We start from the raw sequence: 72,089 nt of genomic DNA, 5'->3' as shown, positions 1-72,089 counted from the left end.
CTTTGAACCAGAAAAGTGTGTGAGGGTCTGTTCAAGGCCATTAGAGAATTCATCCACTGATTGATCGATCGATTCTACTACTACTCGATCCTTCTTCTCGGAATGGTAAATTCGATTTAATTGGTGGCTGCTTCTCGAAATGGTAATTACCATCAGTTTCAGTTACGAGCGATATGAGATTCAATTAAAAGCCACAAACCAGCGTTGAATATTGATATATCGATCTCCCTTCTCCATGCGCGATCACTCCACAAAATCCAAATCAATCCTGGATCTTTCATCTTCGATAACTTCGCGATCCTTTTCCTTCATTCTTTCTTTTCATTAATTACATTAGAAGGTATTACGGTAGACCTGAAACGATCTCTACCTTCGAACCCTAAGCCTTCTTTCTGATTCAAGTAACAGGAGAAGAGGGGGTTGTGAAGTTAGGGATGATGCCCTATGGGCAAAATGGTAAGTTGATCCTGAAGGGATATATTAGTTATTTGAAGATAAACTTAATTAATATTGTAACACCTAACTAAACTAATGGAGTGGAAATTCAGGGGGTGTAGTTGTATAATATAAAAATGCAAGGGTTGCTATATATTTAATACAAATCTCAAGGGGTGATAGTGTAATTTTCTCTAATTATTATTATTATTATTATTATTAGACGACAAATAATAATAATAATAATAATAATAAGTTAAACTGATTTTTTATTTTCAATTGTATACTCTATTTTAATTCTATGCTTTTATTTGGACTATAGTATTTATATATATATATATTTGATAATATCTTCCTTGTTTCCCAGCACCTTTTGCATGCCCATCCGATTCCCTCGATCAAGGGATTCTCCCAAATGATTTTTAATTTTTTGATAAAAAGGATTCTCCCAAATGATGAGTAAAAGTGAAAAATCAGTTTTACCAAAAAAAAAAAAGAGTACAAAATCAGACAAATACACTCTGATCGAGCATGGCTGTCAGATTGGACTATGTGAATCAACTGGTTCAGCCAAAAGAATCGATATGTAGCTGATGCTGATCTGTGGTTATAATCTTTGTTTCGGGTGATGGTAGTCACCCTAGTACATGGTTTTAAAAATCGGATGGTATCGGCTGATTCGACTCAAAATTAATTGGGACCAATTCTGAGTAATCTTGATTCTAGGTATATGAAGTTCGATCAAGTTGGGTCGAGTCTGATCAATCTATTTAAGTTAATCCGATTCCTGATCAATTTAAGACGATTTCAATCAAAATCAATGGAGACCAATCCTTGGCCTGATTTTGAGTTTTTAAACCTTGCCTTCCATCCCTAGCATTTCCATCCTAATTCAAGTGAGGATGAATTAGGGTGTGTACGACACCGTTTTTGTTTCAAATTAGTATTTCGTCTTAGTTAGAAACAAAAAATTTGGTGTTTATTTTATTTTGAAATATTTTTGTACAAAAAAATTTGATGTATAGTAAAACTGATAAGAAAAAAAAATTTGTCACAAAAAAAAAACCGAAACATGTATATAATGCATTATAACAAAAGTATATCTTTTGATGGTGATGGTGGTGGACATGGTGGCGGTGCTAGTTGAGAAACCAAAGAGTTATTATTAATTATTAGGGAAGCAGTTTTCTGTATGGGAGTGTGGTCTATACTAGCACTCCCATGTGTCTATCTCTCTCTTCCTTAAAACAAGGGGGTAGATATGTTTTTTCACATGGGGAGGAGAGAGATAGACTCATGGGAGTGTTGGCGTAGGCCACACTCTTAGACAAAGAACTTTTTTCCTAATTATTATGATGATTCTTTTTGTTATCTTTTTCTATTTTTGTTATAAAAAAGACCATTTTCAATCAGTTTTTCAAACATCAAGAAATGTATTTTTATTTTAATTAATTCATTTAAAAAAATTAATCAAAAAAAAAAGATTGGACCACAAAAACATTTGAAATATTTTTTTTAAGGGGAAAAGTTTTCCTCCACCCATAGAGAATTGTTCGTCCACCATCCTAGGGGTCACAAACCCCTCCAAGGGTTTTAGGATCTTCCTAAAATACCCTCATAATACCCTCTCCCGTCCCGTGGTGAATGGAATCACATTCATCATGGATGAAGGAAAACTCGTTCCTTTTTTCTAATGTTGCCACACACACCTTTGGTGGTGATCATGACAAAAAAATGGTGGTGGTCAATGAGGGACTAAAACAGGTGATTCCTTGAACCAACCAGGCCAATTGGGTTTGTACCCAGACACTACCCCCTTTGAAATGACCGCCCCGCCTTCGTACAAAATAAAAAATCTCTTTAGTCGATGCTTTTACGAACGCTCCCATTAACCCCATACTGGTATATAAAATAAGTTAATTTAATGTGGGAGTAAGACCCATTGGGCCATCGTCTGCATTATTAGCAAATCTGAGTTGTTGATATTTTCAACTATCGTCATCATCTCTCGTAATAGAAGACATGATGAGACTTGAGAGCAACTTCTGTCCTAGAAATTTCTTTTAAAAATTAAAAACCTCTAACTAAGAAAAAAATCAAACTTTTGTTAACGTTTGGTTTGATGGAATTGCAAGGTTTCCTAATAAATCCAAATAAATGAAGACTACCTGTGGATGAAACGAACCTAGGAGTGAAGGTCCTCAAGTATTTAGGAGTTGGAGTTGGAGTTGGATCGTATCGGATCGGGATCCTCTACGGCTGGACAGTTGAGTGGCTGACGTGCCATTTCACACAAGTAGGGCGTGGATCCTATCTGGGCAGGGTGTTTAGGCAATGGATGGGGCGATCATTTCACCCCTACATATGTGAGGCCGCACATTGGCCGGCCAGCTGCCGGGCCATAGAGGATCCAAATCCAATCATATCCATTGGTATTGGCTATAACAATATGAATAATTTTAGGTGTTTGTGCCAACTTGTTACATTGCTTCTCATATCATTAAATCACCGTCATCCTATGGCGGTTTGTGGGAAAATCACAGTAGATCATTTCATCGCTGAAAGGTGTAGCATACGTTCATTCACAGCTAGATTCTTTAACTTTTTCTGCCTTTAGGGATTAATTTATCAATTAATCTCACAACAGAATTTATTTAGAAAAAAAAAAAAAGAGGAACATCCTTGGGAACCGGACTCCTACTACTCTGGGCCTCTGGGGTCTGGGAGGGGTAACTGTATGCAACCTTATCCCTGCTGTTGGAGAGGTTGTTTTTAAGTTTTGAATCTCTACCCAACAGGTTGCAATAGTGCAACAAATCTATTAATTAATTAAAGCAAATGTCAAGATCTTAAGGAGTAGTGGTGTCAATCGGTCGATCAGGGTCTATTTTGGTTGGGTCTAATTGGTCATCCCTACCTTAAAAGATCACGCATCGTGGCCGGCCCGTTTAAGTAATCGGTCCTCATAGGTTAGGCATGGTACTATTTATAAACTGTTGGTTGGGTACAGGTCTATAATCGGGCTCGTACTAAATGGGTTAGAATTGGGCTATTCAAGTTTGGTCCATATAGTTCCTAATGAGATTCAATTCCTGGGATGAAACAAGAACTTACTTGAGAGAATGTTATTCACTGAAATGACTAAATAAGTAAATATCAATGCATTTAGAGCTCTATAGACTTCAACTTCAATGGAGATATATATAATGGCATTTCAAACAACATGAATGGTATATTTGGGATAAAATAGAAAATTTAAGAGGTAATTGTGGTAAAACAAATGGTACATAAATGGGCTTAAAAGTGTCGGTCCTTAAATATGTCGCGCTCAGTCGGGCGCCCATCGGTCCATCCCTTGCACAATGAACAACACATTTAACTACTATGTTGGATCGGTTTTAGGCTTTCACCGGTCGAGACAAGTCGGTCCTACCGGTACGGGCCTAGAATTGACACCCCCACCACGGAGCTTGAAGAGAAATCTAAGGGAAAATGCTACCCGCTTATCCATGGGTATTTAGGTTATCGGGCCTTATAGGTTTTCAATTCTTGTCTTTTAATGGGCCTATCAAGAGTTATGTGGGCCTTTTCTATTTTCTAGGCCTTTAGACTTTCTTCCCTTAAAGAATTCTCTTCTACAATACGCGACATGGATGTCAAAATCAAACTGAAATTGTTTACCGAAATTAAACCGAGTCATTTACATCAAAACCGTAAAATCATTTAATAAATGGTTTGGTTTTGATTTTAAAATTGATATCGGTTTAAATCGAATCAAATCATTTAAACCGAAGTATATATTAGTAATATGTAATGACAATAATTAACCATTAATGATAACAATAAATACTTAGTAAATATATAATGCTACAAATAAACAAGGGAAAGAGAACGCTACTTGGGGGATGTGACGGTTATTTTTTGCGCACCTGTGTTTGGGCGTAAGGGTAGGGTATCACATGCGCCCAGTTGCTATTCTTTATCCCAATAAACAATTATTTAGATAAAACACAGAAGAATTCAATTCATATATCCATTTCAATAAAAAAAAAAATAAAAATTTAAAAGACTTGTCATGAAAGTAACTGTTTGAATAAAAAATATAGTTAAAAAGAATCTTATAAAACTGTTTGATTTGGATTTTACCTAAAAAAAGCTGGCACCCAAGCGTTTAACACCCTTTACTGGGCAATAATGAGGTGAAACCAAGAATCAACTTGGCTAAGAATGAGCCCATCTCACATCACCACCCTGCAAGCCCAAATATCACCCTCTCTCCTATTAAATAAGAAATCAAGAAATTGGGCTCACTCGATCCCCTGTGTGCTTGACTCCTGCATGGTCTTGTAAAGACCAACTCAGCCTACCCTCTATTTTGGGAAAAGACTACCCTACAATGGAAGAGACATTCCCCAAGCATTCCTTGACAAAAGGCTAACTAAGGGAGGCAATAGCCGCCAGACTGAATCATGTTCAAGCTTCTAAGGGAGGGACCTCGCTGCATACCCACCCCCACCCATGTGATTAAGTGAAGACTGATGTGATTAAGAAAAAGAAAAAGCTTAATTAAATTAAAAGATTGTAAAACATGACTAATTTTCTCCCCCTCTGCTGGTCATCTTCTACTTTAGATTACAAAAAAGGCAAGCTCTGGCTATGGGGAAATCAAATAAAAATGAAGGAACACCCAAAATACATGTACTGCCGAGTTGGATTTTCAAAGAATCAATGTTTAATTTATGATAATCAAACATGTTTTTTTAATAATAATAAAAAGTGAAAAACAAAAACAATTGAGGAAGAAATAGTTAAATTTCTTAGTTAACAGAAAAAAGAAAGAAAGGAAGAAAACAATAAAATACGTACAATCATAGGAAGTTGGCATATGTACGTACGTAGCTGTAGAAGTAGGGTAGGATAGGGTATGATTCAATGTTTACCTACTACTACTACTGAAGTATGTACCTGTTGTACGTATTGCAGCAATAGTAGTGGGTAAGCATTGAATCATACATACATACATACAGAGTCTCTGCTCTGCTCTGCTGCTCCAGCTAGCTTCTTGTTGCATTACTAATTGTATCTGCTACTATATATACTAGATGTTGCTGCTTCAATTCTTGGAATACATACGCTTATACGAACTGATTAATTACCCTGCAAATGGCCGAGATGTATGTTAGTCGCTCAAGAAGATCTCTCTAGCTATAGAGAGATTATTGATAGAGATTACGCCGGTTCCTTAATTTATGCATTGGGAATTTATGGCTTAATAGTTGGTACATCCACAAACTTATCCTTGGGAGCGCCAATTTTAAGCCCAATTCAGCCTAATTGTTGGTCACTTGGTCCATCCATCCCAGCTTTGAAGGCTAATTAATTAAGCTCAACTTCAACTCACACACCCATATTTTAATTAGCCCATTCAATTGTATAATCTATTTTAACCTTTTCGTTTTTTTTTGGGTTAAAAAGGTTTGATCTTTTTGAAATTGGGGTCTCACTCCCTTGTATTCTTCAGTGCTGGCATGGACTTGTATAGACCAATAGAGCCGTTCCTCAGGCATACCTTCAATTTCCATTACAAAAGCAAATTAAGGGAGTTCACAGTCGCTGGACTGAATCAGTTTTTATTTAATTATTATTGGGTTAATGGATTCTTAATCCTCCAAAGTCAAAAGAAATGTGACTCGGTCCGGGGTGTAAATGAATAGCCAAAATCCGTTTCTGTATCTGTGCCCGTATTCGTTCTGCACTATCCGAATCCGTCCAAAAGCTAAACGGATGCGGATACGGATAGGCTACAGCTATCTGAAAAGCTATATTTACATATAAATGGATAAAATATCCGATCTATATCTGTATCTGTATCTGTATCCATTTAGCACTATTCGAATCCCTCCGAAAGCTAATCGGATGAGGATGCGAGTGCAGATATAATACTATCCAAGCCAAATCCAATCCGTTTACATCCCTACTCACTACTCGGAAGATGGCAAAAAAAAAAAAAAAAAAACTTAATTAAATTAAAAGCTATATTAAACTATGACTACTTTTCTCCCCTCAGTTAGCAAAACCACTACGCCAAGAAGGCACCAAAAAAGACGAACCAACCCCACTATCAACACAATGAGATCTCACATCTCTCAATCCAGATTAGATGCACTCTCACTTTCTTCTGAACAAAGAAGAGGTTCCAAGGGCTAATGTGAGAAATCGTAGTGTAGAATTTAAAATACAACCGATAGAATACCCATGAGTTGAGGTATCGGTATAGGATCGATTTTGCCTAACCCCGATCCCGTACCTGACCGAGACTGGTGCAATCGTATGGATCGGATCTGATATCGGTTCTGTAGAGTAGTCTCGTCCATTCCTCCGATACCCACCTAAAAATCCACTTATACATACCTGATTTCACGCATTATGAATTTATATACGTACCTAAAAATCTGTTGTTCCCTTATTTCACGATACCCTCAATCTCATCTGGGGAACGACTACGGAATACGGATTACCCCTCCCCTGTAAGGAAAGAGGTGTCGTTCCTGAACCAATATTCTTTCTATTTCCGTGACAAAATCAAATTTATCATAGAAATGACTACCTATCTTGATTTCTTTGTGTTGGGTGGAATTGGATTTTAAAAGAATCAACGTTTTTAATTTATGATGGATATCAAACATGCATGCTTCTTTAAATAACAATAAAAATTGAAAAACAAAAATAATCAAGAATAAATAATTTTCTTCGTTATTAACCTGTACCTGTACTGCAGTAGTAATATATAGGTTAGACCGATACCATGCACTAAAATTACATGCCATGAAAATTACACATCACCAAAATAAACGTGAGATCCGGGTTTCCTACACATAATTTTAGTGCATGATATCGGTCAACTCACACACGGATACGGTATCGGCGAGGAACAGCCGTATCAGGCAAATTTGCCCATAATCCTTTTTTAAAAATATTTTTTTTGATCGATTTACCCCTTATTTGTACCCTATCACTGATATAGTATCAACATGGTATAGAGATCGACAAGATACATAACAGGTACGATCAGATCAAGTGCATGAGGCTTGGGTTTCCTACATCTTCTCATGTGAAATAATAATTTATGGGAAAAGGAACATCACCAGGTCGTGTGTTTGGGCATGTATGTACCTATGCCCAGACACAGCTGGGTGCGAAATGACTGGCACACCCTTGCCTTTCCATGGGGGCTGGTCAGTCATTTTGTGCCCGATTGTTCTGGGCGCATGTACACGCCCAGACACACGACCAGATGGCGTTCTTTCTCCCATAATTTATTTACTTCTTTAAGAGAGAAAAATAATAAAAAAATACAAGAGATCTCTACTTGGTCGCATGAGGGGTTTTTCTGATGAGTTATTTGGTATCATTTATGGGGATTTATATAAAGATTATGTGGCTGAGAGTTATGAAGGAGTATCTTAATTCTTCTCATATTGCTTATACCTATAATCTGTACATTCCATACACAAGCCGGCCTCAGTCATGATTTTGCTAACAAAAATTCTTGGAGTCGGTCAATATAATCATTCACTATTAAGTATACCCTAGGAAGCTCACACATCAAGTACTAGCCGAGATGCTTGAAAGTGGAAATCTTTGTCATAGGAAAAACAGAAAACCAAATCTGCAATATTTAAATACGGGTTTTAATTTACTAAATATTCATTCTAAAAAAATATTAGTAGGAAATTGGAAACTCTTTGTTACCCAAGTTAGGTAGTACTTGTTGGTATTTCAATGAAAAGGGTGAAGGGGTTAGGTAGTACTTGTTGGAATCATATATTTTCAATGTGGATTCTAAAACCTAATCTATGTTGCAACTCCCAATTCTTTCTCTTTCAAGAGAAGGATATTTCCTCGAAGACAAAACCACTATTCTCACAAAGAACAATGGCCTTCAATCTATACCAAAACAAAAGTTAGGTCCTAAGTGTTAGAAGCAGACAGCCTTTCTAATCCATTAAGTCACTTTTCCTCTCTTTATCCTCTTCTTCTTGTTTTGCCGTTTTGATGGTTCAATGACAAGCTCCTAACTAAGATAAGCCAAGTTTTAAAAAAAAAAAAAATTCTTAAATGACCATTATTTTTTACCAAGTGGAATGTTGATCCAATCAAAATGATATTGGATTAACACTTTTGAGTGGCTAAAATTTTGTAAATTTCTTTGTCTAGGCTTTGGGATTTTATAATCAGAGATATTACACTCTTTCTGATTATCCCTTGCAGATGAAAAAGCATTTTTGCGTGCAAAGGGTATGTTTCTGGTTCTGCAAATGCCGCACGTCTGCTCGCTCCTTCCTTCTCGCCGTCTAACTCTCTCTCCCCCTCCCCCTTTGTGTGTTTGTGTGTGTAAGCGTGTTTCACTTTTATCTATTAATTTCTCTTGGTTATTGTTCGAATCCATAAAACTTGGTAGTTTGTGTCCACTGCAAACATCAAACAAACACGTCTGACTCTATTCCCCCATGGAAGCCCGATTCTTCGTTCACATCCAATGCTTTCTTCAATTAAAGACTGGCGGAAAGCGTTCGAGATGCTCTAATCGATTCAATCACACTAGAGCCGAAGAAGAAGAAAAGAAAGAGGAACAAAGATTATAGGAAGCAAAGGCTTTTGCAAAACCTAGGAAGGCTTGATTGTGTCGCAGAGATCTGTAAAACTACTTCACATCGAAATCTTGGAAGATAAAGATGTTTCGGCAAAAGAAATCAAGATATTAGCCGTAGAGGATCTGAAGACTAGAAAATCAATCACTAGACTCACAATCACTCGTGTCGATGCTTGACTCTGATTTTTGCAATTGGGTTATAAGCGCAGCCTGGTGCTAGGTTGGGATTTGGGGTAGAGTACTCACTCTCAAGCAAGAGCAATGAGATGGATTGTGTGAACGATGGTGAGTTGTGTTGTACGAAATACAAACCCTACATCTCTTACAATGAGAGTGGGAGCGGGAGGGGAAGGGGTGTTGCAAGTAGTGGGCCACTATCACCAACACTTGCTGGTGGCGTGAGGTCACGAAGGTTCAAACCCAAATCGGGGGATCGGTTAACATTAGGGGCTGGTCTAAAAAATTTACAAAGAGTTGCCACCTAGATTAGGGTCTAGAACTTGTAAATATTGAATAATCCAACCGAGGGTAATGTTCGTGTCAGATTTTGGTCTGAGGAAGGTGTTAGGTAGCTTGGTTCACTCAGTTAACCCGGACTTCAAACCATAGGTATGCTAAATACGTCATAAACCAAAACATCATGTCATCATGAACGAAAGTAAAGCTGCATGATTAATATATTGACTGTAAAGCAAGTATAATATGCAAAACCCTAAGGCTAACAATACATCAAGCCTAGGCTAAGGTTAGAGCATCTTGGAAACTACAAAAATACCATTGAACAAGCAAGATTTCTTTCTTTTTTGGGAACAGGAGGTATCCGGCCTTTGGCCAACTAAATCCCCTAGGGCTGGTGCACGACCCCGCAACACACACAAACAGGGAGATATTGGGGCCCCCATGTTCACTAGTGAATTTCTTCTCAGGCAGGTGGATCTAAAGGGAGAGGCGGAGTCGAACTTAGGACCTTCAACTTCCTTAGGCCTTGTTCCTTACCAACTGCGCTGCCCCTTGGGGTTTAATGAACAAAAAAATTTGACATATGTGGATAGGCATGGCATGACATCTAGACATAACGAACATAATCTAATCACATGTTGAACATGGAAGACTTAATAAGCAGAGAACGATCATCACCAAAAAACAAGAATACATTATAGGAAATTCATATAAGATCTAAAAACTTGTTTATTTTTTAACTATGCAATCTTGTTCGAATCTGTCATAAACCAAAAGAACCCAAACCTGTCAAAGTCAAAAAACCACACGGGTAACGGATCGAGTCCAAAAATCAAACCGATGGACCAGATTATTAGATCGACCCAACCCAATGGAACACGATGGCAGAAAAGCTGATGCACAATAGTAGGACTAACAAGTTAATAGGTTCATAATCATAACACTGTAGAAGTTCCAAGATAGTAAATGTAAACACATAAACAAATCCAAAAAAGTTTCTTGAAAAATTATTTTCTAAACCAAACATTATACATAGAACCAATCTACAGAAACAACTTCTAGAAATGAAACTAAACACAATTAATTCTAATGCCATAAATAGAACTTAGAAATCTTTTCAATAAATTAAACTAAAACTATATGATTTCTGATTCACTTTCATAAACAATTTAAGGTCTATCCATTTATTGGATTTAATAAATGAGTTTCATTAAAACTATGATGGAAGTGTTGAATCCGTAGTTTTAGAAACACAAGCTTACTACTTCAATGATCCGAAACCTCAATTACATGTAGGCATCATCATGTCCATTTTGTACAGAAGTTCCAAAATTTTGAAGTCTTTACATATTTATAAGATTGTCCAAAATAACTTTATGAAATATAAAATGATGGAATATGTGATAAATATTATTCCCTCAATGGCAAATTTGTAAATACTAGACATTGCAAGACTGTGTTATCCTAAATGTCACAAATAAAAATGCCTACATCACTAATTTAAATATAATACATCATGACAATACAAAATATCACGAGTTCCTTATGTATTATAATATACATATGATTTTATTTACTGCCTAGTCACATAGTAGATGCCACGACCTTAATGGCACCAAATCCACACTTAGAATAGTTAAAAATGTGATGTTGCATATTGTACATGTATGCAACATAACATAATTAAAAACAAAGCATAATAATCATAATAAATGATTAAGCAATTAAACAACCAATATACAACCAAAGAATTCTTTATGTATCCAAACACCACCTTAGAAGGCCGCAGGGATACTTAATGCAGCCAAACGGACCCTTATATTTAATTTAATGTCCCTTAAATTTAAAGTATATTTTAATACATTCCTGACACTATATAGAACATTAAATTTATGTTCTATTAGAACTAAATTTTATACTCTCACTAGTTCAAGGTACTCTTTAAATTCAAGATCAAAACTGTTTAAAAATAGCATAAAATAACCTTAAATTAATTCAAAAAATCAATTTTTTAAATAAAAGGTTGAATGTATTGAGATAGAGGCCAAAGCCTTAGTACACTCCACCACACCTCTAGGGTATGTAGAAGTGTTTAGGTGAGCTGAAAGGTAGGAAACAAACAGGGACTCAAAAATCTACAATTTTGGACACTCAATATTCAACACCAATAGTAAATGAACGACTCCAAGAAAAAAAAATTCCAACACCAATCAGGGCATCAATGGCATTGGTTAAATACATTGACAACACCGGCTCCAACTCTACCAATGTCGGCCTCAGTTTGTGTATTGACCGATTAAAGCATGACAAAAGGGCTAGGCCCATTTCACGTGTTAACCTATATCGAAGGATCGAAGGGAGTCTTACTTCATAGGGATTTTCGGTTACTGTCTCATCTATGCATGAACTAGCCAATAATTGGCTCCTTCGTATTTCAGAGCATATTGCTTTTATCATTGTCTAGTCCACTCCATATTAACAAAATGAGGCGTCTACAGTGATGACAAAAACGACAGTGGATGGTAACAGTGTTGGTGGTAAAGGTGAAGATGAGGCCCTGGTCTTCAACCCACTATAATATTTTTGCATATCTTTTTTTTTTTTTTTGAAGTAATTTTTTTCATTATCTTTTTGGTTTCCTTTGGTTAAAAGGGAAATTGAGGGAAGGAAAATAAAATTTTAAACCCTAAAAAATAATTGGTAATCGACATTGAACATTATAATTGTATACACTATAAACTACTTAAATTATTACTAAATTTAACAATGAAGTTTTTTAGATGTGATTTTTCAATTTTCAAATCCAAAGGACTTAGATGCAACATATAGTGAATTTTATAACTACAAATGGAATTATATAGAGTTAATAATATAATCACGTAGGGTAATGATTACAACAGTTTATTTTTTCAGGTTAGAAAATTTTACTTCCCTCAATTTCCCTTCCAACCAAAGGTAGCCTTTGCTTCAAAAGGCATTATGCTCTGATAGACACAGACAATACTTTAACGGACAAGCCATAGAAAATGATATTCCTTTAATACCATTTACCATTGGACAGATTCAGTAACAATACAAGCAGTGAAATCCCAATCTAGTAAAAAAGTTTAATGGTCCTAAAAGCAATGGGTTTTAAACCGTCAGACTTTGCTGTCAAAAATCCCAAGACCACATATTAATGCCTTTCCTGTAGGTACCATTGCTCTAAATAGAGCTAAATAGCCATCCCTACTTGCATTAGCAATAGGCTTAGCTGAGTATAATTTGGAACCACAAAGAATGTCCTTCCACCTGCCTTTCTCTAATTAGTACTCAAATCCTGGTAATAAAACAACCCAAATCCTGCAAGACATGGAAAGGAAGGAGAGCAGGAAATCTAGACCCAGTTGGCAGAAAACATCATAGTCTTAACATGGATGGGATAAAGAACTGCGAATTTCAAAGATGTTACAAGTAGCGACCGCCCAGTGTCTGGTTGATGAAACTCACATGAAGCACGCACCATGGCAAGATTTGCACTTCGTTTCTTTTTTATTTTCTTCTTGTGGATTTTTCCCATTAAAATTCAAAACAATCACTAAATTAGTCCAACATCTAAAATATATTTGTAGTACTAACAATCCATAATGAACCGTGAAAAAAATATTCAAATCCAAAACCGTTGAACATATGTTTTGAGGGTCAAAATTATAACAACTTAGAAATCCTTCGAGGACAGACCTTGGTGTGACGGTAAGGTTGCTCTATTGTGACCAAGTGGTCATGGGTTCAAGTCTCTGGAAGCAACCTCTCTGCGAAGCGGGGGTAAGGCTGCAGTACATTATGACCCTCCCCAGACCCCGCAGTGGTGAGAGCCTCGTGCACTGGGTACGCCCTTTTTTAAGAACGCAAACCACAACTCCATGTACAGCAGATACAATGTTTTAAACCCTCACCTTAATCACTGTGCCCTGAGGTCTAGGTGAAAAACAAACAGGAGCTTGTGAGAGTAAGCAGGACTATCATAAAGGAAATTCACAACAGCATCCCAAGCTTCACTCATTTGTGAATTTGTCATCAAAATGGACGACTGGCAAAAATAGCAAGTGGTTGCTTACTCAACTCTGAACTAGACACAGCAAACTGGTGGTGATTAAAACCCAGGCTTCATGGCAGTTACAATGAACTACTTTGTGCCCTTCAATGTTTTGACCCTCGTTTAGTTTAAGATTTAAATAACATTCCAATTAATTCCACGTGGACAGATTAGGCTGACAGTAAGCTACTTTATACTAAGCTCATTTCTTAAAGCAGTCGTACAACCTTCATCGCCCTCAATAAACAAAGTGATTGTAAAAATCTTCAAGATAATCTCAATAGCTTGTATAAAATGCAAAAGAAAATAATCTTCAGGGTCTTCGGTAATAGATCATTTCTGAAGAAAATTACATTACCTTTGTCTGCTGCAGCCCTTCAGACTTGTACTTTTATGCATCTTTAATCATCATTTCTGGTGTGTCCTCGTGATCTGATTCAATTAAAAGTGGAAAAGTTATTTGTTAGGAAATGACAATATTCACCAAAAAATGAGGAAATATAGATACATGCTTACAGATTGCATAACAAGTTACAATGTCATTTTCCTATCTATTTGAGAATATTGCAGTTTAATGAGCCAAGAAGGCATAACCTTGTGGTAACAGAACAGCTTCCACATTTAAAGGAACATCACAGTCAAAACATAAGAAAACCTTTCAGTTTGTGTCCACCAAGAATTCCTAAAGCACTAAAATATCTAACATTCATCTTTTCCTAACTATACCCCAATCAGCTAATATGATGTCTGCATGTGTGAAGTTCCTGCATAAACAAGTTAGTGCTTTTCTTATTGTTCATTTGAGGTCAATTCATACGTCACCTCTACTAGCCAGGTGCATTTAATTACCACTGCATTTGCAAATACAAACACCAAAAGAAATCACCACCATAGTAGGCAAATATGGATTAGAAAAAATGTTGGATTTAAATCCGTTACAGTTTAAAGCTGAATATAATTCAATAATACAGTTCATTGGGAGAAAATAATTACATGGAAAATATCATACCAAAATATGGCTTCCATTTAAGAATTTAGGTGCAGGAAAATCAGGAATACAATCACTACCACAAGCAAATTATTCAGTCAACATAGACAAAATATATATAGAACTATCTTCATCTTTTTAGCAACGCACATGCCTTAAAAGTAAAATCCTTTCTCAATCTGAACTAGTTGTATCTCCCATTATTCTATTCCATAATTCTAAAGGTGTATCCTAAGCCATCCAAAGAAAATAGAACACCAGAATACGAGCTTGTAATGCAATATGAAAATCGAGATTATGGATCTCAGATGCAAACAAACCCAACAATCAACTTTGTGATCAGATCTGATATAAAGGAAACAACTGCATTGTTAAGGGAGAAATCAGATCAATGTAAGGGCCTAAGGGGAAGGAAAAGAGATGAAATCAATCTTTGGTGCATACAAGAATTTTTGTTGGAGCATTGGTACATAACCAATGGAATGCTTAGTGTGTCTCCATTGCCTGATAAAATGATCTTTGTCAGTATCGGTATAAAAAATCTTTCCCTCACGTTCTGCTATAACAGAAACCCCCGAATCTAAAGCCGCTTGGCGTTCCAACCCACTTCCAACAATGCGTTTTTCAGATTGAGAAAGTGAAACTGCTTGATGTTGAATATTCGAACTCATTAAAGGTCGATTCACATCATTATGCTCAATAAAAGGAATGAAGGAAGGCCCAATAGAAAAATATTGGAAGGGCAAAATGCTTCGAAGATGAACCTGTTCCCATGCAATAGTCAGGAATTCTTGATGGTATTGAGCTGGAAGAACCTGTTCTTCCGAAATACCCTGATTTAATGCCAAAGAATTTCCCGCTGCTACCATATAGTATTCATCTATACTTGGTGATAAATAAAGCATTTGTACCTCTTTGGATCTATATTCTTAACCGACTTGACATTGTGAATTGCAATATTTGAAAATGTAATATTTTATCCTTCCTAGATGATTCGGAGGCCCAGAGGGACTTCTTTGAGAACCTGATGATCAACCCCTTCGATGAAGGCCTGGGCAGCTCCGAAGACATCTGGGGAGCACCTCAACTGCCAAGGGCCTCTTCTCTCCCACGGAAATTCCAAAGAGCTGTTTGTAAGGGTATTATTTCGCAGGGGACGGGCGCTGCTTCAGCTTTGGATGAAGAGGCTCTGAAAGAGTTGGAACTTACCCCTGTGGATGAGAGTCCATCTTCTTAAACAGAGGACACGGACCAGCAGTTTGACAATCAACTGATTCCTAAGAGGAAGAAGATAAAAGAAGAGAACGAAAGAGAGGATAGGTGCTTGTAGTTCCTTGCCATAACTTAAACAAAAACTAAAATTAGAGCTTCGATGATGCATCGGTGTCTTGAAATATGTAAGGAATAACAAAATCAATGTGTTGAACATCCTTCTTTGGAGTGCAGCCTGTTGTTGCTTCACCCATAATAATCATCTCAACTTGAACAAAAACTCAAATTAGAGCTTCGATGACGCATCGGTGTCTTGAAATAAGTGGGGAATAACAAATCAATGTGTTGAACATCCTTCTTTGCAGTGCAGCCTGTTGTTACTTCACTCATAATAATCATCTCATCTCCCTTTTTCCGTTTCTTGACATCCCTCATCAGAATGGTTTTGCTCATGTAGACCCTTTTAGCTCTTCCGGTGGCTGAATTGTTGGTCTGCCTCCTTTGGTTCCAAGTATACTTCGTCAATCACGTCTCGTAAAGCAAACGCCAGTCGTAGATGAGAAGGCTATAGGGTATTTTTGTGGCGATCAACGACACCCCTTCGTGATTCCAACCTCTCTCGAGTCTCAACCAACTTTAATAATGTGCTTAGAAGAATCACACACTTCACAATAAGCTCCATCATAGTATTGGGAAATTGAGATTTTGACAAAGACCATCTTCAAATCCAATGATGATTTCATTGGTTTTTGATAACATCCCCAACACATACCACAAGATAAAATTGTCACTCTACCTGTCATCTATGAGTAAAATAGCAGTTTTTCTGTTGGACAGACAAACTCTGGTCTTAAAAACGTAGGTATCAATGGCCAAGTTCGGCTCTGATACTAATTATAACAATCTGAAAATCCAAATTATAAATCTTAGATGCAAGCAGTTCTAATGATCAAATCTGTGATCAGATATGGTATAAAGGAAGCAATTCTGTTGTTAGGGAAAGAAATCATATCAATAGAATGGGAGGGAAAAGAGTTGAGATCGATCTTCTTAGGAGGAAGAAGAGAAAAGAGAAGAAATCAGGTTTAGGATACCAATCCCGTATTCACTGCTGTGCTCTTTAAAAAAATCAATATTTACTCAAATCATCACCAATTTATGGGGTGTATTACATATATATAAAAATCTTCTAAAATCCCTATATTCACTTGAAAAAGAACTTCTAATCACACTCACGCTCAATAAAGTAAATAATTTCAAAATGGATCTCTATCCAGCTATTAAATATCCCAATCTAACAAAAACACTCAACTTAGCTACTAATTGTGTACTAACTTCATTCCCACTTTATGGGTTTATAAATTAGGCCCATTACAATAAAAACCAAAAAATTAAAAGGCCCAACTTATAATATAACTACCCAAAGGTCGATTTCAGCCCATTGGACTAACACAAGCACCTTACGAGCCCCCCATGCTTGGATATAGGCCCCCATAAGGGATTAATGCCTAATGAAACTGCATCAGTTTGTTTTGCAAGAACAAAGATCCAGATCATACAAGAACATACCAGGGTAACAAACAAGAGAACCTTGCAAACTGCAATATTTGGATCCAGATTAGCATATTTGGATTCAGACATTCAAGTGCTAGAAGACCAACATGTTGATAAGAGCAAACCTTGCCCCATTCAAACAGCTTTATACAAGCCCATCAAGCCCAAAAATTGCATCTAGAGATGTCTCTAATCTCAGTTCACCAGAAAAGGATCTTTAGAGAGAGATTGTTCTGGACCTGGTGACCACAGCGACTAAATATGGAAGGATCTTAACGAAACGAGTTGTGCCACAACTGTCGTCCAGTAGCTCCATGGTTGTCATCATCTAGAACAAATGAAACGGTCGAGACTGAAAAAGAAAGAACAAGGAATCTCAATTCTAAACGGGCCTTAATTTTCATGGGAAAAACTATGGGTCTCCTAGCTAGGAAATTTTCCATAGTCGCACTCAGGACGATAGATGCTCCTATTTCTTTTGATTCAACAATGGTTCACCATGTCTTCCGAAAACTTCTTCATCTGATTTTTTTTCCCGCTCACAATGGGTTCACCAGTTTCAGATAGGCTTAGATTTTAATTCACAATTGAAGGTTTTCTTGGTCTTCTCTAGGCCATTCTTTCAATGTGGTTAACTGGTTTCAAATATCGCTTATATTTCAATTCATGGTGTTGAAGATTATCGAGCTACACCAGGGGGGAGCCAATCTCGATCAGGATATTACATCTGATCGAGATTCCCTCCCTCATATTTGTTTCCTTCACTTGTTCTAAGAGTGAGTAGTGGTCCTAGTTCGAGTAGGACTGTTTAGTCTTAGTTTATTTATGTTTTTATCTGGATTCCTATTGTAATTAGGAGTAGACATGGAACTAAAACTCACGACGAGCGAGCTCTCGATTTTTCCCAGGGTCGAGACGAGATGGTATACGAAACAAAAAAGTGCAATATCTTGTCGAGATCTCGGGTCGACCCAGATCTCGACCCAACTCAGCTTATAAAACTTCCAGATCTCGAGATATCTCGACCTGTCTCGAGCTATCTCGATCGAGAGACTGTTCCATGAGCTGCTGCCTCTGGTTTTTCACCATTTTTGAGCTGGATTTCAACGGAAAAGCTGCCGCCGGCATCATTCAGCTACACCACAGTAAGATTAGTGCATGACTTGTGGTTCTTTACACTTGAGTTTGGGCGTTCAACACTTGAGTTCGACAATCAAAGCACTTGGTCAGGTTTTGGGCCCATATTCCCAGTCCCAAATCAGCCACACCTATACATGCCTCAATATAACAGTAGCAGTGGATCTCACGCCTCATGGAACCCACCTTTTCTATACCATAGGATGGGAGACTTGGCATATGTTGATAACAACACTTATATGAGTGTTGTAGCAAACTATGTGCAACACTACAACAACACTATGACATGGGAAGACTATGTGGAACTAGTTGGGACTGAATACGTGTGTCACTAACATTTTATGGGATGATAGAATGTGATATGTTAAACAGATTGATGTATTATACACTTTAACATTTCTAATACTTATTTAAGTTGTTTTAGATTAATTGAATGTTTTGACTGCTTTCTATTACTAAATTATGTGGAGAGTAGGGTATTTTAGTACGTCGTCGCCTACCAACTTAGGATCTGAAGTGAAACTCCTATTTGGACTTTGTTTTTGCAAAATCTGATAATGCCATTGTGTTTAAATGGCCTAAAATAGGCTCAGTACCAAGTTTCAGACCCAAACTAGGTCTAAAACCCACCGAAACCAGCCTTCGAGTTGGGGGAAAAAATAACACCAACTCGACTGAGATCTCCCGAGATCTCGGTTTTTTCCAAGGTCGAAACCTGGTCGAGTTCCAAGTTTTAGTTCCATGGGAGTAGTTTCTAATTTATTCATATTGTAACGAGGATTCCTCCTATATTCATATTGTAACTAGGATTCCTAACTAACTAAGGAATCCTCCACTTATTTGGAGTTTCAAGTATATAAATGAAGCATGGGTAGGGGAGACTGTCAAATTCGAACTCTCTCTTGACAGTTCTCCTCTCTTCTCCCTCCATTCTCGGTTATGGTTTCTTCATAGTTTCTGCTGTTACACATGGTATAAGGTTTCAAACATGGGGCTTCAAGACGAGGTTTGTGTACTCAGCAGTCGAAACAAAAAAAAAAAAATTTATGGTGAGGTTGGTGTTTTTGGTAAGTGGAAGTGAAGAAGGTGAGCCTCTGCATTGTCTGTAGAGAAATATTAGGACCCATGGATGAAAAGATGCTTTTACCCATCACTTCAAGTCATATCCACTAAGGAAATGAGTAGATAAAAAGGAAAAATATGAGGGAATGTGCCATTGGGTGCTATTGCAAGGCAGCACCTAAGTGGGTGAACCAGCACTTTTTTTATTTTGAACTTTATCTTTTCAATGAGCTTCTAAAGACCTACTTTCTTTTCCATTTGGCTGTTTAAATACGTCGTACAAATAAAACCAAAATATTGCACATTTACCAAAGAAGCAGGAAAGGAGGGTAAATTTTTTTTTCTTCAAAAAAAGTCACTCCATACGCAAATCAGCTAATTAGAATCACAACCTAATTAAAGAATGAAGACCAGAGTTAAAATGGCTCTATATGTCTCGCTAACCTTCTACTAACTCTCTAAGATACACATACCAACCTCCACTAATTTAGAAGATAAACCACATCTATGTTGTTCCAAAAATTGATACAAGTTGCAGAACACAAAGGTGCCCTGAACCTGGCTACGTCAGTTTTATACAGCTAATCATAGTTCTGCTGGCAAGCTCAGTCTCATCATTGATCATGACACTCATCTTTTTAAAAGGAATCCAACACCATACAGTACTCCGTGCACAGCCAATTCAAAAATTAAATTACACAAGGAATAACAAAGTTACAACTAAAGTCTTTTTCTTATTAACAAAATCTGTAATTGTTTCCTTTTATTAATCAAATTTCTTCCAAGAAAGCGCCTTCTGCTTTTAAACCATTGACCATAGCTTCTACTTAATGAATATACAAAGCCTTTTACGCTCTGAAACATATGAACTCCAGTTCAGATCTTTTGACAATAATATAAGAACCCGCTAGTTAAACGTAGCGAAAAGGGGAGTGCAAGTCAGGCTGAATTTGAGCATAACTACAACAACTACTCAGCCTTATCACAATTAAAAGGGGTCGGCTACATGGATCCTTGCCCTCCAATCAGCTCTATTCAAGGCCATACTTGATACAAGGCCTAAGCTATGCATGTCTTTCCTCACCACTTCTCCTAAAGTTATTTTAGGTCTTTCCCTGGCTCATATAGTTCCTTCAATTTGAATCAAATCACTCCTCCGTATTGGAACATCCAAAAGCCTCCTTTGAACACGGTCATGCCACCTCAAACGACTTTCTTGTAGCTTATCTTGTATCGGAACTACTCACAAACCAGCTCTAATATGATCATTCCTTACTTTATCCTTCCTAGTTTTCCCACTCATCCATATTGACATCCTCATCTCTGCTACAGTGAGTTTATCTATATGAAGTTTCTTAACTGCCAAACACTCCGCACCATAAATCATAGCCAGTTGTATGATTGTCCTATAAAATTTTCCTTTAAGTTTTAAAGGAATACGCCGATCACAAAACACTCCAAATGCACTTCTCCACTTCATCCATCCTATTTTAATTATCTGTGAAACATCATCCTCTATATCACCTTCTTTATTTAAGTTTGAGACAAGATACCTAAAAGAATCACTTTGCGGAATCTCGTTCTCGTCAATTTTTACCACCTCATTATTCATCCTAGTGTAACCAAAGTTTAATTACACACCATATACTGCTCCTTCGTTCTACTCATCTTAAAACCTTTCGGACTCCAAGGTCGATCTCCATAACTCTAACTTGGCATTAGTCCCTGCTTTTGTCTCATGCACCAAAACAATATCAGTAGCAAAAAGCATACAACCAAGGAACCTCATCTTGAATGTTTCTTGTTAAACCGTCCATGATAAGCGCAAACAAATAAGGGTTTAAAGCTGACCCTTGATGTACTCAATTATAATTGGGAATTTACTACCTTGACCATCCACAATTCTTACACTAGTCACCACAACATCATACATATCTTTAATTATTTCCACACATTTACTTGAAATACTTCTTCTCTAGTACTTGCCAGATTAACTCTCTAAGGACTCTATCATAAGCTTTTTCTAAGTCAATATAAAGACCATATGGAGGTCAACTATGAAACAAAATTAACTTGGCCAGGCTGGGTCAAGCTAAATTTGATTCAAAATTTGTCAATTCCAAACCCAAACCCATCAACTATCTCCAGGGAACTTGGATTAGAGTTCAGAAAAGCTGATCTGAGATTCTAACAAATTATGGAGAACCTGTTACAGGCTATGAGGTTAAAAAGTTCAAAAGCAGGGTTTAAAATCCTTGTCAAGTTGTAGGCACTAAGCAGGATACATGAGATTTAACTTTCTTTCCTTTTTTACTCTGTGGGACAAAATTTTCAATGTCCTTTATTGTTCTCATTTTTAGTTAGGAGTCCAGTTAATTAGTGTATCTACCCCTTTTTCTTTCAACTGTAGCCATAACCAATGTAAATGGATATGGCTATGGGTATGTGTTGAGGAGTCTGATTCAATGTCCCTCAAAACCATAGGCGCCTTGGCGTTGGAGCGTATTTTCAGGACTGGACGGGAGCCTTGGGATACCTAGGTGCCCTGGGCAGTGACTTCTTTGTTTAAATATGTTTTTGTTTGATAAAATCATGCTATTTCTTGGCTTGTGTCAATGTTACAGTATATATGAGAAGCACAGAATCACTGTCAATTGAAAAAAAAATTGGAATGTACAATATATAGAATAGAACTTGGTTCGATTCATTCTTATAGTCTCTAAAGTTTCCACTCTGCAGAACCCTAAGTGGATGGCTGGATGCAATACTTCTCCTTTCCAGCGGACACTTCTGGCAGCACTCCATTTTTTTCTTCTACTTCTTTCCCACTTATTCAATTCTGATTTTTTCTTCTTCAGGCAGCACTCCTACATTTCTTCTTCCTGCTTTCTTGTTCTTCTTATTTTCCCCTCTTTTTCCCTACTGCCGTTAGTGATGTAGTCCTAGGTAGGAATAGTCCCACTAGGAGCCAAGGTAAGGGGGCTACACACTATGGCTGGCCGATTGGGGAAGCTTAGGCTAAATAAGACAGAAATTAGGATTAGGGTTAACTAATGGTAATGGGGTTTATAGGGTTTTAATATGCAGGTTTTAGGGGTCTTAATAAACTAGGTTTGGATAAGTTTTTAAATTTCAGAAAATTTAGGTTTAGGGTTTGGGTTTTAGGTTTTAGATTCTAGGCTGGAACTAGGGTTTTAAGATGGAAGTTTGGGATCAGGTTCTGGTTGAGTTTTCCAATGAGGGGGAAGAACATTCGATCAGCATACGGAGGGGAATTGATGGGCAGAGGTGACTGATCTGGAAATCCTAGGGTTTTGGGGTTTTAGAGGGATGAGGGGATTAGGGTTTAGAGTTGTAAGTTGGGGCTGAGATGGCAGTCGAGTGGAGGGTCTACTGTGATGGATCTGTGGTTAGATTTTGGAGGACAACTGATGGAGGATAATGGCTGGACAGACTTATGGTAGCTAGGGTTTATGGGAATCGATTGGGAGGGGGTAGGTCTAGGTTAGAAGGTGAGAAACAGCAAGGTAGTTGCAGGAAATTTAAATAACTTACTTGTTTTGCAGGGGATCTGAAAACAGCAAGTAGAAACAGCTTGTAGAAGAAAAAGGACCTCCCAATCTACACGATGCAAGGAGTTGCCGGAGTCCACCAACCCTCACCTTGATATTACTCACAAGGCAGCCTCGATATTACACACAAGACAGTTCTCTGAGAAGAGCAGCAGTAGCAAAAGCTAACAGCAGGAAACGAAATTTTTAAACATAAACTTGGTGGGGGAGCCTCTCCCATGGTTTCTTATTAAATAAGAGGCCAAAAGCCTATTCCTAAATCTATTATAATTTAAATCTCTCACTTAAATCGTGGAGAGGTGGACCAATTTAAAAACAAATTAAAAACTTAAAAGAAAAGACTCATCTACCCCTAATGACTTAAAAACAACTTAAACTACTTAAAACAAAGAAGATTCCCTACTAGCCAATAGGATATAAGAACCTCTTAGCCAACAGGATCACTTCACTTAAATTAGATCAATTGAACCAATTGGATGCAACCAATTTAACCCGGTTCAATTAAAAACACAAAATAAAAACTAAGTATGGAAATAAACTAAACTAAACTAAGGCTCCTACTAAAACCCTAGGTTTAGGGTGGCTTCTTCAATTCGAGGAGGCTAGGTTTAGGGTGCATCAGTTAGACTGCTAATTTGTTCTCTTTTTTTCCCTACTGCACCACCTTCTTCTGTTACTGCCTAGTAAAAATTTTGTTCAAGTTTATTGTCATCTATGTTACATATTTAATTTATTGTGTCTATTTTCTCTCAATTTATTTGCTGTTTTGCAATTTGCAATTGTGCATTCAGATTTCTCACTGGTTTTACTTGCTGTTATATTATATCTTCACTTTGACAGTGCTGGAAATTGGAATAATCTCGATTACCCCTTTTGATGTAAATAAGTCACTTAGAGGGCTTATTTTATTGAAAATAAGCTTTGGGTTGGGTTATGTAGGTGTTGGGCTTTTGATCCCATGGGTTTACTTTGTAAATGACCACTTTAATGGGCCTAAAATATGGGTAGAATGTAGGAAAACGTGATTTACTTCCTTAGTTTAGTTAGCCCTATTTTGAGTTTGTTTTCTTTACTAGTTCACTTTCTTAGTCAATTTAGGTTACCTTATTAGTTAAGGATAAGGTTAGGCCTTTTCTTTTTCGTGTCTAAGTCTATTTCTGAGTCTTCTATATAAGTTTGTAAGGGAGGCCAGCATGGAAAACGAGTTTTATTAATGAAATATTGGCTTTAGCCTTTGTTAAAAGGGTACGTCTGTTTGTAACCAAGCAGGTTACAAACAGACTTTGTAACCAAATTTTTTTACCCCTCATAGTGTGGTGGCAATATAATATGAGGGCTAATGGTGGAATTTCATCAATCTCACTCTCTTTCCCTCCCGTCCGTATACTCCTTCTGCAACTCGCGGTTCTGCCACCTACAAGTCGTGTTTCTACTAGAATCATTTGCATGGTTGTGGATCATCCAAAACCTGGGAACCTAGGATTTAAGTGTTTACTGGGATGCAAATAAACCAGATTTGTGTTGGAAGTGGAACATTAAACTTTCAATCTTTGAGGCAAACAAGGACTAATGAGTGCAAAGGACGAGAATCATGCTGGAATGGGAGGTAGGCTAGGGATGAGAACTCATCTGGAATGGGAAAGAACACTTTGGTTCCACCACAAACGCTGCTGGGTTTTTTCCTAAAAAAAGGAAAAGATGTAGCTGTACCAGGGACGAGAATTCTCTCACTACATCCCAATAAACACTTAAATCTGGTCCAAAACAGCGGAGTTTTTTACAAGTGATCTTCTTCCTCCCCTTTCGCTCTATTACTCTCTTCCTCCACCACCACCTTGTCTTCAACTTATGAATTATGCGTGCCATTAGAACCTCGAAGAGAGGATAAGTCATGTAAGCACTAAGCCCAGTTACTCTCTTGCTCACAGAAGCTTGACAAGTCCTTGAAATCAGACATGACTGACCCCTCCAAGATCTGGAATTCAACTAGGAATTTTTTAAGCAGTAAATTTGTAAGCAGTAAGCCTTTTCTATACATTAATTTCAAGCAAGAAAAGAGACCCCCAACCGCAGCAAAATAAAAATAAGAGAGGGGGAATAAAGAGGGAGTGCATCGAACTCCTTGGCTGCGTCGCCACTTCAGGATCCCTTAAATTTATTGTTTGTGTTGAATTTCAGTATGCTTCAGGGGTTTCTGTTGGAGACAGAGAGGTGAGGGAGAAGGTAAATTGGAGCTAGAGGAGGAGAGAAGAGGAAGGGTGAAATTACAAAGAAACCCTTTACTTTAAAAAGTTAGCGAGTTAAGTGAAGAGGGCAAATAAGTCGGGTTACAACATATTGTTGTAACCGGGTTGGTTACAAATAGAATAACTCTTGTTAAGATCCTGAGATAGGTTAGGTGAGATGCCCATTCCCTTCACCATCGCCTTCCATCGGTTATTGAATCCAAACCCTTATTTTGTTCAAATTGAGTTCAAGAGTGCTACAAGCAGCTGGGATTTCTTTCAACTGATTGTCACATTGATTTCTTGAAGATTATTTCATCAAGATTATTGATGCTTCAACAGGTTACAAATTTGTGGTTTTTTTAATTGTTTCTTCAACCAAGGAAATTGTTCCCTCATTTGAGTCTCCATTGTTCTCTTGTTTCCCTTATTTTTACTTCCCATTGTTCTCTTGTTTCCCATATTCTTACTTCCCATTGTTCTCTTGTTTCCCATATTCTTACTTCTCATTGTTCTCTTGGTTCCCTCATATGATTTTTGTTTCCATTGCTCTCTTTCTTGTTCTTTAGAGATTTTCTTTTTGATCCTACCTGGAATTAGCCCTATTCAGGTTCTAGTCTTACATTATTTGGTATCAGAGCCTATCACCTCCTAGGGTTGATATCAATACAAGGAAGATGAAGTCAGAAGTTCCTTACTTTGCTGGAACAAGTGATCCATTCCTATTCCTTGATTGGTTGGATTCTCCAGAGGAATATTTTGACTGGTACAACCCAACAGAGGTGCAGGCATAGAACTAAAACTTGCAAGATCTTGACAAAAATCTCGCTTTTTCAAAACCTCAAGACGAGATGGAGGTCGATATGATATTTTACCCCAACTCGAGCGAGATCTCCATCCAACCGAGATCTTGACCCAAACTCCTTTATATGAGTGCCAGATCTCGATCGAAAGGCGAGATTTCGGTGGTTTTAGTCATCTCGGCAGGAAATCTTGGTATACAGACACCTATCTATGCAAACCTTGGTATACAGACACTTATTTATGCCAGAAATTAGGACAAACACTTATTTATGCCTAATATCATTTAAGTAAATGAATTTTGTATTTCATTTACTTAAAATATTATTCATAAATGACCAAATACCCTCTATTTGAATCCAATAAAAATAGTTAAAATATAAAATCCCAAAAAGAAAAAAAGAAAACCCACCAGTTCAAGAAAAAAAATTGGATTTTCGACGGTAGGTGCAATTTTCAACTTTCTAATGTTGGGGTTTTTCTCAAATCTAAAAATTCCATAAATCTTAATATGGTAAAACATTGCTAAAAACAAAAAGTGCGGTAAAATATTCATTTGTTTTGATGCCCAAAAAATATTTTTATTCAGAGCGATTTTGACAGCATTCGCGCACACCAAATTAAGTTTGACTGGTACATAACTCCTTCAATTTAAATCAGATTTAAGCAATCTTGGATTTGAGAAAAAGACCAAATTAGAAAGTAGAAAATCGTACCTAACTTGACGAAAATCTAGTTGTTGTTCTTGAACTGGGGTGTTGACTTTTAATCCTTTTGGAATTTGATATTTTAACTATTTTTATTGGATTCAAATAAGGGGGTATTTGCTTATTTATGAATAATATCTTAAATAAATGAAATACAAAATTCATTTACTTAAATGATATTAGGCATAAATAAGTGTTTACCCTGATTTCTGGCATAAACAAGAGTCTGTCTGGGTTTCCTACTAAGTGAAACTCCTATTTGGACTTTGTTTTTGCAACATCTGATAGTGTCATTGTGTTTAAATGGCTTAAAATAGGTTGAGTACCTCAGCCCCAAAATAGGTCTAAAATCCAGCGAAACCAGCCATCGAGTTGGGGGGGGGGGGGGGAATTACTCTGACTCCTCGAGATGACCCAGGCGAGATCTCGACCTAACTCGCTATTTGGCCAGCTCAAAACCTGTACTCGAGAAGAGTTTTAGTTCCTTGGACGCAGAAGCTTAGGTTTGTTAACTCCCGATTGACTCGTTATACTAGACAATGGTGGAAATTCCATGAAGAGAAACTCAGATCTAGAAGATGTGAACCTAAGATTTGGGAAGAGATGAAGCACGAGTTGAAGAACAAGTACCTACCTGAATATATGCAAAGAAAGCTCTCCCTCCGACAAGATTACCACCAAAAGACATTACTGTTGAAGAGAACTTGAACCATTTATTGCAAAAGTTTGAAGCCATGGATGCTACCGTGGAAGTAGTTGAAGTTTTGAAGATGTAAGAGCAACAAGAGCCTGACTCAGTGATCACAGCCATTTATTCCATTTCAGAGATGTTGGTGTGTGAACCATAGTTTCAAAATGAATGGGCCGTTAATGCTGCCCTTGAAGAAGAAGAAGAGTGTGCAAACACCCTAGATGACAACAATGACATTTATGAGGTTAATGCTGATGTTCTTGTAATTTATGTCATCATGGAAGAGTCAATCCTTGATGTTTTGAATGTCAAGGCTTACATTGAAGAATTTGAAGCAAGTAAATTTGAGACAATGGACAATGTGGAATTTGGAACTACAAATGACAAGGTGGTTGAAGAAACCATTGAAGAGATTGTGAGCGACAAAAAAGAATTTAAGGAGTTAGAGTTTGAGGCAGAGCAGGTCGAAGGCACAACTGTAAAAAACCCCATTGACATGACTGTTGATTTCGAAGTTGAGCACATAAGGTGTGTCATGCCTCCAGAGTTCTTTAAAGAGAAAGTTCCATGCCTTGAAGATTACATTCCTTCCTAACATCCATGAGCTGCTTGAGTACTATTATGGGTTGAAGACAGATGTTCATCACACCAAGTTGATTCCTCCATTTTGCAAAATTCGAGAACGAATTTTTTTCCAGCAAGGGAGAATTGATGTAGATAAGTCACTTAGATGGCTTAATTATTGAAAATAAGCTTTGGGTTGGGTTATGTAGGTGTATCCCTATTATTGGGAAAGGAGGCCAAATCAAAATACAAAGAGATAGAGAGAGATGTATATCAATTATGGGGAAAAGAGCAAATCAGAATCCATAATATTGCAATCCCAATAATGTAAGACCAATTCAGAAGGGAATTAGTCACAAATAACACAAGAATAACCAGCAATACAAAACTCAGATTAGGGGTTGAACAAGAAATTAGGGGGTTAAGAGTTTTGTCAAACCAGCCAATGGAAAGGGGGTAAAAGGGGATTGAAGGAAGTGGAAGGTGAAGTGGAATGGAGGGAAAAAAGGAATCGAGTGGAGTAGGTGGTGTGATGGAATGGTGGTCAAAACCCAGTAGGATTTGAGGGATGGATATGGAGATACGTGGTTCAGATGTGACAGCAACAAATCAAGTTGCAGGTTCAGTAGTAGCCTTCAATCAATTGGTCACAACAGCAACAACAACAGTGATAATACTTTGGGCACTGGGAATGACAGCAATAGCCTTCAGATGGTCTTCACAATGGTTGTAATAGCCACAGAAACACAACAGCACAAAGAGATCGATGGAAAGGAAGAGAAGATGGAGATTATAGACATTAAAATGTTGGGATAGATGGATTTGGCTCTCCAAGTCAGGTTCCTTTAGCCCTTCAAGTCACAGAAAACTTGAGAAAAAAACATACTTGCAGCCAAAGCTTTTCATTCAACTTAATAAATCGTGCAGTGGCTGAGAACAGCCTTACAATTAAAAAGGAGCAAAAACTTGCTTCCCAAGAAAATAGAAATAGGGGCAAAACTTGCTTTCCAAGAAAAACAGAAATAGAAACTAAAGTATTGACTAAGGGCGTCTTTGGTATAGTTTTTACTTTTTATTTTTGCCTTAAAAATCGTTTTTGGTTGCGTTTGGTATGGTTTATGGAGCCTATTTCTATTTTAAAAAGAGTGAAAAAAATCAAAAACCAAAAATAGATCGAAAGTTGTTTATGGTTTTTGGCCAAAAATCACTTTTGATCATTTATGCGGGACTTTAATGAGCACGTGCTCATAGCTCTCAAAATCGAAGGGTGAGAGTGTCTTTTCATCGTTTAATTACGAATCTCCTGCTCCTTCTCCTCCTCCTCTTTCTTCTTCTTCTTCTTTCTGCAACCCATCCACCATCGGTACCCAATAGTTGTTTACCCCTTTATGATGACGGATACAACGAAGGATTTGATCTTTGTCGAGGGTCTCTGAAGTTTGAGAAGGTTTCAGGTAAAGGCAGCTGCTCACTGTGTTTAGGGTTTCTACTTCTTCTCTTTCCTCTGTATTGGATTTTATCCTCCCTTCTTCTGCAAAGCTTGGCTTCTTTTTATAAGCCATGAATGCCAAATTTTTACTAAAGAATGAATCACCACTTGTGAGTGTAAACTCTGAAGCTAAAGAGGGTTTATTTCTTTATAGGACTCGAGGGGAGTGTGTCTCTGTGATCTCTGCGTCTTAGTGTCACTGCGATTAATAGATCTAAGGCCTAATGGAACATTTTTATAGGGTTGGTTGATGGTGGCTTTGGGCTTTTTTCTAAGTGGAAGTACACTTCCAAAGAATAGCCTAAAGATAATACTAGAGGGTTGTAAAGACCTGATTCTATTGGATGGAAAGAATTGCAGTGGTTTTGAAGGGGATGAGGAAGAGATATTGAAGATGGCATCTCAGATCAAGACATCCATTTTTTTATGGTTCAGTATCTTTCTGCTTGGATCCTTTCAAATCATACTATAACCCCCATTTATTCTATCAAGCCATGAAAAATAGCTACTTCGTATCCAGAATCCTTAAGTCTTCAGCCTCCTCTAACCCCTTCTTTGAACTATCCGAGTATCTGAACACTTTAACCCTAACCATAACCACCTCAAAAGCTAGTGAAATCCTCAAAGCCCTTGAATTCTTCCGCTTCTGTTCCTCTTCAATCCCCGGTTATCGACATGATTGCTTCACCTACAATCGACTTCTTACCATTTTGGCCAAATCATCTGCACCCGATTCTATCCAACTTGTTCGTGGGATTGTTGATGAGATAGAACAATTGGGTATGAGGGGTAGCATTTCCACTGTCAATATCTTTATTCCAATTATTTTTCTATTCTATTAATCGAATTGACTGTATCAATTTGATTAATCTGGGCTTCTTCTCATTCCTTTCTGTTTTCACAGGAAGGAAGATGGGTGAAGAGGGAATCTCTTCATCCACCATTTCTTCAAAAATTATTCTACACATAGACATACCAAACCATTTATCATTCCATAGTCTATTATGTCTAATGTTTACCAAACGATTTTTAGTTTTTGATCAAAAATAGTTTTCATTAATGATTTTTGTTAAATAGACAAAAATCAAAATTAAAAACTATAAAAAAGAGAGCCTAAATCTGCAGAAATTAAAAACTTAGGAATATAAGATATCACGAGCTAAACAGGTGGGGACCACTAAAGTAACTTTCGGCCCACACCTGTAGTACAAAAAAGTGTTATAAAAATGACCATTAAACCCCCACGATTCTGGGTTTGAGAGACCCAGCAACTCCCAGCCCAGTTGGGCTGGCCCAATTTAAAGTTGGTTGGTCCTATGGCTCATGAGGTTGGTCCACCGATTGGTGAAGTGAACCAGCCCTTCTCCCAACACTCTTCCTAGAATATTTCTTGCCAAACAACTTGGCTTCTGCATCAACTCCCCTCCTCTTAAAATCATTCAGCTCCGATGAGACGAGGAATGACAGGTAGGCCTTAAAGAATTTAGAATCAAGGCACCTGAAATCATCCGCGTGGATCCACGTGCTGTCCTCGACTGGGCAACCCTTCCACTTGACTAGAAAAGAGTAGAATCCCTTACCACCCCTCATCATAGTATACTTATTATCAAGTACTTCCTCAATGGCATCTTCTGTAGGGGAGATAAATTTGGGCAACCGTAGAGCATGGGCAGAATCTCCTTCATCTGAATGATGCCCAAGATAGAGAGTAAGGTCTGCCACGTTGAATACATTGTTGATCTTCATGTCATGTAGCAGCTCCAGCATGTATGCATTGGTCCCAACACGCTTTAGTACTTTAAAAGGCCCCATTTTTCTTGGATGCAGCTTATGATTGGCACCTGGAGGGTACCTTTCAGCAGCTATGCGCACCATGACCAAATCTCCGGGTTGAAATTCAACATATCTGCAATGGCAATTGACAGCAGCTTGGTACCCTTAATTGCTGATTGCTATACGGCGGCGAACGACAGCATACACATCAGTAATATGAAGTAGAAACTCATCAGCCTCAATGCTAACTCTAGCTTGAGGTGGCAAAGGCACTAGATCCACTAGTCGCTTGGGCTGCAATCCAAAGACTATCTCAAATGGCGTTCTTCCAGTCGTCCGGTTAATAGAGCTATTGTAAGCAAACTCAACTATATCAAGGATAGAGGGCCAAGTCTTCTCATGATCACGAACAAGGCAACGGAGAAGATTCCCTAAGCTCCTATTAACTACTTCTGTCCGTCTGTTTGAGGATGAAAGGCCGTTGAAAACTTCAGCTTGGTGTTAGTTTTTAGCCACAAGGACTTCCAAAAATAACTCATGAACTTAACGGCACGATCAGACACAATAGATTCAGGCAGGCCATGAATACGCACAACTTCCTTAAAGAAAATCTTTGCTACGTGGCTGGCATCCATGGTCTTCTTAAAAGGAATAAAGTGCGTCATTTTGGATAAACGATTCACCACTACAAAGATTGAGTCATATCGCTCATGCGTAGGAGGGAGACCAAGGACGAAGTCCATTCTAATATGCTGCCAGGGAGCATGAGGAACAAGCAATGCAGAAGCCAAGTTGTTTGGCAAGAAATATTCTAGGAAGAGTCTTGGGAGAAGGGCTGGTTCACTTCACCAATCGGTGGACGAACCCCATGAGCCATAGGGCCAGCCCAACTAGGCTGAGAGTTGCTGGGTCTCTCAAACCCAGAATCGTGGGGTTATAATTATCATTTTTATGACACTTTTTAATACTACAGGTGTGGGCCGAAAGTTACTTTAGTGGTCCCCACCTTTGTAGCTAGTAATATCTTATATTCCTAAGTTTCCAATTTCTGTTTTTCTTGGGAAGCAAGTTTTGCCCCTATTTCTATTTTCTTGGGAAGCAAGTTTTTGCTCCTTTTTAATTGTAAGGGTGTTCTCAGCCACCCCGCGATTTATTAAATTGAATGAAAAGCTTTGGCTGCAAGTATGTTTTCTTCTCAAGTTTTGTGCAACTTGAAGGGCTGAAAGAGCCTGACTGGGAGAGCCAAATTCATCTATCCCAACCTTCTAATTTCTATAATCTCCATCTTCTCTTCCTTTCCATCGATCTCTTTGTGCTGCTGTGTTTCTGTGGCTATTACAACCACTGTGAAGACCATCCGAAGGCTGCTGCTGTCATTTCCAGTGCCCAATGTATTGTTGTTGTTGTTGCTGCTGTTGTGACCAATCGATTGAAGGCTACTGCTGAACCTGCAACTTGATTTGTTGCTGCCACATCTGAACCACATATCTCCATATCCATCCATCAAATCCTACTGGGTTTCGACCACCATTCCATCACACCACCTACTCCACTCGATTCCTTTTTTCCCTCCATTCCACTTCACCTTCCACTTCCTTCGATTCCCTTTTACCCCCTTTTCACTGGCTGGTTTGACAACTCTTAACCCCCTAATTTCTGGTTCAAACCCTAATCTGGGTTTTGTATTGCTGGTTATTCCTGGGTTATTTGGGACTAATTCCCTCTTGAATTGGTCTTACATTATTTGGTATCAGAGCTATGGGTGATGAGGAGAGTTCCAACAATCCTCCCCATGCTCTGTTGACTGATAACGAGCTGGCTGTAGCTATTCGACAGTTGACCGCAGATATGGCAAACTTGAAGAGGACTACTCTACAATTGACAACTGATATGCAGGATATGAAAGAACAATCAGGTCAGCCTACTGTAGGCAGATCCCCACCTCGCCCTAACTACCCTCATCTGCCCCAAAGAATACAACGCACCCAATACAAAGATGATGAAGAAGCCAGTGGTTATGGTGCTAGACAGCGAGACGACAAACACAAAGTCATGTTGGAGCTGCGAGATTACAACAGGAAATCTGACCCTGTTGTGTTTTACGATTGGCTGTGCACATTTGACGACTACTTTGACTGGTTTACGTTGACGGAGGAACGTAAGCTTAAGCTGGTCCATACAAGGCTGATTGGACCAACAAAGGAGTGGGGGAGGAAAACCGAAGACAGACTACACCGCCAACATATGGAGCCTACTACGTGGGAGGAGATGAAGGACCTTCTAAGGGCAAAATACCTACCTTCCACCTTCCGTAGAAGGTTGCATGATCAACTCAACACTCTTCGACAAGGGACCATGTCAGTTGAGGAGTACATGGACAAGTTCAATAACTTGGTTTCCCACATTGGAGTTGATGAGGAGGACGAGCAGCTGCTGTCCCTTTTTTATGTTGGAACTTAAAATTGAAATACGGGACAAAATTGGAGTGGTGCCCATCAATGAACAATGGCCTCTATGATTGTTTTGAGAAGGCCCATGAAGCTGAAGATTTACTGAAAGCAACCCCAAGGCGATACAATGTACAAGTTGCTGAAGCAAAGAAAACTTTCGGCCCACACTTGTAGTACAAAAAAGTGTCATAAAAATAACAAGTATAACCCCCACGATTCTAGGTTTGAGAGACCGAGCAACTCCCAACCCAGTTGGTTGGCCCTATGGCTCATGGAGTTGGTCCACCAATTGGTGAAGGGAACCAGCCCTTCTCCCAAGACTCTTCCTAGAATATTTCTTGCCAAACAACTTGACTTCTGCATTAGCTCCCCACCTCTTAGAATCATTCATCTCCGATAAATGGAGGAATGACATGTAGGCCTTAAAGAGTTCAAAATCAAGGCGCCTGAAATCATCCGTGTGGATCCACGTGCTGTCCTCGACTGGGCAACCCTTCCACTTGACTAGAAAAAAGTAGAATCCCTTACCACCCGTTACCATAGTATACTTATTATCAAGTACTTCCTCAATGGCATCTTCTGTAGGGGAGATAAATGGGGGAAACCGTAGAGCATGGGCAGAATCTCCTTCGTCTGAATGATGCCCAAGATAGAGAGTAAGGTCTGCCACGTTGAATACATTGTTGATCTTCATGTCAAGTGGCAGCTCCAGCATGTATGCATTGGTCCCAACACGCTTTAGTACTTTAAAAGGCCCCATTTTTCTTGGATGCAGCTTATGAATGCCACCTGGAGGGTACCTTTCAGCAGCTATGTGCACCATGACCAAATCTCCGGGTTGAAATTCAACATATCTGTGATGGCAATTGACAGCAGCTTAGTACCCTTAATTGTTGATTGCTATACGGCGGCGAACGATAGCATACACATCAGTAATATGACGTAGAAACTCATCAGCCTCAATGCTAACTCTAGCTTGAGGTGGCAAAGGCACTAGATCCACTGGTCGCTTGGGCTGCAATCCAAGGACTATCTCAAATGGCGTCCTTCCAGTCGTCCGGTTAATAGAGCTGTTGTAAGCAAACTCAGCTATATCAAGGATAGAGTGCCAAGTCTTCTCATGATCACGAACAAGGCAACGGAGAAGATTCCCTAAGCTCCTATTAACTACTTCGGTCTGTCCGTCCGTCCGTCCATTTGAGAATGAAAGGCTGTTGAAAACTTCAGCTTGGTGTTAGTTTTTAGGCACAAGGTCTTCCAAAAATAACTCATGAACTTAACGTCACGATCAGACACAATAGATTCAGGCAGACCATGAATACGCACAACTTCCTTGAAGAAAATCTTTGCTACGTGGCTGGCATCCATGGTCTTCTTAAAAGGAATAAAGTGCGTCATTTCGGAGAAACGATCCACCATTACAAAGATTGAATCATATCCCTCACGTGTAGGAGGGAGACCAAGGACGAAGTCCACGCTAATATGCTGCCAGGAAGCATGAGGAACAAGCAATGCAGAAGCCAAGTTATTTGGCAAGAAATATTCTAGGAAGAGTCTTGGGAGAAGGGCTGGTTCACTTCACCAATCGGTGGACCAACCCCATGAACCATAGGGCCAGCCCAACTTTAAATTGGGCCAATCCAACTTAGCTGGGAGTTGCTGGGTTACTCAAACCCAGAATCGTGGGGGTATAATTGTCATTTTTATGACATTTTTGCATACTACAGGTGTGGGCCAAAAGTTACTTTAGTGGTCCCCACCTGTGTAGCCAGTAATATCTTATATTCCTAAGTTTCTAATTTCTGCAGATTTAGTCAATACTTGGTTTCTATTTCTGTTTTTTTTGGGAAGCAAGTTTTACCCCTATTTATGTTTTTCTTAGGAAGCAAGTTTAGTTTTGCCCTTATTTATGTTTTCTTGGGAAGCAAGTTTTTGCTCCTTTTTAATTGTAAGGTTGTTCTCAGCCACCCCGTGATTTATTAAGTTGAATGAAAAGCTTTGGCTGCAAGTATGTTTTCTTCTCAAGTTTTGTGTGACTTGAAGGGCTGAAGGAGCCTAGCTGAGAGAGCCAAATCCACCTATCCCAACCTTCTAATTTCTATAATCTCCATCTTCTCTTCCTTTCCATCGATCTCTTTGTGCCGCTGTGTTGCTGTGGCTATTACAACCACTGTAAAGACCATCCGAAGGCTGCTGCTGTCATTTCCAGTGCCCAAAGTATTGTTGTTGTTGTTGTTGCTGTTGTGACCAATTGATTGAAGGCTACTACTGAACCTGCAACTTGATTTGTTGCTGTCACATCTGAACCACGTATCTCCATATCCATCCATCAAAACCTACTGGGTTTTGACCACCATTCCATCACACCACCTACTCCACTCGATTCCTTTTTTCCCTCCATTCCACTTCACCTTCCACTTCCTTCGATCCCCTTTTACCCCCTTTCCAGTGGCTGGTTTGACAAAACTCTTAACCCTCCAGTTTCTGGTTCAACCCCTTATCTGAGTTTTGTATTGCTGGTTATTCCTGGGTTATTTGGGACTAATTCCTTTCTGAATTGGTCTTACATTATTTGGTATCCGAGCTATGGGTGATGAGGAGAGTTCCAACAATCCTCCCCATGCTCCGTTGACTGATAACGAGCTGGCTGTAGCTATTCTACAGTTGATCGCAGCCCCCAAAAGGATAAACTTAACGTTTTAATAATTTGTTAAAATTAAATAACAAGATCTGACGTTCTAAAGAAGCTGGTCAAAAGCTTCCAATTTAGAAAAGATGTTTCAACGCCCCAATTTCGTTTGAAGAAAATGTGGAGTATTAACACCATGATTTAAAGTATCGGGTATCGAGAATCGTATCGTAAGAGGATTTTAAGATATCGTAACGCAGAGACGCAAGATACGCTAGATACATATGGAAATGGTCAAGAAACACATGGAATGCTTAGGACTTATGTGATATACAGTTTTGAAGCATAAAACACTATAAATTAGTAATATTAAAAATATATCATGTATAAAAAGGAGAACAAAGTATGATAAGACAAATCCATTTATTTGATTATATATAAAAGATGATGTTTCTTAAATGTACTAATACCAAAAAAAATTAGGAAAGGGAATTTTTTAAGACTACAAAAAAATCATCAAGACTTCAATCAGATTTCCATTTGTTAAGAGTTAAATAAATAGATTCTTTTGAGTGGGAGGCGATGTTCCAGTCGAGGTTTGCGTGAGGGATAAGGCAATGAAAGAAGACGTGAGAGTCAAGCATCAGGTCGATTGTGTATTATTAAAGCTGTTCCGGATTGTGCAGAGCAAGTATTTTGTTCTTGATCTCTTGCTTCAGGATCAGATGGATCAGAGATTGGACAGTTTCGATCTGTAGGAGCCATAGTTATCAAGGCGTCGCCTCTCCTTGGTCGCCTTGGACGCCTTGCCACCATATCGGTGTCGCCTTGATTTTGCCCTCTGAAAACACCATGGTCGCCTCCCCGCCTTGATAACTATGGTAGGAGCATAAAATCAAGCCAGATTGCCACAACACAATTCTGCTCCCAAACAAATCCTGAAGAACACAAAATTAGTAGAATCACTCCTGCGGAGTGTTACCAATCGGATCCCTAGTGAGCTCATCTGCTCTCTTCTCCATCCAAGATATAGAAAACTTGGCACAATAGACAGAACGGATTCCTTCACATTCACCAACTCTCCTAAAACAGACTTCTTTTTGTCTCTGCTACAGATTTTAAAAGATCCAACTGTTTTTGCTTCTGAAAATAATCTAACATTTTTTTATAGATTCAGATACCTTCTCATTCTTAACCAAAAGTGATTCATGCCCCCAATAAGGTTTTGTGTGGGGAAGGAGGCAGTATCAATTCCCCCAAAAGCAAAGCCCCCCAAACCAAACACAGTGCAACGGACAAGTTAAAATGACATTTGCATAACTAATAGCATATACGCATTAAAAAGAAGAGAGAAGTTGATCATGATATCTATAAAATTATTTAAGTGATGCATATAATTAAAGAGGAAAAAATTGAATGTGATATCTACCAAAAGATTCAAGTATGATGACAGACACAAGACTTGCGAACAGGAAGCAAAGATAAGGAGTAAAAACAATTATCAATCCCAAAGGAGAGGATTAACGAAATTACCGGATTTCCCCATCCTCTCCAAGCTCCCCATCTTCAAGCTCCTCATAACCACCGTTTCTCCGGGAACTATCTCTGTGATCTCTCTTATGTCTCTTATGCCTGCTTTCATTATCTGATTCTGGAGAGTGTGCATGCTGCCCGATAGATAACACCAATATCATAATGTAGTTCAAGATGCTCAAACGTAATCACAAAAACAAGTCTAATTTTCCATGTAATCTAAATTCTAAATAATTGATGAATGAACACATCACAACGACCATACCTTCTTCGATTTTTTCCTATCACTGCCATGCCTACGGGACTTTTTAGACTCCTCTTTCTCATCCTTTTCAGAATTAACTTCATCGGCTGCACTATGATGCCTCTTCCGGTGTTTCCTGTCCTTGTCTTTCTCCCTCTTTTTTTCCTCTTTGGAGACGTAATTGTCAGTTACATCAACATTTTCACTCTCAATTTCATCCTTCTTGGATCTTTCCTTTCCCTTGTCCCTTTCACGTTCTCTCTCTTTTTCCTTTCTCTCTTTCTCCTTCCTTTTCTCTTTCTCCTCTCTCTCTTTTTCTTTTTTGGCCTGCATAAGAAAGCAGCTCAAAAAATTACAATAACTAAACAGGTTAAAGAAGATGAACTAGATGCAACGTAAAACATTAAAATTCGTTAGCATAATAAACATCACTTGACGGCATGTTTATTTTGCTGCTGTAATTGTAAAGATGGTGTTATCTGTTATGTACAAGGCTTAACTGAGTGAAAGGGTTTTTTTAAGACTACAAGACAATCATCAAGACTTCAATCAGGTTCCCATTTGTTAAGAGTAAATAAATAGATTCTTCTTTCAATCTTTCCCCACCTCCGTTTCAATCTGAACTAGAGAACAAAGATAATGACCCTAAAATCACGACGTCTAGGCAAACCAAGGCGGTCGAGGGGGTCAAAAAACTAAGGCAGTACCAACAGGTACAGCCTAGGCAACCAAAGCGCCATCCAAAAAAATGCCTGGACGCCTTGACAACTATTCATAAGATTCTGTTCTTAACAATTATCATACATAATTAAGGGAACATGCTGCGTTTTTTCCCATCGAATTAATCAATACAATATCATTATATTTGCAACACAAATAGGTGTTAATGATCAACCATCAAAATATTATGAAGAGCTACTGATCGATAATCCAAATAATATTAACATTCCCATAATAAGAGCAAAAAAAATCCTGCCTGAAAACATAGGTCTAAGGTACCTTTTCTTCCTCCCTCTTGCGCTCTTTCTCTCTTGCCTTTTCTTGCAAACGTGTGACATACTCCTCAAAGATCTCCCTTCTGAAGTTCTCCTCCCCAATTGCTCTAACCAAGTAAAAGTCACCAGAAAATGTATAAAACCAGAAGTTCAAAATTGGGACTCGGGAGTGTAATAGCATTACAAAAACTAATATTCCATTATTCCATACCTATACTCTTGACTGTCTTCAAAAAGTGATTTGGAGCCTTCCCATATAGAAGATGCAGTTATTTCCTACAATAATGCAAAACAATTAGTAAATTACTTGCATCAACAAATGCTAAAATTTGGTCAAGCATTGCTCTTTCAAGCAAGTCACTATCACTATTTAAGATGTTACATTTTCAATACCTTGATAGAGTGTAATAGATCAGAGAAATCATCTGCCAACCGTTGACGCTTTTTGGCTTCCTTCTCCTCCTTTTCCTTGATTCTTTCGATTAACTCCTGGAATACAAGCTGCAAGCAGTAACAAAATTCAAATATCATACTTGACCCTTTTCACAGACAGGAATGAGGATATTAAGTATACTAAATGGAAACTGTCGGTGATTGGTAGCAGAAAAGGTGAAAAACTACACGGGGTCATAAGCCAGTGCTAGAGACAGGATAGAAAATGCAAAACTAATATTACTTAAACCTCAGCTAGTTACAGATTTAGGCTCACCATATCAAACCAAACTTTTAGTTACAAGGTGACTCATGATGCTTCTCAACCATTGGAAAGACAAGACATCAAGAATTGGATAGCAATAAACATTTTTCTTAAACTATTACAGCATTATGTTAAGGTGTTTCACTCAACCAAAATGTGAGATGCATGCCTCATAGAAGGAAGCAGATGAGATTCACAAGCACAACATTTTGATAATAACAGTAAAATACTAAAATCATACCAAAGAGTGAAAATGACAGGAAATCAACACATTACATGATCTCCTTGTCGAATGATTAACAATAAGGAAATTCATAATAAAGAAAATATCAGCTATATTATCATGGTATCCTTCCAATGGTAGGATATAGAAGTTGCAGCCGACTGCAATACATGATAAATTATATTCAAATGTACACGAACATAACTAATATAAATGAATGATCGAGCAATTAAAGCAAGAAAGGAACTACTTTTGGACCAAAGAGAGAAGTATGATAAGGACACTTCAGAAAGGAACCAACCCCACCCTCCCATCCCCAAAAACTCATACACATATGTGCACACAAAAAATACCAATATGAAAAAACCCAAAAAAACAAGGGAGAAATAACTCACTGGATAAGACCAAGGAAACTTTTGGATAACATAAAATAAATAGAAATCACCTGAGTATCACATGATCAGAGGAGCAAACAATGTTGGTTGAATAGAATTCTAAAAGTGCTCTTAAAGAAAAATTATAAGTAGCACAGAACTAAACCAAAAAATTAATTATTTGGTGTCAGCCGAAGAAGAAAAGTATCTCTACCAGTGACACAAACTAACCAAAGTTACCTAACCAATCATCATTATGTTATTTTAAAAAGGGTTTTTGATAAATGCCCCCCTGAAAATGCCCATTTGTCCAAATGCCCCCCTACAACTTTTCTAATTGCAAACTCCCCCTAATTTCAAAACATTGTAGCACTTTGGTCCCTGCCTTTACTTTGGGACGTTAGATATTAGTTTTAAGGAAACTAATGACCAAAATGACCTTCTGCTAATAACCCACCAAAATTAAAGAATAAAATGACCAAAATGCCCTCATCTTCCCCAAATCGATTACGATTGAAACTGAAAAAATTTTCCCCAAATTGGTTAGGGTTTGAACCCATCTGGAAAACAAGAGATCAGAATTGGTAATGACGACTCAATACAATCATCAATCTAGAGCAGATTTCTAACCTGCAAATAAACCCAATAATGAACCCTCCCTGAATCTAACCCCAACTACAAACCCCTGATACCAGAATCCTGCAAAAATTACAGTAACTTCATATGGAATATACAATTGGATTAGGAAATCCAACAAAACCCTCAGAGATAATGCATAAAGCGAGTTGGAAATGGACCAAACCCAAAAGAAGCCTTCATTTTTCTTCTGTCTGTTCACTTATGTTGATTTATGTGGGTTTGTTTTTGCATTACAAGTAAAAGAAAGGTGAAAACGATTGGGGCAAGAAAGAGAGAGAAACGGAAACAGAAAAAAAAATGATGCCCAAAAACAGATGTTCCTGGTGCTGGTTCTCAACGGTGGTGCAGTTCCAGAAACTACTAATAAGCAGCAAAGTAATAAAAAAGGAGAAACTTTCATAAAAAATAAAAAAAAGAGAGATTGATCGAACAAAATCTGGAAATCTGGTATACCTATAATCGCGTCACAAAATTCACAGCCCATTACAGGAAGAAAAAAAAACAACTAAAAGCATCACCTTCCATTTGAGGACCAGCCAAACTGCTCCAAAAGGAAGCAGAAAACAGAGCTTGTATCCAGAAAAATAAACCTTTATAAATTATTTTTTTTTTTAAAAACTGTTATTTCTTTAAAAAACAGATGTTATGCTTTTATACCCAGACGAGCAAGTTATGCTTTTATCCGATCAATTCTGATCTCTTGCTTTCCAAATGGGTTCAAACCCTAACCAATTTGGGGAAAATTTTTTCAGTTTCAACCCTAATCGATTTGGGGAAGATGAGGGCATTTTGGTCATTTTATTCTTTAATTTTGATGGGTTATTATCAGAAGGGCATTTTGGTCATTAGCTTCCTTAAAACTAACATCTAACGTCCCAAATTAACGGCAGGGACCAAAGTGCTACAATGTTTTGAAAGTAGAGGGGAGTTTGCAATTAGAAAAGTTGTATGGGGGCATTTGGACAAATGAGCATTTTCAAGGGGGGCATTTGTTAAAAACCCTATTAAAAAAAATAAATAAGTTGCTATACACAGATGTCCTTTCCCCAAATGATTCTTAAAAAGTGAAAGAAATATCTGTGAAGACCATAAAAAGTGAAAGAAAATATCCGGGGAGACAATACCATGAAAGCACAAGACAATAATCAAATATTCCAAACATCTCAACAGAAGCACCTTTAGTCATACAAAATTACTGTTAAGCATGAAAAGTTCATCAAAAGGATTTTCTTATTGACACCCCTCAAGGTGTCAAATAATTTGTAACCTTACATTTTTTCATTTTCATTTTTCATTTTCCATTTCTCACTTTTCTTATCTCATTTCTACATTTTTATTCTTCACTCCTCTTACTTTCTTTTCCCTTTGTGTGGATCTCAGTTTTTCCTACTTTGTTTTGAAAGGATCCACGTAGCGGATCCCATTTAGTTGGGATAAAGCTGAGTTGTTGTTGTAGTATAAATACACAATTTTTTTCAAACGAAGGTAAATAGTGTCATTTCATATGTATACTCTAAAAAATGTGCATGACAATGATACCTTTTGATAAAGACATAATGATGTCGCTTTCAAATTACTTTTGAAACCTTTTATACCTCTAACTTTAAGAAAATTAAGAATAAGACAAGGAGCAATTAAAAGAAGGTGTCAAGTTCTAACTACACCTATAGAGGTGTCATTCAGACACTCCCTTCATCAAAAGAAGCTTGAATTAAGAGGTTAAGATAAAAAATCATAAGGTTTCATAGTCACTCATAAATGAATGTTATTGATCTCAATTTAAAAATCCACACACAAATACCCAGTAAACTGTTATGAACCTTAGCCTCGAAGCACCAACCAAATTTGCTTTAACAATAAGCAAATATAATATTACACTGGTTTCTAAAAGGGGCTATTTTAGTGGCCTTTATGTGAAGACACAGCAAAAATTCACTTTCAAATTCCCCCTCAACCAAAAAAAAAAAACAAAAAAACAAAAAAAAAAATTACTGCAACTCAAGCAAATAACACAAGATGTTTCAGTCAAATGACCAGGCTATAACACAAACACACAAAAGTCCAAAAAACAAGTTAAACCTATTATGTCCAGTCCGTCATTGGAATTCCAGGCCAAGGTTTAAAAAGTCCGACTAATATCAACTAATGATGAAATATTTTACTTCATAACAACTTCTGTGCATGTGTGCACACGCACTCACTAACTCAGGCAACACAAAGGGATGGAAGGAGGTGAGAGTTACCTTTAAGTTGATATCTGATATGGGGGGAGAGCGAACAACCTCAGTAATAGAATCCTTAAACTCTTCAAAAGTCCATGATGATGCCATATTTATCTGAGAATATACACGACAATAGAATTTCACTTCATACATACAAAGTTACAAACATATATACCTACTTAAATACAGACATACAGATAAATTATATGAACAACAATTGTATGAATCATTACCTTTTCTAACTTCATTCCGTCCTTAATTCGAGTCTTGTCATCATGATACTATAAAAAAAAGAACAGAAAAAACATCAAAAAGCAAACTACAACTTTTTCAGTCCACAGTCATTCTGACATTTGTATAAACAATATTATCTCAACTTTTACCCAGAGTTGAGAGTGCTTTAGATTTGTCTTGTTTCTCTTTCCATTCTAACTATATTAGGTGTCATCAAATCCAGTACTCAAAAGGTGGATTCAGTCGGTTGTCATTGTTAGAGACTTAAGAGTATCAAGCACTAAGCACGGCAACAATGTAGAAGAGAGGAATAGCCCACGATTGTGTGTAAACTAACTGAATTTTTTTTTATTGCTCTTTGTTGTTTACATATGAAAGAATTACATAAAAGGATAGAAAAGAAGAATGGGGGGGATAAGGGACTCTCTCAGTCCAGGGCCTCTCACCCACGGTCCCTCACCATCACTGCCTCTCACAGCTTCAACCATAGCTCTCTTTTCTTCAATCTCTGTCCCTTTCTACTCAGCCACATCACTTACTTATAATCATCTCATCAATGGTTACAAAATTAGCAACTCACAGTAGAGTGAGGAGATTGCTTGACTCAATAACAAAGCAAGAAAATAGAAACAAATAGACAGTATCCTACCAAATATTGGTAGCATCTCATCCAAGCCAGCTTTCAATATTGAGCCCCACAACACTACTCACGTGAACAGTAACTCGCGGTACTACTCACGTGAACAGTAACTCGTGGTACTGTTCGCGTAAACAGTAACTCTCTTTTTTTTTTTTAAATTCTGCCTTGGTCGTCTTCATGCTTCGATCTATATCAACACTCCCCCTCAAGCTGGAGCATAAACATCACCCATGCCCAGCTTGACATAAAGGGAGGGAATACTAACGGTTGTGTGTGAACTAAATAATCACACCGTGGGGGCTTAAGCATATATTATATTAACCAAGTACACCTTAAACCGACTTAAGAGAGTAAACATAGCATTACCTAGAATATCCCACTCCTACTATCACTAATAACAAATAATACAAAACAGAATTATAATAGAATCCGAGACTACCGCAACAGTCATAAAGGGATTTAACTACCCATACTTTATGGCATAGCATTCATCAGCTCCTGTCAAGCCAGTTGAGGGCCTCATTTTTCTTTCCTTCCTAAGATAATTTTTTATCCATTAGGAAAATGATTTTGTCAAATTGTTGTGGATTAAACAGCATCTCGAGATGACGAGATCCTAACTGGACCATCTGGCACTGTTTCATTGATTCCTGCCCTAAACAAGTGAAAGGACAGTCTGGGTTTTCAGACCATTGGATTCTAAGTATTGCTGAACCTCAAATGATAGAGCAAAGAAACTGCATACCCCCATAACCTGTAAGTAGAAACAATAAGTACTATCTACACTCCTCCAGGTACAAGGTTTCCACATGTACAAGTAAGCATACCAAAATACCTCAACTAGTTGTCATCAGTTGTCACAGCGTCTAGGCGGCCGAAGGCATTGGAGAGGGTAAAAAAGCAAGGCGACCAAGGCTCCTGGACGCCTAGGCGACACCTTGACAACTACTTGTCAACACGACGACTTTTAGTTAGCAATTCATCAGGGATGGGCAGAGAAGACAATAAATTGATAGTTTGGTATTAAATGTACATTAATAAATTAATGAGATCACAAATCTGCTTGCAGATTTATTCAACATCTACTGTGATAGTTTAAAATTTAACTAATTAAGTATTAATTCATTGAAGTCATGAATATCAAGAATAATTATGGATAAATAAAATTTCTCAATGGTTGCCAGAAAATGATTAACACCAACCATTCACAGCCACTGAAATTGAAAATCTCAACCCATGATCGGAATTCACAAAAATAGGGGGCTTTCAAAGGACAAGCAAATGACTATCGAGAAAAGTTTTCATAATGTCATTCCACATTACTTGGTAGATTAAACTTGTTTCCCATACGAGGATTATGTATAAAAATCAAACCTGTTTCTCTAATTCCTCGACAACATCCTCAAACAGATCTTTAGGTGTAGAACCAGAGGCGTTTGATGATACTGCTATATATATAGGCAAGTCTTTAACCTGCATATAAAAATGAAAAGAAACAGATGAGTCCTGAGAAAGCTTTGGTGACATAGAATCAAATGGAGAATATCACCAGATAACATTCCATAAAAAAAAGAATGTATTCTGCCAGCCCAAATACAAAAGCATTTGGCAGGAATACCTTCATAAAATAGTCACGCCAATGTGTTTTGGCCGTAAGCATCCCATCAGCTACATGTCCTTCCATCAACTTACGGAACTCATCACGTTTTTTTCTCTCATCCCGTCTCAGTTGTTCCTGCAGTTGGACAACAAAGATAAGTATGAGCACACACACCCTGGGGGAGTTATAACTACCATAAGCACAGAAAGGAGGGTCCTGATTTCGAACCTTCTGAATCTTCCTCTGCTCCTCATCTTCCTTTTCTAAGTCACGTATATATTCCTGTACAAGGATGCCAAATGATTACAGAGCATAATTGGAAACTGTCAATGTAAAACAATGTAAATTACCTGGAAGATTTCCAAGCGATCTATCTTTTCAAGACGAGAACATCTTTCATCATCCTCTAGGCGATCTTGAACTTTACGCCATTGACTGTTTGCCTGCAGCCAAAAAGTAGAGATGTACCAATCACTTCTACCAACTCCAGTAAATGGATATGGTAAGAATGAAGTTCATCGTCTTACCTTAATAAAGTCACAGGATTCCAGAAATTGCTTGTACTCCATAACATTTCGCTTATGCTCCTCTTGAGCTTTTGCACGTTCCTACATTATGAATTTATGATCCCAAGACATGAACAGTAAGAAAAACATACTAAACAGTTATGAAAGTATTCACAACCTACGGGTCTCAATAAATGCAAGATAAATGATCTAAGAAGCTCCTATACTGAGAGAATTCTTCTTGGGAAAGTAAAATTCAATGACGACTCAGAACAAGGATAAAATGAGTTCAGTATTCCTATTCATTCAATTGGCACAAGGAAATAACTGCCAGTCACAACCTCTTAGCAAATGGTTCATTATTATATCACCCAAACTCAGCCCTGAACAATATCAAGAGAATCCAACGAGCAAATTCACTACAGCAACCTCCATGAAGTCCAGTATCCATAAATTTCTCCTACTCTAGCTCAATTTGTATACCTAGAACTTAATAATAGCAAATCTTAGGTAGCATAAACCATAACATAGAAAATCCTATCCTGACTGAATGGAAACAGACTCAGCAAGAAAACTCCGACATATTTTTTATGTTAGCAAGAAGATATCACCATCTTAACCACATGGCCAAAAGAGAACCAGGTGTGTAAAACACCACTCGCCACAGTTGACAAGGTGCTTCTGGTGACCCTAGGCGAGCTTGTCTAATTTCTGTATGCATGAAAGGCACCCGCCTTGATGGCTTGGGTGTCGCCTAGGTGACACCTTGTGACCTGGGTGAACGGTCATTTTTTATTTTTTATTTTGTTACATAATATTGATTCTTTTCTCACTGTTTCATTGGCTTGTTTAGAGAATTTCCATACGATGATATGCATGAAATCATCCATGTGACTCATTTGCCATGTTTATACAGGAATATATGCGTGACTTAGAAAAGGATGAGAAGCAGAGGAAGATTCACAAGGTTTGAAAACAGGACCCTCCTTTTTGTTTCTGTTTGCTGCTGCTTCTCTTTCTCTTCATTATATATTTACACTGCATTAAAGCATTATAAACTCATATTGCATCTCATTATGGTATACAAAATAATACATGGCAAGCAGGTCTAGGGCAACTGGCCACCGCCTTGGGAGGGATTGTCGCTTTGATAACTGTGCTACTTTCAGTTAAAATCAATGCGGACAGAATTTGAAAAATGCAAATGTGTGCATGCAGAGGGCAAACCTCGGTGCAACGTAAGGTTGCTCCACTGCAACCTAGTGGTCACAGGTCAAGTCAGGGAAACAGCCTCTCTGCGAAGCGGGGGTAAGGCTATGTACATATTACCCTCCCCGAACCCCACAGCGGTGGGAGCCTTGTCAACTGGGTACGGCCTTTTTTAAAATGTGTCTGCATGCGCACAAATAAATGAGGACTGTCAGTGAGAGTATTAAAAAATTTCGTTTGTGGCAGTCAAGGATGATTCCGCAGGAATGAAATCAGATTATAGTGAAATAATAAGTGGTATCAAGGATGATTTCAACAACAAACAACAACTCAGCCTTATTCCAACAAAATGGGGTGGGCTACATGGATCCTTGCCCTCCAATCAGCTATATTAGAGGTCATAGTTGATACAAGGCCTAAGCTATGCATGTCTTTCCTCACCACTTCTCCAAAGGTCATTTTACGTCTGCCCCTGGCTCTTTTTGTTCCTTCAATCTGAATCAAATCACTTCTCCGTACTAGTGCATCCAAAAGCCTCCGTTTGAACATGATCATGTGATGCAGCTCCAAGTAGGAAGAAGAAGCCTTGAACTTAGGGCTTGATTAGGGAGCCATAGATTAGGATTATTATTTTCCATACTTAGTTTATTTTCCTGTTTTTAGATTGAACCGGTTTAGAATTGATTGCACCCAATTGGTTCAATTGGTCTAATTTAAGTGAAGTGTTCCTATTGGTTAATAGGTCCTTAAATCCTATTGGCTAGTATGAAATCTTCTTTTAAATTAGTTGTTTTAAGTTAGATGTCTTTTAACTTAAGTTAGTAGGGTCAAATAGGTCTTTTATTATTTTAAGTTATTAGTTTTAGTTTAAATTACTTCCCTTCCACGATTTTTGAAGAGAAGACGTTAATTTGTATTAGGACTTGGCATAAAGCCATATTATAAATAAGTAAATCGGGGAGGGTTCCCCCACATTCAATTTTGAATTAAAAAAGTCTGTTTGCTGCTGCTGTTCTTGCTCCTTTGTGAGTGTATCCTTGTGGATTTCAAGGTGGATAGGGTGGGTGGATTCCTACGACTCCTTGCATCGAGAAGATCGGGAGGTTCCTTCAATTATCAAGCTGCTACCGGTGGATCCTGCTGTAAGTTTTAAGCTTAAATTCTGTTTTTCCATTCATCCTCCCTCCCAATCATTCCTTTTTTTATTTTATTTGAATCCCATCAAAACCCTAAGCCTCCATTATCCCATCGATTCCTTTAAACCCTAGAACATCTAGGTTACATTAAACCTTCATCCATTATCAGAATTCAATCAGATTCGGACCACAGCCCCTTCATACCACTACCTAGACTCGACCCCAAGCTGCTGCCTTATTTGTCTCTCAAACCCTAAAATCCCCCAACTCCATTAAACCCCAAAAACCCTAAAATTCCAGAATCAGTACTTCCAACCATCAAAAACCTCTCATACTTGGATTGAACCCTTCCCTCCCTACCTGGAAAATTCGACCCTAACCCTAGCCCCAAAATCCCATCCTAAACCCTAGTTTTCAACCTAGATTCTAAAACCTAAAACCCAAACCCTAACCCTAAAATTCTGGAATCTGAATTTTGGTTTAAATCTGTGTCACATCTGTTTTAATAGCTTTCCCACAGCCTGCCTATTAAAAACAGATATACATTATCCCATTCCCCCATACCTAACCCTAGGATTTAACCTAAAAACCCTAATTCTGCCCAGCCAAACCAGCAGCCTTATTAGATCCTGTTGCTTGGCCTCTAATAGGATCCTTCTCCTATTTAGAGCTACATTATCATGCCACCTCCATAGTGGTCACGGCGATCCAAGTCGGTGGAGGGGTGTCACGTCGATATATCGACATGTCGCCCGCCATGGTGTTGCCATGGCAATCATGTCGACCATGTTTTATTTTTTATTTTCTCAATTTTTAATTTCATTTAGTATGCTATAATATATATCCTATAACATCAAAAATCAACATGAAAGTGTACTACTAGAAAAATACCAACTAATTATTTTAACCCCACATAAACTGATCAATGCAGCTGTTGAGAATTGAGATAAGTCCTATGCTAGGATGGAAAACACAAAATCAAAGGACTGATTTTTAGCAGATTAACATTAAGCGGAAGGGGGAAAAAAACTGAAATTATGGAGTTGAATATGTGCTTGCTTCTGTTGTGTTCTTGTGTGTGTGTGAGACTGTGAGTGATCAGTGATGGACTACTGGCTGTCTAGCTATAATAAATCCCTCCCCCCCCCCCCCGTCTCTCAACTCTCTCCTTGTCTCTGTGTGTGTATGTGCGGGCCGTGTGCAAGGTAAGAAGAAGAAAAAATTAAAAAAAAACACCTTCTCTGTGACTGTGCAAGCCTGCAACTGCAAGGCAAGAAGAAAAAAGAAAAAAAAAAACCGAGAGGACTATGGCTGTAACTGGAATAAATCCCTCCCCCCCCCCTCTGTCTCTCGACTATCTTCCTGTCTCTGTGACTGTACAAGCAGTTGCGAAGAAGAAAAAAAAAAACCAAGAGGACTACTAACTGAAATAAATCCCCCCCCCTCTGTCTCTCGACTCTCTCCCTGTCTCTGTGTGTGTAACTATGTATGTGTGGCTGTGCAAGGCAAGAATAAAAAAATTAAAAAAAAAAAAACGATACTACTAGTACTGGCTGTAATCATTACCGGAGGCTGGGAGGAGAAGAATTGAAGAAGAGGACTGCCTAGGAGGAGAAGAACTGAAGAACTGAACTGAAAGATCGAGTTGCCGGAGGACTGGGAGGAGGAAGAAGAACCAAATTAAAAAAAAATAAAAAATTACTTGCCTGGAGTCCTGGAGGTTGCCGAAGGGGTTCGAACTTTGAAGGAGTGAACAACTCTCTCTGCCGAGAGTTGCAGGAAGCCAGGAACTAAAGCCAAAGTTGCCGCTTGCCGGAGTCACAATCCTCTGTCTCACAAACTGTTCCTCTGTCTCAAATCTCGACTCTCGACTCTCGAACTTTCTTTTGGCTTTTGTGATTTCTTTTTCCCCCAAATTAGGGTATACGTTTAATGTTTTTAATTTTTATGTTAATGTGTATTGCTACACCTCCAATACACATTAACGAAAAAGCATCTAAGCTATTAAATGGTTTTTAAAAAAAAAAAATTTAAGCCCAACTTTTATACATTCAAATGTACAAATATCGACCGATATGCCCATATATCGTGGTATGGCGTCCATGGCGGCGCCATAGCGACGCCATGGAGGCCATATCGGTCGATATTTATAGATTAACCATGGTGGAGCTCGATATGTGGTTTTCTCCAGCGCCAGGACGCCATGGCGACACCATGACAACTTTGGCCACCTCAAATGACTTTCTCGTAGCTTATCATGTATCGAAGTTACTCCCAAATCAGCTCTAATATAATCATTCTTTACTGTATCTTTCTCAGTTTTGCCACTCATCCATCTCAACATACTCATCTCCACTACACTTAGTTTATCTACATGATGCTTCTTAACAGCCCAACATTTCACACCATATATCATAACAGTCATATGATTGGCCTACAAAATTTTCCTTTTAAGTTTTAAAGGAAATACATCGATCGCACACCACTCCGGACGCACCCCTCCATTTCATCCATCCTATTTTAATTCTCTGTGAAACATCATCCTTATATCACCTTCTTTATTTATGATTGAGCCTAGAAACCTAAAATAATCTATTTACAGAATCTCTCTCTCATCAATTTTCACTACCTCATTATCTGTCTTACTGTAACTAAAGTGAAACACCATATACTCCATCTTCGTTCTACTTATCTTAAAATCTTTTGATTCCAAGGTTGATCTCCATAACTCCAACTTGGTACTTGGCGTTAGTCCATGCTTTTGTCTCATCCACCAGAACAAAATATCATTAGCAAAAAGCATACACCAAGACTTCATCTTGAATGTCTCAGGTTAATCATCCATGTTAAATGCAAACAAATAGGGGTTTAAAGCTAATTCTTGATGTACCCAATTGTAGTTGGGAATTCACAACCTTGACCACCCACAACTCTTACACTAGTCACCACATCATCATACATATCTTTAATTATGTCCACATATTATTTGAAACACTTCTTCTCTAGTACTTGCTAGATTAACTCTCTAAGGAGACTATCATAAGCTTTTTCTAAGTTATTATCCATGAGTCTCTTAAGTAAATTGCTTCTGTCGTGGATCTTACTGGCATAAAACCAAATTCGTTCTCCATAATAGTAGTTTCTTGTCTCAGGTGGGTTTCAATAACCCTCTCCCATAATTTCATAATATGACTCATTAGTTTTATGCCTCTATAGTTATTGCAACTCTGAATATCACCTTTATTTTGCAAGTCAGAACCACAATACTTTTTCCTCCACTCATCTGGCATTTTCCTTGTGCTCAAATCTTATTAAACAGCTTGCTTAGTCAAGGATGATTTCACGGGAATGAAATCACATCATATCATAGTGAAATAATAAAACTGTCTATATTTTTTAAATCGGAACCACAATGCTTCTCCTCCATTCAACTAGCATTTTCATTGTGCCCATAATCTTATTAAACAGCTTGGTTAGTCAAGGATGATTTTTTGGGAATGAAATCACATCATACCATAGTGAAATAATAAAACTGTGTTACTTGTTATTACTGCAGGGCTTGGCATTAGATCAGGGGGGGGGGAATTATACATGAATATTTATACATTAAGAGAAACACCTATACTCATTGTTTCATCATTGGTGATTTAAAAAACCTCAATGACAAACAATTCAAAAATAGTTCCTTTAGTCAATTTTTTTCAAATGCAAAGGTATATTAGGCAGAGTTGATGAGCAAACAGGATTCCTGTAGCCGGCCCCATTTTGTCTGCAATGCAGATAAACTGTTAAAAATACATAAAGATTAAATTAACCCAGCTCATTACAATAATGGCACCCAATTACCCTTTTTCATCCTTGAGGGTGGATGAACTTAACGAGTTGTCTTTCATAACTTTTACCTAATATTCTGAAGCATACTAAAGATTTGTCTGTGAGCTCTAAACTGTAATCTTAAATTCTGAAGCATATTAAAGCATAGCAGTCATGACATCTAGGCAACCCTAGGCGTTGGAGCAGGGGAAAAAATCAAGACGACACCAACAAGGCGCCCTTTCAGAGAAGGCACCCAGTTGACTAGGCGACACCTTAACAACTATGTATTAAAAATTTAACTGCATTCACATAATGGAACAAATTTGACAGCAAATATGATTCCTGAATTATAAAGCTGGATATTTTATAATGCTGTTAGGTCTCCTCTGTAAATAGCTGTATATTTCCAACAATTTAACCATTTAAAGCCAGCAGAAATATGAAAACATACACCAATACGGCCCAACCAATAAACTAGCAGACCCTTCACCTTTTTCTGCAGTTCCACCAAATAGTTTTCAAAAAGATCCTCACGGTCCCTGGCTCGCTCCACAGCCTTGAACCTTTCATCATCCTCAAACATGCTTATAGCTTTGCTGAAGTGTAGCCCAAAACATTGAGTAAAACATCCAAGTAACAGTTAGATCTACCTTGACATGTTATCCAGACTTGTAACCAATTACCAACATATTAAAAAAAAAAAGATTTTCACATGGCATTGGAAAGATATAGACCTCCATCTTGTAGATGATGTGAGCTCTTTTGATTCCTGGAAAGCAATTCAAGAAATATAACAATCATTACAGGTCCAGGTATCAAACAGTAAGAGTTCCCTAGAGCTAGAAGCGTATGGAACTTACTTCTAACATTTTTGTGAATTCCTCCCTTGCTCTCTTCTGTCTAATGCGCCTCTCCTCAGCCCCCTGCTTTTTCCTTTGGCCCAGGTACTGGAACATAAAACAAAAATAGAAATTTATTCAAGAAACACAAGTAGAATAGACTTACCATGTCAAACCCTATCAAAGCATGTGAATTTAAGATAACGCAACACTTGATATCGTTACCTCATTAAAAGCTTGCTTTCGCTCTCCAAGAGATTTCAGAGCACCATATCTTTTGTCATTAATTATCACTCTCATAGCCTGAGGAGGACATTTCATATCAATGACAAGCACTTGAAAATTAGCAAGCATGCTGATTACTAAGGTAAAACGGTTCAGATTACCTGTTCCCAAGTCCAGTCATACTCAACATTTGCAGATTCCAAGAGTGCTTTAAAAGCATTTTTTGCCTCCTGGAAGTTATGAAATGTAAGAAACTACAGACATAAATAAATTGACATGAAAGGTAGATTCTAGATCCGTACCTGCTTATTAGCATAAACCAACGTTTCATCATCAACAGTTTTCTCCTCCAGTGGAGCAACATTGATCTTGCCAGCAACCGCCATGCCCTTTTTGGCTTCCTGCACAGTTTAGGTCATATCAATATCTCTCTCACAAAAATGCATACCAAAGAAGCAACAATGATGGCATATAGGATAGTTTTAATTATTCAGAAAATAACTAACTATACCTCCAAATCCTGAACAGAAGCCCCATCAATGGAAGTTGCAACACCTTGAGATACATTCTCAAATTTGGTCCTGCAAGCATTAACATATAAAGGTGAAACAAATATTACAAATTTGCAAACAAACACACAGATAGCTTGAAGACACAGGAACATACGTTGTAGTAGTGGCATTGTCCAAAGCAACGGGAACCACAGCACCCCCTGAAACAGTAGATTGTAAGGGAGTAAGAGCTGCCACAGGAGAAGGAACTCCAACTGCATTTGATGCAACAGAAGAAGGTATAGCAGCAATAGCAGGCAATCCAGAAGTCACAACAGCGAGTGGGCTTATAGCAACAACAGGTGTCACTGGAACCAGACTTGATGCCACCCCTGAAACTGCAACAGTTGAGGAAGAGCTAATTGAAATCCCCACAGCAGGTGTATCAGCCAAAGTGACAGCAACAGCAGACGAAGAGTTAGAAGTCACAGTAGCGTCTGACTGTAGACCCTGACTACCAGCCTTTTCAGCCTGTTCACGAGCCAACTGGAGGCAAATACATGCAAAACCGTCATACAAATTAAGACAAGAGTATTGGTTGAGTAAAGATAGGATCTACTGATATCAACAAGTAATAATTAGATACCCTCAGTTCATCAGGGATTGTCCATTTTGATTGCTTAGTGAGCTTGTTGTAGTAATACCTGCAAAATTTCACAGTATCGGCATCAAGACTATATTAAACTCAAAAGAGCCCCAACCATATTTTTCTATTTTTCTTTCATAAGCAAAAAATAAAATTTTTCCAGTGACATGTTCAAAGAAAAATTGTATGTTCCATTTGGTTCAATGTGAAATGTTGAATAGTAATTTAAAGTAAGAAACAAAAGTAAAATGGAAACTTTCCTAGTCATTACCAGCACTAACTATGTAATAACTCAAAATTTACTGAATATGATAATAAATTTTATTTAGTTCACTTTTCAACTACTATCTAAGCTATAGCAATTTTCAGACTTCAGTTATGCTATTGGTCATTGGTCTTCTCTTAAAAACTTCTACATTACTTTTCATCATTTATTAACCAAACCAGATGGAGCCATCATGGAATCAACCACTTACTTCCTGCCGTCTTGAGTTGTAAATTCCTTCCAAACAGTGGATGCATCCGCCCTCTGTAACAGTGACAGAAAATGAGTAAGCCAAGACTGAAATACTATTAAAGAATTTGGAAAACGAGAGATCTGGCAATCATCATATGACAATCTGTAACAAAAGCATGCACCAAGTCTTAAAAAACTGATTATCACAATTCACAAATTCTAGCAATTTAACTAGGGAAACATAAATGAAACAAGACAGAAAAGGAAGATTTGGGGAAAGGGGCGAAAATGCAGAGATGATAACACCGTGCACTATGCAAGATGTATTCTGAACCAGAAAGATTCATGGAAGCTGACTACTAAATAAGTTTACAGAATAATATACGAAAATATGTATAGTAACAATTAGAGCAAAGAATAGAAAAGGGGAAGTGTTATTGCAACATGCATACCATATGCTGATCAACAGCAGGTACAACTGGCAAAGTGAACAAGAAGGATATCCATAACTATTCAAAAAGAAAACTAAACTAGAAATGACATCAGGATTAGTGATAACTTAGAGCAAAGAATTGCCTGAAAAGACAACAGGGGTGCTTTCCAAAAAAATGGTAAATGTATTTGTTCACAGGGCCTGAAGTACACATATTAGGAACTGCTGATCACTTGCATCCTGGAGCTGATGCGAACAAACTAAGATGTTTGTGTGGTCAGTTCAAATATGCAACGTGGGCAGGGCAAGCACAATAACGATTCAGTTTTTTGAGCCAGAAGATTTCTTGCTAGGCTAGGTCACTTTCCAAAATAATTCCAAACTGAAGAATTGAAGATGCACAATAACATCAAACACCAAGAGCTCAAACAGCGCACCCGTCCAAACAGCTCATTCAATCTTATTCTAAGGTCAGCAAATAACTTTTTTTTCCTTTCCTTTATTGGACATCCCTAAAGATTAAGATGCTTACCAGGAAAAGCCTCCATGTATATACTATCCTAACAGTTTGATCAATTCTCAACAACTATTTTGAGCAACTACTGCTCATCCATTCACCCAACTGCAAGTGTAGCAGATACTATGGCATAATAAGGAAGATGTCTTCTATCATCAACTCTCCCCCCCCCCCAAACAAAAAAAGATGGTGTACTGGTATCTCTAATCAGAGAAACAAAAAGTTGTCCTTTCACAAGCTCCACATAAATACACGATAAAGAATTACGCAGCATTTGTGAATTGTGAGTGTTGGTGTTACAGACATTAACTTCAAACATCTCTTCCCCTTGTAGACCACTTGAAGAAGGGGGGAAATTAAGAAAAGAATTGGCAGCTTAAGTGGTTGTTTGCCTAAGCTTAAAATAAGTGCTTATTATGCTTATAGCTGAAAAGAAGAGGAAACAGCCTATTTAAGTTGTTTGGTGAACTCAAACAAATGCTTATTTTGTTAAGAAATAGGCTAAATTTCTCCTTTTCTAAAGCAAGCCATGGGAAGCTTTTTAAAAGCTCTTCCATAGAGGGGGGAGGAGCATATGACAGCATTCCATTTCAAATGGTCAAAAAGCTCTCCTTTTGGCATGTTTCCAAACAACAAATTTCAGTATAACTTAATTGCTCAAAATAACAAGTTAAAAATTCCTTATTTCTATATCCACAAAATAGCAAACCAAAAGTCATAAGACAATGACGAGGTACAGTAATGAAGAAGAACATTCAATAGACTATAATGACAAGGTATAGTAATAACTATGAATATTTAATAGACACTTATCAAAGATGAAAAGTTGCCAAGCAATTACACAATAAATGAGATATAACCAGATGCCTTATTATAAGGTTATCGAGAGCTACTTTTATTGCGGTGAACATAAATTGATCAAAATTAAAAACTAAGTCTTCCTCAAAGTCCCCAATAAACTATAAACATGAACCAACACAAAGGATAAAATGCAAAAATGATAGCTTCAAAAAGGAAGATAAAAGTATATTGAATAGCAGAAATAAGCTTCAACGAGTATTTATAATTGAATACTTAACAGAAGGCTGAGGTATACAAAAAGAAATGCCACATTATTATACAGAAAGAAGAAAATCCACCCAGTACAAGATCCATCCCTAACTCACCAAACTAGATTTGTAACTTTCTGATCAGTACTCCAAACAAAATTATCAAATTAATACAGCAGACAACACTTCATCAGAAATCTTCTTCCAAACTAGTCAGGCAGAAGCGAGGTGGAAAGACATTTCGATATGGATTAAATTCAATAACTGATATCTCGATTAAGGTGGAAAAGACTCTGCACATCCATATATACTAAAGATGATGGTAAAGTTTGATCTATACGAAAATGACCAACAGCATTACCGTCCTACTGATAGCTAGCAATTTGAGTAATTAATTGAATTTTTCTCCTCACATAAGCAAATCTTCAACCTCAAAATTCTATGATGAACAAACAAAGTAAGAGAGTAATCAAGTGGAAAAAATTGAAATTAAGCATGAACAATTGAACAAATACAATGGGAAAAAGCTAACAAGCATAAAAAGGAACACCAAACAGATCAAGGCAAAATGACATCAAATGCTCAGGAGGTTGCACTTCATTAACAAAAGTAAACACCAACCATTCAAAATAGAGATATGAAGAACTTTGTCTGACCAAAAACCACAAAATGCAATTCACAAGTTCCAAGAATTTGAAAACTCTTCTGCTGGGAAACATGAGAGAGAATAGGTATCCATTGAGGATTGACAGATGACATTTCAGGATGGGTAAACTACTCAACAACAACAATCTAAGCCTTATCCCATGTAAATGGGGTCGGCTACATGGATCCTTGTAAAACAAAATAAGAGAAAAGAAATGAGGACACAAGAGATGAGAAGTGTGAAAAGAGAACTGAAAGTAAGAGGAAATAGGCCCAGCCCAGGAAGTCAAGGGAAACTCAGCTATACAAGGTCAGCAACATCGATCTTTACCATCCAAAATGTTCTATCCGAGGTCATACTTGGTACAAGACCCAGACTACGCATGTCATTCCTCACAACCTCTCCTATGGTCATTTTCGGCCTGCCCCTAGTTCTTTTAGCTCCTTCGACGGCTAAACTACTCGAGCACTAAAAATTAGTTAATAGAAACTTCTGAATTTGAATTTAATCTTCTAACAGAAGATCTAGAGATTGATGCACAATGCAACCCTAAAAAGAATACTGAGATGAAAATGGCCCATTAACCCTAAAATAAGTGAAAGTAATCAAACTAAAACAGTTTGGAATCACAGAAATACTTCACCAGTGGCATATGTTGGTAATGGCGTAATGCAACCATCTTTCATGCCCCATGGTACAGCACAGTAATCATCATAGTAGGTTTAGAGAGGTAGAAGTCAATCATCACAAAATACATTGAAATATCATAAGGCTAATTTAATGTTAATAACCCTTAATAAGTTTTCTCTTTTAGACAGTGAAGGCCAAATTTGACAACCAAAAATATTTCAAAGGAAACAAAGCAGCTAATGATCTACATATTGTAATTATAAATTTTTTCCAGGACAAATAGCACTTTTTTTATGTAAAAGAAAAAGTACTTAGTATTTCTCATAGCAGTAAAGCCCTATGTGAGGGAAAGAACCCATAAAGGCTAACCCAAAACAGCTACATGAAAACAGTAAAGATAACAATAGAACTACTGAAATTTTTAAATTGACTCCAGATTCCAGTATTCCACTTCTGTTTACTATATAAGATAGTAAGGGAGGAAAATGAAATTCTCCCTGCAACAATACAGAAATGTGACTGAATCACTGGTTTCTTTAACTCCAAATAGTGGAACATGGATGGCAGAACCAACCGTAAAAAGCATCAAATAAAAATTAGGCAATTAGTGAACATCTAAGTACAAGCAGCTAAATAGGGAGCTCAAAAGAGCAATAAACTCTAGAGAGTAGACGCATATCCACCAAAAGATTCTTTTTTACAGAAGAAACACCCAAGGGTCCATGATAGTAAGACGCATCAATATCACAACTGATTTAAGAAGAAAAAGTTACAGTAGGTATGGCAAGCAGCACAGAACCATAGCACTTCATACCTCTCAATTGAGTAGCACAACATGCACCTGTCAGAATCCTTTGAAAAGCTATAGAAGTTAAGTAGATCATATACCAAAGCATGCGAAGATAAGAAGCATAAAAATACTAATGCATCTCAAATGTGAAATTTAACAAACTTAAGGCTAACTGATAAGCCAGACAAAATACTTGCTCACGTGCCACAGTAATACATGTAGCTGTCAATTAAAAAGAAAAAATTTTTAAATTTTAAGATATACAGAATAACATTATAGAGTGTAGTTTTCATCACATGAGGCAATTAATAAGCATCACTCTATAACTTTAGATCTGAATTTACATGACATAATAACTCTATGCTAATTCAAAAAATGTAAGAGCATTGATACTACCTACAAATCAACCAAGACCAACCAAAGTTAAATGCAATATATGATGCATAAAAAAATGGTGGAGAGTACAAATATAAAGTGTTCCACCTATCCCAAAAGCATTTTGTCTATTTCTTCCTTAAGAACAATTTCCATCAACTATTTGTTGTCTCAAAAGAGTGAAGGTTTCAAAGAAAAAGAACACAGCTAAACATCGTGACAGTAACTCTAAAGTTGTGAATAGAACAGCAGCTATCATTACTAATCTGTGGGCATGATATATCTTATCCAACCACCAAATAACAGGAAAAATGCCCCTACATGATGAATTAAAAGGTAAAAAATAGCAACGATTGCCTGCCTTGAGAAAGTGCAACCCCGCCTTCAAAATTGAGCATATAGAGCAGTCGTTTATTTCTCCTGACTTGCCATGACATCTATACCAGTGGGAGAACATGCAAAGAAACAGAGAATCCCCAATAAAACAATTTTGATCAATTTAAGCAGTACAATTGTCAATTACCACAAAAGGGAAGGCATGTATACAGATTGCAAAACATTTCCATGTTGTGATTGACAAACCATAACATATGAATTTGTTAAGTCATATAAAGAGCGATTTCAAAGAAATATGACTCACCTCAACAGGTGTCATTAATTCTAAAGGTTTCTCCCAACTAGACTGTCTTGTCTTCTTGTTGTAATAATATCTGATAATTTTTAGAGACAAAAGAACTTTCAGAATAATAAACCCAAGAGAGAAAACTGGAAGGATTTGATAGGAATAATAGGTCAAGGTCACCCAAAAGTAACATAGTGCATATGCATTGCCATTTCCGAAATGATTGACCAAATACAATAGAGAGTCAACACTATAAACTACATCTATCACAGTGACATACCTTCTCCCATCAGCAGATGTATGTTCTTGCCAATCTGATGAAGACTGTTGACTGGAGTTAGATTGAGGATTTGTAACCTGAAAATCCAAGACGAATATGAATGTGTGCCTTTCATTTACATAAGCATTCAAGTTTCAAAGAAATACAAACAATGACGGTAAGAAAACACTTAACATAAAATAATAGCCACATTAGTAAATAACAAAGGACATTTTAATGCCAAAATGTCATACCGGAACAGACGCAGCCGTTGCCAAAGGCTGTTGTTGAGTAGCTTGCTGGATCGGTGTAGCAAGGGGCACACTCTGGCTTGCAGAAGACATCCAAGATTGTCCCCCAGCATTAGTTGGCATGTTAGGTGCATGCATCTGAGAAATTGGCTGGTACTGGTTCGAGTGATTAACATTGCTTTGTGGCTGGCCATAGGATTGAGTATACTGCATGTAAGCCAATTATAAAACGTTAATGACTGAAGACTTCCGGAACACAAAGCAGACACGTCAAAATTAGTGAAAATCTTACAGTATACGATGACATAAGGGGCATTCCCATGCTTCCAGCTACGCCCATAGGATTAGCCATAGGCTGCACGTTTTGCTGAGGCTGTGGTGGCCCAGATGAAAAGGAAGGCATGTTTGACTGCGCATAGGGCATCGGAATCGACTGAGATGAAGGAGGCATACCGTGAGCAGGCTGCCCAGGCCTTGGAGGCAACTGCTGAGTTGGTTGAGAATACTGAAGCTGCTGACCTTGAGCAGAAGGTGGCATTCCAACATTCGAAGCAGGAATACCTTGCCCAACGGGCCGAAACTGTTGCGAACCCGCCTGCATATACGGCTGCCCTTGCTGCTGCACTGACATCATAGGACGGAACTGCAACAAATATTGAATTTAGTGAAACTACAGCATTGTCAACTTCGCTAAAAAAAAAAAAAAAAAAAGGAGATGGAGAAAAAAATAACTACAAAATCATGAAGAGAAGAAGCAATTACTTGCATAGACATGGGTGGAGCAAAATTTTGAGCAATGCCAGCGGATCCAACAAGGGGCGGTGGCCGAAGTGGCTTTCCACGATAACAATGAAAATTATTGTAAAAGGGTTTTCAGAACATCTAAACAACGAATAAGGGTTCACATAAAAAAAGAGGGAAATATTCTTTCCTACCGGTGTGGCAGAAGATTGAAGATTATTCGCCATTACCACCGAGGACTGCAAGTCTCCACTCTGCAAACACACTTTGCAGAAGGGTTTCCTAATAATTAACGAATTTTTTCAGAGAGTACAATAATTAGCACCAATAATAGGTGTAGATATCCATAAAAAAACAATAATATGTGTAGAAGATGATCTCTATGTCCAGTAATTTGAACTATGATACCTTTCTAGAGACCGATTTTCTTCCCTCTGGTCTGATAGAGCTCGCTCTCCGTCGACGAACCCTAGAGCTAATTCTTAGATGCACTTATAAAAATCTGAAAAACAAGCATGAGTTCTCAGTAATTATATATATGCGGGCCGCTCCGGTTTTGCACGTGGATTCTCTTAAGTAGGCCCGGAGGGTTAAATAATGCAATTTGGATCCTCTACTGGCGAGCTACCTGGCAGGACCGTGATGCCCAAACACGGTGTTGTGCACAATGTCCGCCTTACCCCTGCCCAAACATCTTGCCCGAGTGGGCATAAAGTGATCTTTGCGCACAGCACCATGTCTGAGTAGCACGGTCCTACCGGGCATCTCGGCAACAGAGGATCTGGATCCTAAATAATGAGGGGAGGGTGGGGTGAGAAAGTAAAGGAATGGGATCCAAAAGCGTCTGGGCTAATAGGGGAGCACGCCTGCTGGGTATCTACCTAAGGCGTAAAGGCATCATCTCATGGTGCCCTATGAAAGGGACCTTTATTCGCTGTTGTGCACATCGTGCGGCGCAACAGCAGCCATGTGTGCACAATGGGGCCCGCTGTGCACACATGGGCCCTACTATGCCGCATGATGCGCACAACAACGCTCCAATTACATCAATAGATAAAAATTCCTATGAAAGGGCATAGGAAACACCACCGAATAGAGATCTTTTTCCCTACCATTAATTATTGGTATCAGTTTAGGCAGATCGAATGATTTATATCTCCATATTAATCATGTCTGATACCAAATCTGTTTGATCCTCTCTCGGTGGAACAGTTCTTATTAATGATAAATCCATTTTTAATCAAAATTGAAGGTAAAATCATTAAATTTGGCTCATGATACAGGCAACACTGATACTGTTATTGATAGCTCGATTTAAATCCTTAATCCCACATATTAGACATAGATGAATTATAGAACTCATAAAACAAAATATGGTGGGGAAATTACATTTTTTTCACATTTGGGTAATATTTTGCTTGCCCTTTTTAATGAGGTACGATAATATTTCATAAAACAAATGTGTCTTAATATTGATTTGAATTTCCAAATATGACATCTGGGTGAACCATCCTCAATGGGTAAATGGAAACTTTTTATAGTTTTATATGCAATGCCATTAATCTTCTGGTCAAAAGGAGGAAAAAGGAGATCACGAGCAAAAGGGCAGACATCCACTAAGCCAGCCTCCTACAAAGTGTGCCTAATAGGGCGCCAGTTGAACTTGACATGGCAAAGGTTAGACCAACAAGGAGCAAGGAGGAGTGTTTTATGCGTGTGGGCCTAGACAGTGAAGGAGGTGACAGAGAGGAGTAGGAGAGCTTTTGGGCAAGAATGTGTACCCTAGGCATGTCAAAATAGATTGTGACTTGAATGGTAGTAAAACAATGCAAAAAGAAAAATAAAAGAAGTAATGACAAGAGTTCTTTGTGGAGGAGCGTGGCCCCTGTGCACATGGGGCCAATGAGAACGCACATGGACGCATCGTGGGGGGTGGGATTTATACCTTTCATTGGGGGTGGGGCGGTCATTTTGCCCCCATTACATCTGTGTGTGGGTGGTACACTCCCATATAGGAAACTTTTCTCTAAGAAGTAAACATTCATGATATTAAAATGCAAGATTTAGTGCAACTTTTTTTATTTGGGTAGAAAATATAATCTATTAAGAAGAGCGGGTTACGAAGTAACATGAAGCATTATTCCTTTAAATAAATAAGTAAATGACTCAATTTTTATGCCTGATCAAGTACATATACGATCATATCTTTCAACCATTGGGTAGGAGTGGGTGTAGAAGTATAGTAACACATCTCACTCTCTCCCCCATCCAATGATTGAAGGCAAGGCCGTGTATGTATACAGTCATGCATGATGCATAAAACCCTTTGCCATAAATAAATACAAAAAAGAGAAAATGAGAACTAAAATTGAGAATATACTATACTATATTTATTTGCTAAGAAAAAAATACTCTACTCAGTAATGATTCATATTACACAACTTCGAAACACCGCAAAATAAGAAAATAAAAAACAGGGGTGCAAACATTTTCCAATCAAATGACCTAGCATGACCAAAAAAAAATTGCAACTTTTGGACCTTAGACATCCCCTGCTTCCTCTAATGAATAATTAACTAGCTCAAACAAATGATGGGGCATCAACCGTCAAGGAACTTCCTAACCCCCGACAGTTCCAATTGAGAACTTGTCTTATTTAGGGGAAAATTATCCTCTCCAATTCCTTAAAGTGTCGTAGTGCGGCAGTGCTAGGTGGAGATATCAACACCTAGCAATTGTTGCATCCAATGGTCCATATCAATGAGATCGGACCGTTTAGATGCAACAGCTGCTAGGTGTTGACATCTCCACCTAGCACTGCCACACTTTAGGAATTGGACAAGATAATAATCCCTTATTTAGGTGAGATAAGGGTCATTCAGGAAAGATAAGGCTTAGTGAGCTCAACTGATTTTATAGATGAAAATATCTTCGTATTTTAATTTTAATTAAAGCACCAGTAAAAATTACAATTAACCCATGCCATCTGGATAAAGAAATCATTTGTGATGCATTATCTCAACAAAATAATCACAAAGTAGCTCACCACCTTATTAATATTTCTTATAAGCAAGTTGGATTGAACCAAATTTATACTTTCACCCATAACTTATAAGTGCATTCTCTCTCAGTGAATTATAAAAAAAAATTATAAAAATAAATATCTACATTTAAAACTTATCTTTTCAAAAAAATTATGATTGGGTTTAATTCAATAATTTACAATAAATTATCAAATGATATGCAAGAGCTACCTAAATATAAGTTTGGGATAGATATTGGGAGAGAGAGGGGGGAGGCCTTATAGTATACACTCGTTAAAATATTGCATGATCAAGACAATCAACGATGATGTTAATACTGTATGTGAGGTTTTATAAATGTCACAGTCGTAGTTAATCTAATATGTTTATTTATTTTCTCAAGGTTATCATAAGTTTTAACTTTTAATGAGCTTTATACATGATAGGATGAAATAGATGAGGCTTACTTGGTGTTTAGTTTTTAATTTTTTTCGTATTTAAGTAGCAAAGTTAAAAAGTGCATCCATTAGCATTGGGAGAGAGAGAGGGGTAAATCAATAGCCAAAAGTTCTTAGGCATTACTATTGGTTCATCTAATTATTGACGTGCCCAAAGCTGATACGTGTGTTAAAATCTCTACAATGATTTTCTACAAGTAGGAGCACTTCACTGCCAGGAATAATCAGGTATGTCGAAAATAAATACATAAAATGTTTAAAGAGGAAGAAGAAGACGAAGAACCAAAGTATTCTCTTGAATTAATACCTTTGGAATCAACTCATCCTTGTCTGAATTTCTAGAGACAAAATTATAGCATTTGTCATAAATATAAAAAGAAATGAATCTCCAATGGTAATATCTTGTTGTATTGGAATAAAAAGCATTGAACTACCATCAGAGACCATGCTCATAATTTCAATAATTTCAGCAATTCCACATCTTTAAATCATCTAGAAGCTGACAGAGTTGTTCTAACAGGTTTAGATACTAATTAGGCAGTGTTTGGTATGCATTATTGGAATGCATTCTATGTTGATTTCGTATTCTCAGATAATAAAAATAGTTGTTTTTATCGTCCAAGAATACGAAATCGACCTAAAATGCATAATGCATACCAAACACAACCTAAATTATTGATCTCTGAACGAGTGATCCCTAAAATCTCACAGATAAGGGTTTGCAAGAGAACCAATAGATATGCTGCACATTATACACAAAATTCAGTCCACGAAACACATATAGAATAAAGAAAGAATGATTCTAGTTGATTCTAAAACCAATTCAGCATACATGGAAAAACACAACCATCAGAATCACGAAAAATTTATGTAACATCCTACTACTATTTTTTTTTATCAGTAGGTCCCAAGAGAAATTTAACTCCTGACTGGTCCAATTGAGCCCAGATCAAGAAGGTGACATTGTCATTAATGTCACCTTGATTCAGAGTATTCTGAAACTATAACATATCACGAGCTCCCTTTCTATTCCCCTATCTTTTTTTAAAACATTTCCCTTTCTTGTTTAGTATCGTAGTATATAAACTTGACAACTCATGTTGCTTTGTAAGAAAACAAAAAGATAAAGGGGAAATTGCCAAGATCTACTAGATAGAAAAAAAATTAATTTACAAAACTAGTAGATGTAAATTATGTTTTACAATCAATGGTTACAATGTTAAAAAGATTTACCAAATTCCAATATGAGTAAAAAAAGTTAATTAAACAACCAAAAATATCCCTGTCATCTTTTTTTTTTTGGGAAATTTACACATACCACCCCTGAGGTTTGACGAAAGGATAATTTCACTCCCCAGTTTTGGAAAATTCTACGTACCCCCCTGAGGTTTGCAAGCGGTAACAAATAAGCCCATTCCGTTAGTTTATGACTAACACTGTTAAAAATATGATGTGAATTGCCGAAATTACCCTTGCAAGAAACAAAAAAAAAAAAAAACAAAAGAAAATACCTGCAACTCATCTTCCCCAAATCGATTGGGGAAGATGAGTTGCAAGTATCCAAATACTCAATTTAAAAGAAGAATCGCATAAATCGCTACGACATGAAGATGAAGCTAACCGGAGAAAATTGATAGGACACAAACCGAATAAACAGCTCCATTGAACAGGATGATCTAATCCAGGGATTTTCTTTACAGAATGTATAAAAAAGAAAGGGAAAAAAAAGGTTCTTATTGTTGATGAACATCTAATATCATTCTTCTGCTCGTCCTCTCTTTCCTCCTCCTACTCCACTGCAACTGAGTTGCATACCCAGAAAACCAAAAATCACCCAAACATATGTTGCAAAATTGTACAATTCGAAGCACATTGAAGGAGGACCAGAATTCAGGTTTCAGAATTTCAGATCATTCAGAATTGCTTGCCTTACCCATACAATTCAGACCTTCAGTTCGGCTACACACGATCCTATGGAACACCTCCCTTACCTGGTGCTCCAAAGGATCCAATCCCTCTCTCGCTGTATCCAATACTAATGCCAAATCCGATGCTTCCTGTCTCACCTCCTTCTCCCGTTCCTCCGTCAAGGAAAACTGAACTGCATCGGCCATTTCCGTCAAGTGATGCACACATTTCTCAATTTGATGGATTTCTTTCAACAACCCACTTGGATTCTTTCGGTCCTGCTTCTTGGATTCCTCCGTGATCCGCTATTGGAGTGAAAAAATTGAGATTGCCCATGGGAAACGGCGAGGGATGGAGAGATGGGTTTGCAGGCCATGGTCAGCGCCTTCTTGGCCCGCCTGAACTAGCACTCCCCGAGGATTCTTTGGCGGGAGTCCAAGGCGCAAAGGACGATCTCCAAGTGCTTCTGCCATTGTCGAACCTGCTCAATTCCATCGCGGATTGCGTTGCAAACATCGAGCGCCTTCACACTCCTCTCAAAAAATTTGTTAACCATGCGATCTAAGGGAGGTCTCGAGACGAGGGCCTTGCTTTTGAACAAAATAGCCCTAAAATCCTCCTGGCAACAGAGGAACACATCAAGAAGGTGACGGATCCATGAGAGGGAGAGCAGATCTTCACCGGTAATGGCATGGAGATCATTGAACCGATCAACGACCTGTTTCTGGAACCCCTCGAGCTCCAATTCCAGGTTGGTAGGCTCCTGGTTCCCTTCCATGGAATGAACTTGATCGCACCTAATACTCAATAACGAACGACTTATCGAGGAAAAAGGCACTGAAGAACCTTGGTAATCCGTCATTGGCATTCTCAGTCACGATAGGATAATTTTACCCCATGCAGTTACTTGCAACTCATCTTCCCCAATCAATTTGGGGAAGACGAGTTGCAGGTGTTTTCTTCTTTTTTTTTTTTTTTTTGGGTGTGTGTGTTTCTTGCAAGGGCAATTTTGACAATTCACATCATATTTTTAATAGTGTTAGTCATAAACTGACGGAATGGACTTATTTGTTACCGTTTGCAAACCTCAGGGGGATACGCAGAATTTTCCAAAACTGGGAGGTGGAATTATCATTTCGTCAAACCTCAAGGGTGGTATGTGTAACTTTCCTTTTTTTTTTTCAATCTTTTTATTTTTTATTGACTCCTCTCTTCTTTCTTCGTCCCGTTCTCCTTCTCCTTCCTCTTCATCTTCTTCTGATGAATGATCGTCTGCAACCACTCCCTTTCCCCTCTCCCTGCAACCCCATCCCACTTATTCCCAAAAAATCGGCCCGCACCACCAACACCACCGCCACCGCCACCGTCATTCGCGCCCTCCCTTCCTCTCCCAATTTTTCTCCCTCCCTTGTCATTGCCACCACCCCCTCTCTCTTCTCTGCAACCCACCCACGCCAAGCCCAGCCAAACCATTTTTATCCTCAAAATTCTTTCAAAAAGGTTTTTTTTTTTTTCAATTACTAAAAAGGTAGGAAAATAAAAGCCGAACAAAATACAGAGGAAAAGAGTAGTCGTACTTTCAATGATATGAAATGGAAAATCTGTTTAGGGTTTTAAATAAAAGAACAAAACAAACTCGAAGTGATTCTCCGATCTGCAGCTTTTCTTATTTCAGTCAAATATGAAATGGAAAATCTATTTTCACTTCAAACATTTCATGATGGAATAACATTTGAGTCGATTGCGACAAACCCGACGGCATTGAGCGGCCTTCACATCTCTCCTCTTTCCCCAGTGAGCTCTTATGCTGAAGAGTCCATGATGATAATGATTTCGTTGATGGGTGAAGCTAATGAGAAAGGGGATTTGCAAAGAGAGTGGAGTCAGCTGGGTGGAGGCGGGGGTAAGGGCAAGGGAGCGTGGTAGGGCGGAGAGGGAATAAGGTGGGGCAGGTTTATAGGGGAGGGGGGAAACTTGAATGAGCAAGAGAGAGAGGGAGGGAAGAGGGAGTGATTGTAGAGGTGTTCATCGTCAAGGAGGAAGAAGAAGATGAAGGGTGGGTCAATAAAAAATAAAAAATAAGGAAAATTGAATAAAGAAACAAAAAGGAAGGGTGAGAGAATGACAGTGACGAGAGGGGTATTTTTGGTTGTTCAAATAACTTTTTTTACTCACATGGGTATTTGATAAATCTTTTTAACATTGTAACCGGTGATTGTAAAATATTATTTACATCTACTAGTTTTGTAAATCTTTTTTTTATCTAGTAGATCTAGACAAAATCCCCAAAGATATAAAGAACTTGTTTAATCCCACATTGCTTACTTACAAAGGTGTATATGAGGTTATAAGTATTTATATCCACTTCTATGGTATGTCGGTTAGTTCAAAATGAAAGTATTCCTTGTTGGAGTTGTCCCTTATGAGTCATAGGCATGGTTTGAGGTATTGGATTAGTATCAGTCGAGTCGACCTATATAAATTGAGGTATTTTAAAAAAAAAATAGAAACAAAAGTGTCATATTTGCCTGAGTTTGGACGATGCCGCTCCAACCAATACCGAGATCACAGCCAGGGCTAGATAAAGATGTTTGCCGTATGTAAGTAGGGAGATGATGGGTTTTGGATTTTTGGGCGTTGTCGGTTTCAAAGTATTAAAAACCTTCCTTATGTATTGACTTGTGATAATTTGATTTTCTTGTGAGAAAGATCATGTCCTATTATTATAAGTTAAACTTGAATAGACGTGAGGCGGTGAGGGTGTTGATTCCGCACACCCCTGGCAGGGGTTTTTTATGTTTTTTTGGGGTTGGACCTACCCATATTTCTTAGGGAAAGTCATGGCATCTGTTAATTGTGACAAACTAGTCGTTAGATAATTGATATCGTGACCGTTATTCTTTCTCTATAAACAAATCCTGTCCCAATTTTATCCTCGCGGGACCCAACGTGTCATCATTTTCTATCACGTCTCTCTCTCTCTCTAGTCCTCCACAGACACATTGTCACACTCTTTCTCTCTTCTGGTCCTCCACTGACACATTGACACTTTGGGTAGAGTCGGTAGACGGATCTGAAGTTCTGAATAGAACCAATTGCAGAGCCTCCCACATAGAAGGGTAACCGAACTATCGAGATAGACCTGGGTTTGGGCGTTTACAGTTGGAAACATAATTGAGCTTTCGAAGCAGTGCTCTCAATGTGTTGATCCCAACGTTCTTGTTTCCTCTTGGCGTGAATCTGTTCTACTCCGATTAAAGGGCATTTGGTACTTTCAGGAAATGAGTTCATTTTAATTATTCAAGCTCGATCGTCTGCAGAATGGAAATTTTCTGCTAGGCCGTTTCGGAAAGGTTTAGAAATCAAAGAAAGAACCTCAGTGGTATGCCAGATAATGATAATCTCTGCTGTCTCAATTGTGAGAAGAAAGACCATATGTAAGGTAAACGTAAACACAGACTCTCTCTTTCTCTCTGTCCCGCTATAGTCTTGTTAGATTTGTGTAATTCAATTTTGTGGCTTTCTCTGTTCAAAACGGTGTTTAATGGCGCAGCTTTGTAACCTTGCTTGCTAATTCTGGAATTTTGATTGTCTTTATGTCAAGAATAGCTAAACTGGGTCGGTTAGTTAAAACGCGTCGGAATTATTCTACAAAGAAGGAACTTAAAGATTTAGCGGCGTCGGTGTTTTCTATGAAAAAGGAACTTAAAGATTTAGCTTTATAAGAACAAGGGATAAACACAGAGAGATTAATACCATTAGTTACGCAAGGAACATTTTTTTAACACCATTAGATACGCAAAGCACAAGATCTTCTTCTTTTTCTGAATCTACTTGGTCTTTATCTCGGCACTGCCAAACGGGAATACGGATCTTCTCTCTCTCTCTCTCTCTCTTGTGGGGTTTACATCAGGCACCATTTTGATTAGTATCAGGGTATGAGGGTGGTTAATTGAGTTACCGCTACTGAATTGTTATGCTAAATTCATTGACCCCATCCTCCAAAATTGGTCTAACATTGTCAGATCTCCCCCTATCTCCCATTGTCAGATTGATCTGCGCTCTTGGAGAATGCCAATAAATGCAATTGTGATGGCTGTTCCTGGGGAAACCCTTTAGGGAGCTCAGGATAGGTAATAATGGTTTATTCAGGCCTCTAGACAAAATTGTTAGCTCTTGTCTTAGACATGTTTTGCCGCACTCTTGAGTGTGATACAGATTTTTCGTTTGTAGCTAGGAGGCAAAAAGAAGGACCTTTAGAGATGATCTCACTGTTAGAGAAGCCTTTTTAATATTCATGTCCCTGTATCTCTTCACACTAATATTTTTTTTTAATGTCTTTGTTTGCACAGCTGGATCAACCAACATTTGCAATTGAAGGAAAAATGCACTCTAGCTATGCATCTCCCATGAAAATAATATTAGAAGAAACCTCATATTTGTAATGGGAGCAAGATGCCTTTTAACTTTGAGAACGGGAAAAGGAATTGAAATTTCTGTTAGCCTTCATCAATAAGGATGAAAGGAGGAATTCTGTACAGATTGAGGGGGAAACTACTTTTTCTTATACTTACTCTTCTCATTTGCATAACTGTTCTTCTCTTGGCATGGGAAAAGACTCCACTTGTTACTTCACTGCTATCAGTGCAAGATCAGTTTGTGACATCTTACTCAGGTTTGTCTCAGTCTTTGATTGTATGTTCTTGCTCCTTATCTTCAGATGGTTATTTTCATTTCATTTGTTATTACACAACTATGAAGGTGTGAAGCAATTGTTTTTGGGGGTTGGGGGGGGGGGTGTATAAATGAGTCAATCAAGAAAGGGTGAGTTCTGTAGAATATGTTCTTCATTTTGACTAGTTTAGATATTTTACTGATAATTAATATAGAAAAAATCCTCTGTATACAGTGCATACAGTAACTTGTACTATGTCAGAAGCTGCTTTTGGGTAAAAAATGAAAGGTTTCAATAAAAAGCCTTAACCAAGCATCTACAGGGGATCAGATTAAACAGGGGTGGGGGTGTTTAAATGAAGAAACGGAAAATCAAAGAAAATAAAAAAGAATGGACATAAAAATGTCAAATTTGTGACTAGTGAACAGCTAGGATGAATATTTCAATCAATATAATTAGTTATTTATCTCTCTACCCCCGCTTCCTGTCAATTTCGGTCTGGAACTGGGA

General features: G+C 37.9%; 2 protein-coding genes across 6 annotated transcripts in view; one reads left to right on the top strand and one right to left on the bottom strand.

Moving 5' to 3' along the window:
* Positions 1-13,798: 13,798 nt before the first annotated feature.
* Positions 13,799-61,991, bottom strand: LOC122662291 (pre-mRNA-processing protein 40A-like). 4 transcript variants are annotated; one of them, XM_043857883.1, is made up of 30 exons: positions 61,924-61,991; positions 61,710-61,769; positions 61,537-61,608; positions 61,067-61,417; positions 60,778-60,981; positions 60,545-60,621; positions 60,283-60,352; positions 55,222-55,274; positions 54,746-54,803; positions 54,275-54,645; positions 54,120-54,189; positions 53,911-54,009; positions 53,770-53,838; positions 53,609-53,686; positions 53,405-53,491; positions 53,279-53,313; positions 53,035-53,140; positions 46,405-46,485; positions 46,228-46,320; positions 46,106-46,159; positions 45,896-46,012; positions 45,652-45,750; positions 43,637-43,684; positions 43,425-43,517; positions 39,642-39,749; positions 39,460-39,524; positions 39,253-39,355; positions 38,275-38,580; positions 38,010-38,143; positions 13,799-14,054 (listed from the first exon to the last, which is right to left on the bottom strand). In XM_043857883.1, exons 2-30 carry the CDS (start codon positions 61,740-61,742, stop codon positions 14,024-14,026), a joined length of 3,165 nt encoding a protein of 1,054 aa, XP_043713818.1. In that variant the 5' UTR covers positions 61,743-61,769; positions 61,924-61,991; the 3' UTR covers positions 13,799-14,023. The 4 variants fall into 4 exon arrangements, with proteins under 4 accessions (XP_043713818.1, XP_043713824.1, XP_043713840.1 ...); XM_043857889.1 differs by lacking the exon at positions 61,924-61,991 and having other exon boundaries at positions 13,799-13,906; positions 13,981-14,054; positions 61,710-61,757; XM_043857905.1 differs by lacking the exon at positions 61,537-61,608.
* An 8,087-nt stretch (positions 61,992-70,078) lies between these two features.
* Positions 70,079-72,089, top strand: part of LOC122663666 (protein trichome birefringence-like 14) — an 11,138-nt gene continuing 9,127 nt past the window's right edge. Inside the window, exons 1-2 of one of the 2 annotated variants that reach the window (XM_043859287.1) lie at positions 70,079-70,346; positions 71,257-71,579. In XM_043859287.1, coding sequence (XP_043715222.1) covers positions 71,423-71,579 — 157 coding nt within the window. In that variant the 5' untranslated portion in view covers positions 70,079-70,346; positions 71,257-71,422. Of the gene's footprint in view, positions 70,347-70,920; positions 71,038-71,256; positions 71,580-72,089 lie in introns of those variants that run through there. The other variant, XM_043859293.1, reaches the window with a different exon arrangement.

The sequence above is a fragment of the Telopea speciosissima genome, chromosome 1 (genome assembly GCF_018873765.1).
Source record: "Telopea speciosissima isolate NSW1024214 ecotype Mountain lineage chromosome 1, Tspe_v1, whole genome shotgun sequence".
Lineage (NCBI taxonomy): Eukaryota > Viridiplantae > Streptophyta > Magnoliopsida > Proteales > Proteaceae > Telopea > Telopea speciosissima.
Note: the sequence above shows the minus strand (reverse complement) of the source record. Positions and strands in the feature narration are given on the sequence as shown.

Coding starts and splice junctions, on each gene's coding strand:
- LOC122662291 (XM_043857883.1), bottom strand. CDS start 61,742: ATGGCGAATAATCTTCAATCTTCTGCCACACCG. Junction 61,418..61,536: donor CTCCACCCATGTCTATGCAA/GTAATTGCTTCT, acceptor TATTTGTTGCAG/TTCCGTCCTATGATGTCAGT. Junction 53,839..53,910: donor TGGTTTATGCTAATAAGCAG/GTACGGATCTAG, acceptor CATAACTTCCAG/GAGGCAAAAAATGCTTTTAA.